The sequence below is a fragment of the Anabrus simplex genome, chromosome 6 (assembly GCF_040414725.1).
Source record: "Anabrus simplex isolate iqAnaSimp1 chromosome 6, ASM4041472v1, whole genome shotgun sequence".
NCBI classification, from domain to species: domain Eukaryota; kingdom Metazoa; phylum Arthropoda; class Insecta; order Orthoptera; family Tettigoniidae; genus Anabrus; species Anabrus simplex.
The window spans coordinates 224,258,967-224,331,055 of record NC_090270.1 but is presented as its reverse complement, the minus strand read 5'-3'; the positions used below and the strand labels follow the sequence as shown (position 1 = coordinate 224,331,055).

Genomic DNA, 72,089 nt, shown 5'->3' with positions numbered 1-72,089 from the left:
GTTTTTAATCAAGTAGTTACTGTAATTCTGTGTTAATGCATGTAAAATGATCGAAACCCATGCGATATCGTCCATGCTGTACATCACTTTCTTTATCAATAACTAAAAAGATGTAACGGTGTAATGACCAACATTTAGAACACATACGTTTAAAGTCATCGAATGTCATATCAGTCTTAACATGATCGTTATACACATGTCGCATGTTGCGCTCATCTTGCCGAAAAAGCACAATAACATTTGCGTTGTCACGTATCAACTGCTTAGGCACACGAGAATAGGTTTGGCACAAATAGATGCAATCAACATATTTATGCCGACCCATACTAAAGAATACACGAATAACGTTTTGCTGTTCTGTTGCGACATCATCAAAGATCATAAGAGAATTAGGAAGCACATCGTCTGGTGATGGTACTTGCTCATGTGAATTAAATTTAAAATATCTTATTCCATCTTTAACTAGATCATGCATTACAGTTTGTAGAATAGTATATAGCGGCTGATAGAGTGACTTTGCGAAAACGTAAATATTCTCGAAGCGTACACCATTTACAGAAGTAATAAGTGTGAGTAAAAGACTTGTTTTACCGCATCCCGACGGACCTGATATAATACATCGAACAGTGAAAGGAAACAACGTTCTATGACGTTTTCTTGTAGTTGTACTAGAACTAGGTAAGAGATGTGGTACAATGTCGGTGACAGGTAGTGTGTCTTGCTGCTTTATAATCTTCATGATAACTGAATCATAAAGTACGTAATAGTAATATATATATTAAACGAAACAAGAGACAACCGTTAGTTTATGATTTGCTCTTGACTAGTAAAGTCGTGTACAGCATGGTGAAACAACGATATCCAAACGACATGAAGAAGGAGAAGAAAGTAAAAACTGTTGGATGGAAAGATGTTATAAACGCTGCGCAAAAAGCTATTCGAGGGGAATACAATCCTCGTGTAGCTATTACTAAAGCGTTACGCGCAGCAAGAGCGAGAATTCCTCCAAAGTGCGGAGCAATATTTAGTAAACGTGCACGAATTATTCCTGTACCAAAACGAGGAGGATTTCTTCCTGCGCTGTTTGCTGGCTTAGAAGCTTTAGGGTCATTGCTAGGTGGTGCTAGTGCTGTAGCGAGCACTGTCAAAGCTGTAGAAGAAGCGAAACAACAGTTGAAAGAGGAGTGAACGTCATAACAAGACGATGGAGGCAATTGCGTTACGAGGCAAAGGTGTGAACATGAAGCTAGCGCCATACAAGAAAGGGCTTGGTATCTACATTTCTAAAAAAAAGTCTACTGAATGCACTGCCATATCGAGCTCTAACGCATGATGAAGTTTTTACGTTTGCTAAACAACTAGGAATTCATTATTTTCGAGGAGTGTATATGCGCGATCAACTACCAGCGCGCCCACGTGAACGTGAAAGTGCCGTAATTAACTTAGACGACAGTCGTGGACCTGGAACTCATTACATTGCTTATGTAAAACGTAAAGTATGGTATTTTGATAGCTATGGAGACTTACCTCCTCCTTTTGAGCTCATACGTTATTTCGGAAGCAGTGCAGACATTGTTTACAATAAAAACCGTGTGCAAAACTTTAATACACGCATGTGCGGACGATTATGTCTTATGTTCTTATATCAAACCCAGACAGTAGAGAAAGTGCATTAGTGTCTACGTGATGACGAACAGTGAAAGAACGTTTGCTGTACGTGGAGAAGGACCTGAAACATCCGTCTATTTTAATCCACCAATCGAACTTGGTTATCAGCCGCATAGTCTTGGACTAGTATCGTTTGAAAGCTACAATAAAATCTATAATGTGCGTGATGGTGTAAAGAAGTTCTATTACGATGAGTATGTGCTAACACTACCTTCAGGTAGTTATACAGTAGACGATATTCACGACTACATTGAAAGTACGTTAATTGATCAGTTTGGGGAAGATAGTTTTAGTAATCATAATTACAAGTTCTCTATCACTGTAAGCAACATTACACATAAATGTGTTATTGAATCATCATTTAAGATTGACTTCAAATCACAACCTGATCCGATTGGACCACTGCTTGGATTTTCATCGAGGGGGCTCCTACCGAACGTACGTTACGAGTCTGATCAACCTATAAAACTCTTCGATGATTATAATGTGAACATTACTTGTAATATTATTACAGACTTGAATAGTAATCTACAACCTTCGCACGTCCTGCACGACTTTATTGTTTTTTTTTTGCTAGTTGTTTTACGTCGCACCGACACAGATAGGTCTTATGGCGACGATGGGACAGGGAAGGGCTAGGAGTGGGAAGGAAGCGGCTGTGGCCTTAATTAAGGTACAGCCCCAGCATTTGCCTGGTCTGAAAATGGGAAACCACGGAAAACCATTTTCAGGGCTGCCGACAGTGGGGTTCGAACCTACTATCTCCCGAATACTGGACACTGGCCGCACTTAAGCGACTGCAGCTATCGAGCTCGGTACTTTATTGTTACAGAGGAACGTGGCTATACTATTTGTGAGAAACCAGCAGTAGTTCTTTATCATCCTGTGTCTGTAAAACACATTAGCAACATTACTCTTAGACTTGTAAATAAACATAATCAGCTTATTCATTTAGATCAGCACTTACGTAGCTTACAAACTACATCTTAAACCAGTATGAAAACTATCTATAAAACATGGTGTACATTCCGAAGACATACTACATGTGTGCAGAGACTCATCGAGTTAACAGATACCCATAAGCAGATACTCCAAGATTTAGGATATACACTACTACAACAGAATGGAAGAAATGCTAGACATTACGAATACAGTAGAAAGTCGTGAAGGTGTAGTACGAAGTGAGCTTCATTCCTATCAACCTTTTACGTTTGGATTAAATAACAATGATGAAATTCATTTTATTATTAATCAGCAAGATGTTTACACCTTACCACACGAAAGCTACCTCTATATTGAAGGACGACTAGAAAAGTCTGATGGAAGTGGACCAAGCACTTCACAACTAAACAACCATGCTCTAGCTTTTCTCTTTTCTGAAGCGCGATATGAAGTAAATAATGTTGAAATATATCGAACGAAGAATGTTGGTATTACAAGTGCAATGAAACTCTACCCTTCTTTCTGTGATGAAGAAAGTAATCTTTTGCGGATGGCTGGATGGTGTCCAAGAGCTACTAACAACTGGATGATTAATGAGGATGGAACTTTTACGGGTATGTTATCAATGAAACATATTTTTGGATTTGCAGAAGACTTTACACGTATTATAATCAACGCAAACAAGAGCTTATTCTAATCCGTGATCGAAGTGATTACAATTCTCTTAAAGCAGTAGAAACACCAGTAGAATCGAAAATAACACTGCATAGTATACTGTGGCGGAGTCCACATGTAACCTTATCTGATCGTGAAAAACATCGATTGCTCAAGATTGTAGAAAATGATACACCATTACCTATACGTTTTAGAAGTTGGGAGCTGCATGAATATCCTGTGTTACCATCTACAAACAAGCATAGCTGGGCTGTTAAAACATCACGTTTTACTGAGAAGCCCTTGTACATTATTTTTGGATTTCAAACTAATCGTAAATGCAATCACGAAAAAGATAGCTCACTGTTTGATCACTGTAAATTAAGACACGTTAGACTATATCTCAACGGAATTACGTATCCCTACGAAAACATAGACATTAACTTTGAGAAAAATAAGTTTGGGATGCTCTATGACATGTTTTGTAAATTTCAATCATCGTATTATCAGAAAGAAGATCGTCCGCTATTTACACCTCAAGAATTTAAAAATAAAGCACCGATTGTAGTTATAGACTGCTCTTATCATGAAGAATCTATAAAATAATCTCCAGTTGATATTCGTTTAGAATTTGAAACATCTGAAAACATTCCTGCTAGCACAGCAGCCTATTGTCTTATTATTCATATGAGTGATGTTACTTACCATCCGCTAACGAATATTGTTACGAGACTATAAATAAGAATAGATCTTTATCATTTTCATTAGTGTGTGCTTCGACATCGAATGTTATGGAACAAAACTGTAAATGTGCATGCTGTTTGCATGCTCATACGCAACATGTTATTTATCTTACACGAGTGAGTGAGGCTATTAAGATGTTCTATAAACATAGATCGTCGATGCCGAAACATCTTATTCAATACTTACCACCAGGATTTTTATATACGTACGCTGCCTCTTACGTACATAATTTTTGGGACATCCTTCCTCTACACAGTAAGATGTCGATCGAAGTAGCTTTATGCAGAACTTGTGAACGACATTACAAGCATCGAGGAGAAAATGGTGATGATGATTGGGATGGACCAAATCCAAGGATTGAACACTGTACACAGTGTATGAATGAACTTTCTCTAGTACCTCATGATGATGATGATTCCGAAAAGGAATAACAACAAGGTAAGACGTATATGATCTTCTCTGTAAAGCATAACATACTTAGTATAATATATTTCTAAATGTTTTGTTTAATTTGAATGTTGCAGGAGGCATTTCAGAAGCATACGTTGTTAAGAAGCACACCAACCTTGTCAGCAGCAAAAACGAACACTGTTGTAGTACATTTATAAATAAATATTTGATCGCATTCAAAAATGTTGTACTTATTGCATTGCTTTACACCGACTTACTCTTAAGAAAAACGATCAGGTCTAAACATGCACAATGACGTTATCACTGCAGCACATGCTTACTCTAGCTTTCCCGATGCATGTTTAAACTTGTTCGAATTTACCGCCACGACATTCCTTTACACCGACTTACTCTTAAGAAAACGGACAAGTCTAAACATGCATGATGACGTCATCACGCAGCACGTGCTTACTCTAGCTCCCCCGATGCATGTTTAAACTTGTTCGAATTTACCGCCACGACATTCCTTTACACCGACTTACTATTAAGAAAACGGACAAGTCTAAACATGCATGATGACGTCATCACTGCAGCACGTGCTTACTCTAGCTCCCCCGATGTATGATTAAACTTGTTCGAATTTACCGCCACTACATTTCAACTAAAGAGTGCAGCATCGAGGTAAGCGATGTAAGATGGCAGCACTGTTCCCTCTGGATTAAAGATGGCTGCTTGTCAAAAATGAATTTTTCAAATTATCCGCCACCACAAAGAGGGCAGCAAGGTGCTCTCTTGATTAAAGATGGTGGATGACAGCTGAAGAGCACGTAGAATTTGTTTCCAAACAAGAGCACGTGGAATTTGCCGCCACCACATAGAGTGCAGCACTGTTCTCTCTGGATTAAAGATGGCGGATGACAGCTGTCAGAAAAGCACATGAGTTTGTAGAGCGCGTAGAATTTGCCACCACCACATTTCAACTAATGAGTGCAGCAGTGTTCTCTCTGGATTAAAGATGGCGGATGGTAGCTGTCAAAAAAGCACGTGGATTTGTTTCCAAACAAGAGCATGTGAAATTTGCCGCCACCACATAGAGTGCAGCCCTGTGCTCTCTTGATTAAAGATGGCTGCTGTCACGTGGAATTGTCTGTCACCAGGGTGCAGCACGGTGCTCTGTCGATTAAAGATGGCTGCTATCAAAAAACATTTTCAAATTATCTACCACCACATTTCAAAGGTCAGTAGCTAAAGAGGGCAGCACTGTGCTCTATAGATTAAAGATGGCGGATGACAGCTGTCAAAAAGCACGTGGATTTGTTTATCTCACGCTAGTGAGGTTAAGTTTGTAGCACTAAGGTTTAGGCCCGCCAAGATGGCAGCACTGCCGATGACAGGTGACGGATTTGCAGCTACTGCGATAAAGAGGGCAGCACGGTGCTCTGTAGTTTAAAGATGGCGGATGACAGCTGTCAAAAAAGCACGTGGATTTGTTTATCTCACGCTAGTTAGGTTAAGTTGGTACAACTGAGGTTTAGGCTGTCAAGATGGCAGTACTGAGGTTAGCGATGCGTTGTTGTCTGTCAAAAAGCACGTGGCTGTCAAAAACACGTGGATTTGTTTACCAATTCAAATCTCGCGCTAGTTAGGTTAAGTTGGTACCACTGAGGTTTAGGCCCGTCAAGATGGCAGTACTGAGGTTAGCGATGCGTCGTTGTCGATGATAGCTGTCAAAAAGCACGTGGCTTTGTTTACAAATTCAAATTTCCCGCGGGTGGTGGAGGAGACCTCTGGGTGGCCTCTGGCTGTGGTGGTGGTGGAGGAGGCCTCTGGCTGTGGTGGTGGTGGAGGAGGCCTCTGGGAGCCTGCGGTGGTGGTGGCCGCCGAATCCCTGTATTATACTACTGGCGTAGTTAACTGGTAAGTGAAAAACAGGTATAGACATTGAGCTAGAGCAGATAACGTGCACGTGATCCAAGTACACAACTTAAACTACATTTTGTCACAGATACTTCCGTGACAGCTTATCTCTAGTCATGATCAACTGCTGCTTCCTGGCACATGACTTTGAGAGTTCTGATTTTTAGAGCTTTACTTTTAATGTAATTAACCATTTCTACAACCGAGTTCATTTCGTTCTTTTGACCTTCAGAAATATATTTTCCCATCAAAGTTTTTGATGTAAAAAAATGTGTGGATGCGATGTCATACAATTAATACACGTCTGATCCTGTTGGTGTCAGGTAATTCTTCGCAAGCTAGAAACTGTTCAACAAGCTGTTTAAAAATTTTACATAGCTCATTACTTGACATTGTTTAGTTATGTCTGTTAATTTGTCAAGCTGAAGTAAAAATTTTGTACCATCATTTAATTTTTCCACCATCCACTTGTTTTTTAATATCAGCTGACATGTCATCTATGTAGCAAGCAGTATCATTTGATATACACTGAAGAAAATGGAAATTGCAACCCCCAGAAGGAGTGGTGCTACATTGCTGTAATTGAACTTGCAGGACGAGTGTTTGGTTGTGATTCGATGATTACACTTTCAGGTCCCTCTGACAGCAAGTTTGGACAACAATCAATACAGGATGTGTCCACCACGAGCTGCAATACATTGATGAATTCGTCGAGGCATGGAGTCGATAAGGCCCTGGATCGCTTCCTGAGGAATTGTGGCCCATGCTTGCTGCGCTGCACGGGTCAGTTATTCCAAAGTTGTGGGTTAATTAGGACGGTTGGCCAGTTGTCGACCCATCATGTACCACACATGCTCAATAGGACTGAGGTCCGGGGATCTGGTGGGCCATTCTAAGGTTGTGATGTCGTGGAGAGCTTCTCTGGAGATGCGTGCATTGTGAACCCGGGCATTGTCCTGCTGAAATATCCCATTAGCAATGTTCGCCATCATAGGTACAACCACTGGATTGAGTACCCTTACTGTCGAGCAGTCAACAAGCACTAATCGTGATTTTACATTAAAGCCAATAGCTCCCCAGACCATAATGCTTGGTGTTGGCTCTGTGTGCCTCTCGACAATAAGATCTGGGCGGCCCCTCTCCCCGGTACATCGACGCACACGATTCCAGCGATCACTGCGGGCAAGACAGAAGCGCGATTCATCACTAAAGACGACCCTATGCCATTCGTCGACCCACGTCGATCTTTCTCGGCACCAGGCCAGCCTTACACGTCGCTGCTGTGGGGTCAATGGAACACCTTCTGCAGGGACACGGGCTCGTAACCCAGCTGCACGCAGGCGATTACTAACTGTTTATTGTGTAACGTGGGGTGTCACAGCTGCTCGAATTTGCGCTGCTGTTGCATGGGGTTCCATCCGGGCCATCCGAATAATGCGGCGATCTTCTCACAGCTGTCTGTCGCACTGGACCTGTGCCAGGTCTACGAGTGTGGGTACCTTCATTTGACAACTGCTGCCATACACGTTGTACCGTAGATGCTGTCGGCCAACACGTGCAGTGACAGCGATAATCCAGCCTCACACAGCCCAATTGTCCTAGCCCTCTCAAACGGTGACAGTTGTTGATAGCGTGCTCTTCTCTGTCGTCGAGGCATGTCTGACGGGGAACACTACACTGCACAGACTGCAAGTCAACTACGCTAAACCAGAGACCGTATACAGGAGTTGATTCCTCCGCGACCAATCACGTGGGGAGACCTGTAGCAACAATCCAATTGGTCTGAAACTTTGATCGTTTACATACCTACATGGCATCGTTCCATATCTTGAAAATCAACAAAACGATCAATGCGTTCGTGGTGTTGCAATTTCCATTTTGTTAAGTGTAGATACTTCTCCTTCTCGGCAGCCTCCCCTAACATGTTTTTACTATTTCTTTACAAGCAGATAAAATGAAAATTCCTGCCACTGTATGTGACTGAATTTTTCTTGTAATAACTTCTGCTACTTTACAGATAGTTATCAATGCATCTTCTGAATTTTACATTATTTCATCCATTAAAATTGCTTCTTTAACTTGAGAAGAGAGTGAACAACTGAAATAGACTTCGTGTTTATTTTAATACCAATGCCAGTAACAATAATGTTATTGGTTTTACGACCCACCAACTACTTTCACGGTTTTCGGAGACACCAAAGTTCCGGAACTTTGTCCCCCAGGAGTTCTTTTACGTGCCACTAAATCTACCGACACGAGGCTGATGTATTTGAGCACTATCAAATACCACCGGACTGAGCCAGGATCGATCCTGTCAAAATGGGGTCAGAAGGCCAGCGCCTCAACTGTCTGAGCCACTCAGCCTGACTCTCATTATTTTCCAAGTGACAGTTTTTTGTTGTCAAATGTATATTTAGTTTGCTTTGAACCATACATTAATTGCTTATTCATCGCATATAACACACTGAAGAAGTTGTCCGGCTCCATCGCTATATGGTTAGCGTGCTGGCCTTTGGTCAGAGGGGTCCCGGGTTCGATTCCCGGTAGGGTCGGGAATTTTAACCATCATTGGTTAATTTCGCCGGCTCGAGGGCTGGGTGTATGTGTCGTCCTCATCATCATTTCATCCTCATCACGACGCGCAGGTCACCTACGGGTGTCAAATCAAAAGACCTGCACTTGGCGAGCCGAACATGTCCTCGGACACTCCCGGCACTAAAAGCCATACGCCATTTCATACTGAAGAAGTTCACGATTTTCAGATTTGGTACATGTAAACCCGAACTTAAATAAGATTCATGATATCTGTGTGCTGCACCTGACGAAGATTTCAGCAGAAGTAGCAAGGCAGTAGTTGACCCTTGTGAATCACTATTTTTGTTTTCACTATGTACTTCATTGATGCTCAGTCTTTTGCGTTTAACAACTACTTCACAACTTAATAAGTCCTCCATATTCCACAAAAATTACAAGTTAGTTATTTTAGCTTTACAATAATACAAAATATCGTGATTATTAGTAATAAACTTCACAAAGTTATATACTAAACTACACGTACAACTCTCTATATCTGATTACTGAACGGCAGGTGACTGCATTGGTATATACAGGCTGGCCCACATAAAACTTTCCCCGCAAATATATCTGGAACAACAAGAGATATTGAAAAATGGCTTTCACGGAAATGAAGGCAGGGAAGGAGCTAATTAAATAAATACTATGAAGCAGTCAAAAACGTAAGAAAATATTATTTTCAATATAAACTTACGTTTTTAATGAACACCCTATATTATTTCTTGCATAATCGTTAACATGAAAAATCTCATAAGGAATGGCATTTGTTTCATCGCAATTGGTCAATTACATTCAGAGGTATTGCAACGTGAAGTTGACGCTTGGGATAAACGAAACGCGCAGCAGCTGCATATCCCAAGATACAAGCGCAAACCTCACGTTCCTGTAATCGCGATGTGATTGACGTACTAAGATGCGACAAGCGCTGTACTTAATGTTATTTGCACTGTTACCAAGAGGGATGAAAATAAGAATAGGGTTTCCTACCACAGCAAAGGGATACGGTATGTAAATAACTGTTCCTCTCTTGCTTTTTAATTTACCTGCATAGTACACAATTCGTACAGCAAAGTTACTGTAACGAAATTTGATGTCACCGATCAGTGTGTGCCGACCCATTACACTACCCAGTTTAAGCCTCGCCTCTGAAGATCTATACTGGAACGGAACTATATGACATCGCCGCTGTGTGTAAACGGTTTTCCACGAAGAACTTGTGAAGGTACGTTCGGGTAAATGACACTGGTGTACTGTAAACGGTAATTGGTATGCATGTTTTAAACCTGGCATTAATTTACCTGTCCATTCTTTCTTGGCATTTGACATGGTTTTCACAAATGAAGAAATTGTTGACATGTTTTTACTTTACGGAGAATGTCGCCAAAATGGCACGCGAGCAGCACAACTGTATGCAGAGCATCACCCTAATATATATCACCCAACCCGTCCTACTTTCATTAATATTGTTAGAAAACTTCGCGCGACGGGGAGATTGTCTCCACGAACGCGGGTCAGAAGCAAGAGAGTAACACATAAAGCAGCAGAAGTAGCTGTTTGTTCGTTGGCTAACAGCTTGGTAAATGCCAACTGAATGTAAACAAAAAGTGGTTCCTATGTTTAATGCATTTATATAACTATAAATTACTTATTCAGGTCTTCAGGGAACATGTAACAGGACTGGGAGTGGAGAGGAACCCTGATTCTATGATTTCCATAAGGATTCCAGGTAAGTATGTACATTGTGATTTTAAACTGGTGGTATGTTGTAAATATCAAGGCACCTGGCAAAGACGTCGGACTGTTTAATACTCTAATTTCGGCTTAAAAGTATAGTGAAGGGGATTTATACGTAAAAGGCAGAAAAAATTATGCTGAGTTTCCCTAATTTCTCAACTGTGTTCTAGCAACAATTTAAAATGTAACCCCTACATATTCATATAGAGGATTTGACTTCATCTATAACATTACTTTAAGCTGAGAAAGTAGTTATTATCAATTAATTTAGTATTAATTAATTAGTATTAATTTTCTTGCTAGTGTTTTTTCTTTCTCTTTAGTACAATGAGCAGTAGTCACATATTGGGCATATATCAGAGGAGAGTTTTTATTATGTTTATGATATGCTGGTATTTAAAGAAGGCCATTATTTCCTGAAGTTTTATATTTTTCATATAGTGAATTTGTCAACTTTGATAGCCAAATTCTAAGTATTTTTTACTGGGTGGTTATTCCCATCTAACACCAGAACTGTTTTAGTTAGCAAAATAAAACTGGTCTACATTTCTTTGAGTCTAACACTGAATTTTTGTAGAAAATTTCATCTCTCTAATGTTAGCCATTTCTGAAATAAGTGGACTTTTATATACAAAATTCTGAAGTTATAGAAATTCCCTATTTGTATTACGATTCTGTCTTAACCTCTGGTAAATTAATGAATTCCTGGTCCATATTCTTCTTGACTTTTGAGCTGGCCATCCTCCTTCCATTTCTCAGCCCTTGATTCTTCCATCCTTTATTTTGACTCCAGAACTGCCTTTTCTGCTCCAGGTACCCTTCTGCAATCGATCGCAACCAACGCTTTCAACATGTTTGTCTCATAAATCATAACAATTGACTGCTATTCCTTAATTCTTGAAGCATTTCCTTTGCTAAAACCAACTACAGTATCCAATATGCAACTTTTAATGTCTGAAAACCTGCCAGTACAGTTTCTGATGTAATGCTGAAGCTTTCATTTGGGGTTTTGTTCTGCCATGCAAACACTTTTCTAACAACATCTAATCAATAGAATCCAGATAACTAGGCAGTTACAGATTAGAATGCAAACTAATATGGCTAGTAGGAAGTGTTGTCTAGCCCTTTCTTACGTACTGTAGTAAGAGTAACATAGCTTCTTGGGGTTTTAATAGGCCAGGCCTGTAATGTTAATGAAAATCTCGTAGCAGAATTGCTGTCCAAGTCAGAATATACTCGCTATTCGCCTCAGTAAGTTTGCATTCTAGCCTACAAATGCCTAAACATCTTGGCTCTACTTATCACCAAAAATAGCCCTGTATATTGGCTTCATAGCTTCTAGTACATTTATAGCAAGGGATGTTTATGTGAGTATTCTTCCGCTGTTGACTCTACCTTTTGGTATCACACGATGAATCTGCTCCAGGAGGACGAAGTTGGTGAACCGGTTTGTCATTAGTAGATCTATGAAAGCAGCTTGCCCCTACAGCTTTCCTCTTTGCCTCAAGAATTCCTTGGATTCTTCTGATGGCTAGGAAAGCTGTCACCTATTTCATCATCAGTGAGCCCTCCGCATCCTCCAGTGACTTTTCTATCCGAAAGTGTCTCTCCCTTCATACCCTGCTGTAGTTTACACACGTGTCTTCTGTATATGTCCTACACATAATTTCTCGTCTATCTGCACACGACCTCAGGGCTTACATCCAGATACAGCTTGACGTTGTACGTAACATAAGAAATCAATACTGACCAGTGAAACTTTTATACACATTAAAAGACCAATGAACTAAGTTGTCATGTTGTTGTTGTTGTTGTTTCTACTGCATAACAAAGAGAGGGCATGAAACTTGCAGGCCACCATTTTAAAAGGCTGGGAATTAGGTCCCAGGTGCTATGAATGTGCATGACCTGAATAAATTCTTAACCAGAAACCAAACTAAACCCTATGGCACAATAGTCCCAAAGGGCCATGGTCTACCAAGTGATCACTGCTCAGCCCGAAGGCTGCAGATTACGACGTATTGCGTGATTAGCACGACGAATCCTCTTAGCAGTTATTCTTGACTTTCTGGACCAGGGCCACTATCTCACAGTCAGATAGCTCCTAACTGTGATCATGTAGAAAACTGGACCTCAAGCAGCCTTCGGATTTAGGTAAAAATCCCAGACCTGAGCGGAATCGAACCCGGGACCTCCGGGTAAGGGACAGACATACTACCCATACAACATGGGACCAGTTCTTACTCAAAAAAGGACATGTTTCGGAGATTTCACATATTGTATAAGCCCCTTTAGAGTTACATTTCTTGCTTATTTTATACTTGCCTTCTTTTTAATAAAGACACTAGTTGCACTGGTCCTTCATAAATTCCTTGTTCATAAGTAAACAGCTTAATATTGTGTCAAATGTTATATATTGTACCGGGAAATTGTGGAATGATAAGCCACGACTAGTTCTTTGGGAAATTTTAAGATTTCTTAACTGGGTGTAGACCTGGAGCTGGGTACAGAGAGAGGTCCTAACTACACCACGCTACTTATAGGTGGGCCGGCATAAAGTTGGCCATGACAGCTGCGCAACATGTTGGTCACACTGCAATGGCGCACGAAACGATTTTGCCGCCACAACAGCTGATAGCACGACACGTGAGTGTTTAGAAACATGGGAGAAATGTTTTTAACGTCATCGGGATGATACACAATACAAATGAAATCGGCCGACGACAATCGCACTTTCAACACACTGATTAAGTTTACAATAAAATATATATCATCACACAAAATGATACGAGATAAATCTACTATGAAGTTCTTAGGCCTATTATCGAGATGATAGAAAATACAGAAGAGATCGACCGACATGATTATCACTTTAAATACACCATTAAATGTTGCAATAATGTACATGGGTGCTACCACAAAAGATTTCGGACAAAATCTAATGTACGATAATTTAGAAACCTTGTTCACATTGGTAGAGACTTAATACCCTCCAGATCACTGCTATCACTACTATCGCTTTCGTTGTCGTTGCCGTCTAGGCAGATCAACTCCTGACGGTCACTGATGATGCCATCTATTGCCATTGCCGAGATTTATGTTGCGACATGGCTTTCTTCTTTTAAGAAGCCGCATCCAATCGAGCAGTTCTCTCCCGGAACAGTCTTCCTACTTACTTGTGCGTACGTAATGTTTCACTTCACTCCATGCCAACTCAATAGGGTTGAAGTAACAGTGGTACGGCGGCAACCTAACAACCTCGTGTCCTCGCTCCTTCCTTACCTCATAGACTATATACGCCAGTGAAACTGGTTTATGTTTTGCCAGGAAATATGAGGCTAATTTGGTCATATCCATATGCGCTGGGATATGTCTTGCTGCAGTCATTCCAGTAACAGTGCAGTTCATAACGGGCGCTCGAAGTAGGGGTACTGTCCATTTTTACGGTATGCTAAGGTGCATTATCTATAGCAATGACAGAAGGGCCTTTGGACTGTTGCAGCAGCTTCTTAAACCAATCTAAAAAGCTAACAGGGGTCCATATTTTCGTAATAATCACAGTTTTTTTTTCGATCGGAACATTAGAAGACCACTTTTCATAAAACCACTGGATGAACTTGCGTACGCTAATATTAATCTGGCGCCCCTCCCAGTCGGTTCATTACCGGAGCTTGTAGGACTGTCATTAGTCCTAGATTTAGCAAGCAGCTCACCAGCATTCACCCACGTCTCATCCAACAATAGTACCTCATGGAGGTCCTTACCAACAAGTTTATTCAGAAAAATACTCCTAGCCGTCATGATGTGCGACTTTCCTAGCAGCATTTTTCTTCCGTTCAATTTTTTATAGGCCTATCTGAAACCTATAACTCGCAGTACCAATTTTAAGGAAATTTTACCCCCGGAGAAAATATTTTCCGTCCTGAAGCAGACTAATAATTTCCCCACGATATGATATTCCTTCCTGCTGTAATAATCGAACGCGTGTTTCCTTATGACATTAAGCTAAAAAGAATCTATTCCTGCTACAGGAGATTGCTTAATTCGTTTCTGTCCCGCAGTGCTAAGGAACACGTCCCCACTATCAGCCCCGTTTCCGCTACCGCTAGGTTCCGCAGTCCCTTTTCCTTTCATTTCCTGGAGGCGAATACCTTTCTGTATAATAGTACGCTTTGAAAGCCCTAATGTTTTACTTGTACGTTCCACAACTTGACCTGCAGGGATAGAAGAATGACCATGCAAGCGTACGAATTGCCTCTCCCTCTCGTAAAACTCGCGACTTCTCCGCACCACTTCACACGCCTGACTATTAACGGGGACTCATCGGTGCAAAGGATTATTACTTCGTAATTCATTACGGTGTTGTCGTTTCAGTGACATGGCACTGTACTAGTTTTTAAAAAAACTTCACAATTATCTCACGCAGAAAAACACCACTTGCATTAAAGCGCGAATGACACCTGACCACGTACTAGGGACGACAGACAAACGGCAACACTTCAATACGGAAGTCGAGGTAGTTGTAGATGGCACCACTACACTAGCCAACTTGCCAACAACCAAATGGAAATAGTTCATCTTTATTTTGCAACTCGCTTAAACATTACCAGCAATTTTTTTTAAAAAGATACTCAAGTTTTTGTAAGTAAATGGAAGATTATACGCATTATACGAAATTAAATACGATCTAATGTGTATAAAATGCGTAACTGTATCCGACATAAAAAAGTAGTGGATTGGTCGTTCTGATTGACGGGTGACGTTCTTAAATTATTTGTTGTAGTTGTGCCAACATGAACTGCAACTGTCAAGTGCAACCTTGTGCCGGCCCGCCTATAAGTAGCGCAAGTTTTCTCGCATGCAACTCTCCTAGTCAGCTGTTCTAGCGGATGTGAGTGTTGATAGTAGCAAGCATATATTCTGGCGAGGTGTTACGGCGGCTTGCCCATCGCTGATTTTATTATGGCGACGGAAATAAAGACGAGGAAGAACGAAACGGAAATGTTGGGTTGAGGGAATGAACAATGTGGAGTTGCTAATAACTTGCTACAGGAATTGTACATGGGAGACCAAGTCTTCTACAAAATTTTCCTGCGAATTGTCAGCGATTGATTTGGACATCTGCCGAAAAGATAGCGCCGTTGATACAAAAAAAAAAAGACACGCTAATGAGAAAATCAATATCACCAACGGAACGCTTGGTGTTAACATTGAGATATTTAGCAACAGGTAAGCCGTTTAAAAAAATAACCTATGGATTTTATACGGCACACATGAGGAATCATTTCTTTTAGCTTATTGTAATTCCCTACATTTTGTTTCGTTACAACTGTCAATCATTGATGTATCTATTCCGGATACCGACATACACGATTTCACATGTAATACCTGAAGTTTGTGATGCTATTTACAGAGTGATGAAAGAAGAGTACTTAAAGGTATATAAATGTTTGTTTATTGTCATGGTTATATTTCATTTACAATAAAGAATATACAGGTACGCATCCCGAATGTGAACCTCTCAAAACACCAGTATAATGCCACGGACGACCACGTGAGAAAGTTGCGCCACAAAAATGATCTTAACTTTTCACGACACTTTCAGATGGTGCAAGTTCCTCAAATCAAATCAAATCAAATCAAATCAAATCAAATCAAATCAAATCAAATCAAATCAAATCAAATCAAATCAAATCAAAATCTCTTTATTTGCAAATGAGGTGTCTACCTCGGTGGCAAATAGTACACTAAAATACATTATTGTCAAGCACTACGTTTTAAATTAACAAGAGAAGAAAATTTTCCTATAATACAATATTATACAATTTACGCTAACAATTTTTTCTATTAAACAACACAGCTCATCCTTAATAAACTTATATTGTTTACAAAATTCTACTTATATCTCATGTACTTACAAATATAGTCAACTGATATACAGTAGGATGTGGAATTACTTCAAATGATACTATACAACTGGTATAAGATTAAAATTTACATTGCATTTATTTATTTTTTTACCTATTCTGGAACCTATTTTTACCTATTCTGGATCCATTACCACAAAGAACTTTGCCACTACGGCCCCGAGCTGACTTTAAATTCTGAAGCATTCAATATATTATACTATCTAAGGAATGCATATTAAAAGTTTTAACAAATCTTTCATCAAGAGATACAAATCAAGTGTGCTATTTACAACAATTGATCATTTAAGATTTTATAAAGCAAAATTGCCATTCTCCAAGAATATCAACAAAAGTAAAATGGACAATTTAACTGTTTTATCTATCATATGACTTACAATTTTAACAAAATTTCGAAGATCTTATTTTAAATGTCGTAACCGTACATCAATATTTTAATGTGTCTTTCCAATTTTAAGAATACATCTTTTGTATTTCTGATATATTAATGTTAATTTATTATTAGCTGATGATGTCCCTTAGGGAACGAAACATGTAGGCTACTAAATATAATACATTATATATTGTACTGAATAGGCGGACCACTTAGTTATAATATGTAAGTTTATCTTGAATATTCACTAAATGAACTAGTACAATTTCACATTGCACCGTCATATATGGAAGTACCTAATTATGACGAGAATACTCTAAAACATTGTAAGGAATCATTTCCTTCGTCATCAAAGTATCGGTAAACACAAGCAGTGGTCATGTTATTGAATGTGGGGTCTAATAATGATGTACATCTACCTCTCGAAAGAACTGGAGCAAACTGAAGCATTTTAGATTATACATTCCACCCATGCGTGATGGCGGTTGCATATGCACCAAGGCGCATCTTGCCTCATCTCGAGTTCGAATAATGCACGCCTCTAGTACTTCAACCACTCATTCGTGTACCTACCAGTGCAAATAATGCCAGAATGCGTATCCTTTATAACTGTGTTATACTGCGTCAAAAAAGACCTCGGTAGAAATGAACGCCCTAGTCGCCTGTTGACATGTATTTACGAAATGGAAAAGGCCCGTGGTTGGCTATTCGCATACTCGGCACAAACAACATTCAGCTCCGACTACTAGTGGTGTGACTAGCAGTGATTTTACACTCACAGGTCAAACTGTGATTGCTATTTTGAAGTAGCAGTGATGTTTAACTGTGATTAACTGTGATTCAGCCAACGCCACCTAGGATACAAGGCCACTCGAAATATGACCGTCATCACTCTGCGGCATACAGGAGTACCGAGGAGTACGATGTCGTGCAGCATTCAGTACACGGGCGAACTCGCGCTAACGCTGAAAACAAATACTCATTTTCAGAATCATATTTTAAACAGTTATATACATTACCTTTTTTTCAAAAAGTACGTCACCGTACGAATCAACAAGGACTATTTTATTTATAATTGCTAGTTGATGTGCCCGTGATTCCCTACGGGATTTTCAGAAAGACTGAATTTGTGGTTTTCCTAACAGAAGTCAACATAGGTCATTACAAAATAGTCAGTAGGAATGTAGCGATTAAAAGCAACATTATCATATAAAATACTCGATCAAATTAAAAACTGCAGATTTTCTCACTTTTAACGAACAGTACTAAGGTGCCGATCTAACAGTCCAAAGTTCCAGAGCTGGAATGACCAGGCCGGAGACATCCGTGAAGATTCTCTACCAACTTTCCGTTAAATATGCACACTGCTCATTCGAGTCAGTGCCTCAAAGAAGGGATTGAACAGCTCGAATGCTATGATGAACCAGTGTGTTATGTACCAGTAGCATCAGAAAATTTATGAACCAGAGGAATAGCATGCTAAAGAAGAAAGTTAAATAACTCCCCAGCTACTTCCCGCCAATATTCAGGTAGGCTGTTACACTCGGTATGACCGGGCGAGTTGGCCGTGTGGTTAGGAGTGCGCAGTTGTGAGTTTGCATCCGGGAGATAGTGGATTCGAACTCTACTATCGGCAGCCCTGAAGATGGTATTCCGTGGTTTCCCATTTTCACACCAGACGAATGCTGGGGCTGTACCTTAATTAAGGCCAAGAACGCTTCCTTCACACTCCTAGCTCTTTCATATCTCATCGTCGCCGTAAGACCTATCTGTTTCGTTGCGACGTAAAACAAATTTTTTAAAAAATACTCGGTACGCAGTAGCAATCCTAACTATCGGAGATGGGTGGCAACAGAAGACACAAAGCACGTCACAACAAACAATGTTCTATGTAATGTTATTGTTGATCAATTTTATGAGCTTTCTATATTGTAGCCCTTCACATTTAGTTGGTTTTTTTCCACTCTGCTATAGCCTATTAGGGCGGCTTATAAAATTATTTATAGCGTAGACTGTAGTTCCTTATTCTCCGACTTTACATACCGATTTTCATTAAATTCTGTTTACCTATTTTTCTCGTGACTCGGCGCTGATATGGACTTAGTAACAAAAATCCAAATTCATGAATATATCTGTGATCATAACCGGTACTGTAACAATATACAAGACATACATGATCGGAAATTTAACACTATGTAACTTTAGTTATGGAGTATGTATCGATACGATCACTATTAACATAAATATTTGAGAATTAAATTGTAGGCCTTCCCCTAAACTACCATTTCACTCAGCGTGAATAAAATGATTTATGGCCTAGATTGTAGCTACTTATTCCCCGACTTTGCATACCGATTTTCATTAAATTCTCTTCAGCGGTTTTCTCGTGATGCGTGTATATACATGCAACTGCGACTTTGGTGTGGATCACAGTTAGACCTTTGAGTGTGATGCTGTAATACAGACAGACATTACGGAAAATTAAAAAGTGCATTTCCTTGTTACTGTGGACATGACTGATACAGAAATACCATCCTTTTTGAATTCTGAGCAATGTACAGAAAAAACTCTCATAGATTTGAACGTTAACCAATTGTCTTTTATCAAAATCATTGGTATAATTATATTGGAATTATAGAGCTACTCATTAAGGAAGAAAATCAGGGAGTGAGGAGGAGAAAATGACTTCTTCTTCTTCTGACACTTCTGGGTGCGAACTACGTCGCACATGGGGATTTTGCCCTGTTTTACGGCCGGATGCCCTTCCTGACGCAACTCTATATGGAAAGATGTAATTTGCGTGTTTCTGTGGTGGTTGGTAGTGTAGCGTGTTTTGTGAAAATGAAGAGGAAAGTGTTGGGACAAACACAAACACCCAGTCCCCGAGCTAGAATAATTTTTGTTGCTATTTGCTTTACGTCGCACCGACACATAGGTCTTATGGCGACGATGGGACAGGAAAGGCCTAGGAGTGGGAAGGAAACGGCCGTGGCCTTAATTGAGGTACAGTCCCAGCATTTTCCTGGTGTGAAAATGGGAAACCACGCAAAACCATCTTCAGGGCTACCGACAGTGGGGTTCGAACCCACTATCTCACAGATACAAGAAGAATTAATATGACGCGATTAAAATCCTCGACCGGCTGGGAATCGAACCCGGGTCCCCTCTGAACCGAAGGCCTCAACGCTGACCACTCAGCCAAGGAGTCAGACAGGAGGAGGAAAAGATTATTCTGATAAAATGCCCAAAACTCACTCAGTGTTCACCTGCTGCCACTTCTCTTGTTAGCAATACCACTAATTTTAGTACCGAATACTTATACTACTGTACAATAGTGTAAAAACAAAAAAACAGTAGGCAAAATATTATGCCTACAACGTCATAAATCACTGATCAAAATACTTAGTCAACTCAACTGCTACCATCACAATTTTTCACTTTTAAACCTACAACCACAAGCCACAACCCAATAAAATGAATTATATAATGAGAAGACTAAAATAAATCACAGGTTGGGAGGTTATAAATCCCACAACACGACAATAGCTCCTTTCAAAAATGGGCAAGATGGCTTTCACGGCCGCAGATTCTAATTACTTTCCCTTCCTGTGATTGTATGACAATGTCGACAATAAATGTTTACAATCACAGCGCAGCCGCAACTGCGACTGTGGTGTGGGTCACAGTTAGACTTGGACTTGTGAGTGTGATGCTGTGGTTACTGATTAGATTAGTTGCTACTGCTTTCTTAACGGCTAGTCTGCTAAAATGCTACTGGCTGCTACTATTGGCCTTGCTGCGCGTTTCACGCTGGTTGATCAGTTGTGGGTCACAGTTAGACTTGGACTTGTGAGTGTGATGCTGTGATTACTGGTTTAGATTAGTTGCTACTGCTTTCTTAACTGCTAGTCTGTTAACTGCTACTGGCTGCTACTATTGGCCTTGCTGCGCATTTCACGCTGGTTGATCAGGTGTGGGTCACAGTTAGACTTGGACTTGTGAGTGTGATGCTGTGATTACTGGTTTAGATTAGTTGCTACTGCTTTCTTAACTGCTAGTCTGTTAACTGCTACTGGCTGCTACTATTGGCCTTGCTGCGCGTTTCACGCTGGTTGATCAGGTGTGGGTCACAGTTAGACTTGGACTTGTGAGTGTGATGCTGTGATTATTGATTTAGATTAGTTGCTACTGCTTTCTTAACTGCTAGTCTGTTAACTGCTATTGGCTGCTACTATTGGCCTTAGTTAGTTTATCGAGTTCTCGCAGCGCAGCGCTGCCGGTACTTGATTAGGTTATCTGCTACTGCTTTCTTAACTGCTACTGACTGCTATTATTGGCCTTGCTGTGCGTTTTACGTCGGTTGATCACGTTAGTTTAAGGATTTCTCGCAGCGCAGCGCTGCCGCCTGCGAAACATCACAATCGCAGTTAAGACCTGCTAGTGTGGCCAACCCGCTAGCAGGTTGAACTGTGATTTCACACTAGCAGTGATTTAGTAGCAGGTTTGCAAATCACTTCCCATCACTACCGACTACATATAGGCCTACAACACGCTGCTCGCCGCACAATGCAGGAACAACGCTCTCGAGAATTCTCGAAATTTCTAGCGAAAATTAGTGCCTGCGCTAGTCTCAGACTGCCCATCACTAGCTCAAACCTTGTATCTAGGTGGTGTTGGTTGACTAGTTCACAGGCGGTGAGAATTATTTCTCAAACTCCCACTCACATTAACACTAGGGACAACACAAGCAACTCCAAACCACAATACTGTTACAGTGAGATGGTACAAAATACACAACATTCATTACTCACAGTTAAGCAACATCAGGCATTGTCACCACTTGGATGGTGACCGCTTGCTTACATACACAAGGGAGCACGGTGAGCGTCACCCTTATACCTAAAAATCACATACCCACATTATAAGTTTGATACTTAAAACTTTAACAATAATAATTCTGCAAATAGAATGTGTACTGTGTCACCACTATTTGAACAGAAGCCAATTTCTCTCCTAACCCATAACATGATGTTGCTCTTACTTTCAACTCACGATCTTGCAGTGCAGGCTCAACAATGGTCAGCTGCAGGAAACATTTTTCAATCAAACCATCAAATGAGAACCAATTAGATGCACCAATACCAATGATTAACCTCCTCATCCTGTCCACCCCATAGGGGAATGCCAGCTGAGGGGTAACATACATCACAGCTGAGGAGCAGTAGCATCAACAAGGCCACAGATGAGTGTGGCATATTTTCACTTACTTGGACTAAGCTCCTCTCTTTTACATAGCCTAATGAATTCTCCTCAGTCAACTCTAGTTCCTTCCCAATCCTGATGGCATTAGGTTAAAAAGGTGCCTTTCAATTTATTGTCTTTCATGGTTCTTTTCTTTATCAATTATCAGAAGGAATTCTTTTCTGCTATGATTAATGTAATAGGTCTGGTAATCCTGTTGTTTTGCCCCTAAGAAAATAACAATCACCACTATTTCTTTTTATGACTTCTAACACCAAAGTCTCTGTACACTGTAATAATATTTCAAATAATGGAAAGGAATGAACAAATGTTAAATCAAGACATATAACATGAGTAGCATCACGACTACTTTGCATGATTCTAAAAAGATTGTGTATTAACACAGAAAAAACAGAAATCCAGGCCCTGTAAAGGATTATTCAACTTATCCTCATGAAGTGCTGATTTGACAAATTTCACACTTTAATTCCCAAATTCATGTCACAACATCATATGAGAATGAATAAAACCAACGATTGCTAAACTGTTATTGTTATTATGAAAGTCACAGAACTAGTGAAGAGCATTAGTATCAATAGATGCTGAATTAATTGAAAAGCTTGTCACTGAACAGATGTGATTAGCTCCACTTATCACATCATTACAAAAACCAAATCACATCTATTATTCAAAACACAAATTTTTTACAAATCAGAAATTAAATTTCACCTTCGTTAAAGCAGCCACTTTCGTTTACTAATATCACTAATTTATCATTGCTGCATGGCTCATTCTTGCTCCTCAACTTCTTCAACTGAAAGCATCCACTAACATAATGCCTACTTTGCATGATTCTAAATAAAGACTGTGTATTAATACAGAAATCCAGGCTCTGTAAAGGATTATTCAACTTATTCTCATGAAGTGCTGGTTTGACAAATTTCACACTAATTCACAAATTCAGGTCACAACATCTTATGAGAATGAATAAAACCAACGATTGCTAAACTGTTATTGTTATTATGAAAGTCACAGAACTAGCGAAGAGCATTAGTATCAATAGATGCTGAATTAATTGAAAAGCTTGTCACTGAACAGATGTGATTAGCTCCACTTATCACATCATTACAAAAACCAAATCACATGCATTATTCCAAAGACCAATTTTTAACAAATCAGAAATTCAATTTCACCCTCTTTAAAGCAGTCATCTTCATTTACTAGCATCACTAATTTATCATCGCTGCATGGCTCGTACTTGTTCCTTCACTTCTTCCACTAAAAGGGCACTTTTCAATAAAGATTCTTGTTGATATCCCAAATGTGCTGCTATTAGTTGCAACTTGTTGAGATTCTTCACATAAAAAGAAAAAAAATTCAGATACACACGTCACAGGTCAATCTAATACAAGATATGAATGCACAAAATATTGTGGGGAAACAGATCATCATTTAACATGCCAAAAACAAAAAAAACAACAATCAAATCACTCAGCAGTGTGCTGCCAAGTGGAGCTTCCGAGCAAGACTATGTAAACAATGAAGTGTATATAATTTCCCATGTAATGAAAAGATACTTAATTTGTTAAATAATTCAAAATCTAAATGAATTTTAATTAATAAATTATGGTTTAATCCAACTAAATTACAGTTGAACCTCACTTTTATGTTATTCACATGCATTTTTTTTTTTTTTTTTTTTTTTTTGCAGTTATACACTAAATTTTTTTTAGGCACCCAACTTTGTCCTTTAATATTTAGCCTAATTATACTTTTTTCGGTTATACGTTTTCTCATTAATACATCATATTTGTCTGGCCCCGTGAACAAAACATATTAATTTACTTACACATTTATGAGTTATACAGTACCGAAGATATGACAGTCACAGAAAGAAAACTGACATCTAATCCCACTGAATTCAATAAGTGGACTCTCTTGAGATAACCTTTTAGACATGACCTACGGATAAAGGGATTGCTGCTGACAATGCATTAAGAGAGGTGACGATAGATACCAATGCTCCGTGCATTTATGGAAAACATTACCTCTGTGCATGTGTCTACAATACAGTCGAACAAGGTCTTGTTCTGTTTTTGCAGTCCAATGAACGTTGGAATCACAAAGGAAAAAAATGTGTACCTATCAGCAGATAAAGAAGAAAGCCAGAAAAGCTGTAAGTCTTCGGGAAAAGTTAAAAATAATAGAAGAGGTTAAAATAACCTTAATGAAACAGAAAGAACATCGCTGAGTACTTAGACTATTCAATACTGACAACAGTAATAAAAAGTACAGCAGAAAACAAAAAAAATGCATCAAGGCCTGGTTCTAGCCATGAAACTGTAAGAAAAGGGCACAGGCAGGAAGTTTTTGGCAATTTAGGAAATTGTGTTACAATCTGGTTCAATCAACACTGCAAAAAAAGTCCCCATCGGCAGAAATAAGCCACAAGAGAAGGCATTGGATTTTGCTAAATAGCTTAAAATAACAGTTGAGTTTAAAGATTTCTCTGGCTAGTTGCAGAAGTTTAAGAACAGATATGATGTAACTGGCTACAGAATTTGCAGAGGGGCCAACAGCGTAGATGAGGACATAGTCAGTCATTGGAAAGAATATTAAATTCCCAGAATTACAGAATGTTACGATTCTTCAATTGTGACGAAACATGGATAATCTTTAACTTCCCACCAGACAAAACTCTTGCAGTGAAGGGTGATCCTTGCAATGGGGGCAAAAGGAGCAAAGAATGCCTAACAGTACATCTTGTAACAAATACAGAAATAACTGATAAGCTCCCTCCAATGGTCATCAGAAAATCAACCAAAACGTGTAAAATCACTTCCTGTTCAATATGAGGCCAATGACAATGCCTGTGTGAGCAGTGTAATTTTCACCGCTTAAATGAAAAGAAAAAATAGGACTACAAAATGATTCTGCCAAAAAAAAAAAAAAAATATCTTGCTTCTGTTAGACAACTGCCCTGCACATCGCAGCTCACTGAATTTTGGTAACATCGAACTTCCTTCCAGCACATAACACTAGTCATTTGCAGTCATTAGATTTGGAGATAATAGCTACCATGAAGGTTCATTATTGGAAGCTGCTGGTACAGCATGTGATTGCTGCAGGAAACAAAACGCCAAAAATCACACTGTTACTGGTAAGTGTCTTAGTTTATGTACAGTATATTTAAAGTTAAAAACTTCATTATTGTTCCGTATTGAATAGAGAAATAAGATGTACAATATTATAGGTTAGGATCCACCTTTCAATACTCCGTAATAAGATGGTAAAAAGTAGTTACAACCTGTTTAATGGGACCGGTTTCAACACATTTTAAGTGTCATCATCAGCCAATTTGCGAAGATCTTAAAACAATTAGCACATTGAATACAGGCAAAAAATTAACATTGTATCATAACGTAGCAATTCAGTAAATGTTCAAAACACAATAATCACTAGAGGTGAGTCGGTACTGCTGTACCGGTACGCGTCACCTATTCTCCGAATGGAGCAGTGACAACCTGCTCCAGGAGCCTCTTCTCTACCGGTCCACTGCTACTGTGACAGTCTTGCGCTGCGACTCACAGTTGGCTGCTACCGGTCCACTGCTACTGTGACAGTCTTGCGCTGCGACTCACAGTTGGCTGCTACCGGTCCACTGCTACTGTGACAGTCTTGCGCTGCGACTCGCAGTTGGCTGCTACCGGTCCACTGCTACTGTGACAGTCTTGCGCTGCGACTCTCAGTTTGCTGCTACCGGTCCACTGCTGTCTGCTACTGTGACCAAACTGTGACGGTCTTGCGCTGCGACTCACAGCGTCCTGTACCGGTCCACTGCTGTGACAGTGTTGCTACTGCTATCCGCAAACGGTCCAGCGACACAGCCGTCGTCGTCCCGTACCGTTAGGGAGGATGTGACAAGAACAGGACGGAGACATACCGGTACGGTGTTCATTATTTAATGTGAACGAAAGAAATCCACAGTAATCTACTTCATCACTAAAACATTTCTACAAATAATAATAATAATAATAATAATAATAATAATAATAATAATAATAATAAACCAAACCAAACTCCATGGCACTACAGCCCTCGAAGGGCCTTGGCCTACCAAGTGACCGCTGCTCAGCCCGAAGGCATGCAGATTACGAGGTGTCGTGTGGTCAGCACGACGATTCCCCTCGGCCGTTATTCTTGGCTTTCTAGACCGGGGCCGCTATCTCACCGTCATATAGCTCCTCAATTCTAATCACGTAGGCTGAGTGGACCTCGAATCAGCCCTCAGGTTCAGGTAAAAATCCTGATCTGGCCGGGAATCGAACCCGGGGCCTCCGGGTAAGAGGCAGGCACGCTAACCCTACATCACGGGGCCAGCAATAATAATAATAATAATAATAATAATAATATCATTCTGGTGGATTTTAAATTATCATTTGGTAAATTATGTGAGTCAAGTAAATACTAGCACAGCGCTTCGCGTAATCGTGTGGGTGCGTGATGCCATGTATACTTTAATTTATCATTTGGTAAATTAGGTGAGTCAAGTAAATACTAGCACAGCGCTTCGCGTAATCGTGTGGGTGCGTGATGCCATGTATACATTTCCTAAGTAATAGCATTTGAGTGCATGACTCATTCACACGTGCGGAGCATGAATTCATATTTTTGGAAGGGTTATCGGAGACGCACACGCGTCCTGTAAACCTGTCAGGGAATAGAGATTGGTAATTTTAATTTAATTTCCCTGTGATGTTATCGATGGACAACATTTGGATGTTCCCACCAGGATGGCATCAACTTAAAGAACCTTTAAATATTTTGTTCGAAATCTTACAGTAATGAATAATTCATTTGCTTACATAAATTGACAATGTATTGCATTACATCTTCCTGTTGTGATTTCATTTGCAAGTTGCTTTACGTCGCACCGACACAGATAAGTCTTACGGCGACGATGGGACAGGAAAGGGCTAGGAGTGGGAAGGAAGCGGCCGTGGTCTTAATTAATTAAACTTGCCTGGTGTGAAAATGGGAAACCACGGAAGACCATCTTCAGGGCTGCCGACAGTGGGGTTCGAACCCACTATCTCCCGAATACTGGATACTGACCGCACTTAAGCAACTGCAGCTATCAAGCTCGGTGATTTAATTTGCAATAGTTATTCATAGGTTTGCTTTCGCTTGGTAGGTCATGACCCTTCGGCGCTGTTGCGCAATGGAGTTTGGTTTTATTCATACATTTTACATTTTATTTGACAGGGTCCGAGTTGTAATTTTTTCAGGCGGGCCCGTATAACACAATGAGAGCAGCTCTGGCCCACAACCTTAGCCAGAATTGGTTGCAATCGTTACTGTGCTCTTGATGAGAGGAGACGGGTAGTGTCGTGTTTGATATCGTGTTTCTTTTGACGTCAGGTTATGTTTGGTATGTCAATATGTCAAAAGAAAAGGTTAAATGTACAGTCAGATATTTCGTAAAAAGTGGTTAAAGAATTAAACTTTAAAAGACTAGTTGGTTAAGCATCCTAGTAATCCCAAACACGGACGGTGCACCTATTGGTAGTGCAATATAAATGCGAAAGTGTTAGACATTATTTTTTTCCGTACTTATCAAAACCAATGAAAACAGTAATGAAAGTGAAAGTAACTTTCGAAACAGATTTGAGAATTTCCGGATGTGCTTTGCACTTTGAACTGCCAGCATATATTTTGAAAGAGAGTAGTACCATGTGGCTTCATATGCAACCACAGGACGTCAGATCTGCAGATCTGTTTCAGAGCATATAGTGCGGTGAGTGTTGAGTTAATCCCCTCTATTAACACAGTTGATATATGCTCTTTTACTTCAGTTCGAAATTTAGCAGATTTTGAACTAAAAATTGGTGGAGAAAATATTTATGGGCTGGCAACAGTGTTCCTCAGCTCCATTTGTGCTTGTACCGGTTGTCACTGGACCGGTAGCGTGTCACCGCGGAGCCATGATCCTCAGTTCCACCTGTTGCTGGACCGGTTTGTCACTGGACCGGCAGCGTGTCACCGCGCTCTGCATGCTATCCCATGCTCCTCAGCTCCATCTTTGGTTGGACCGGTTTGTCACTGGACCGGCAGCGTGTCACCGCGCTCTGCATGCTATCCCATGCTCCTCAGCTCCATCTTTGGTTGGACCGGTTTGTCACTGGACCGGCAGCGTGTCACCGCGCTCTGCATGCTATCCCATGCTCCTCAGCTCCATCTGTGGTTGGACCGGTTTGTCACTGGACCGGCAACGTGTCACTGCTCCAGTCGTGTCACTGGAGCAGTTGGAGCAGTGACACATTTTCTCTGGACCGTCACACCTCTAATAATCACAGTCAAGAGAGTAAACAGAACATCACTATCTTGCGCCGAAAACAAATATAGCTGAAGTTCATAAGCAGGTCAAATATTCGCTTATGTAAAGTCGTTGCTAGGCAGGTCTTGTAGGCATTTGTTTCTCCGGCCGAAGAGCAAAAGGTGACGTGAATGAAGTCCTAGGAAAACAGTGTAGGATTTAATTTCGTCAAATTTCAAAGTGGATATATAGGTTTTTTAAAATAATTTAAAACGTTAAAAAAGAATAAAGCCAAATAAAAAATATATTTAAAAAAATAGGAAGAAATAATGAAAGAAATACGAGGTTCAACTCGAAACAACTTGCCGTAGTAATTGATAAAGAAATGATAAATAGAGAAAGGGGGACGTTAATTAGAGGGTGGTGATGGTGGTGGTGGTGGTGGTGGTGGTGGTGGTGGTGGTTATTGTTATTAGAGGAAATACAATTGGGCAACAATCCTTAATATAATACTAATTCGAAGAAAAAAGAAAAAGAACCGACACTTCGAAAAATGAAGATATCGGTTAAAGGAAGACAAGGGCGTGAAAATGAAAGACTCCCTAGCCCTCGCAAACCTAATAGCATCGGGGTCGGAAAAGAACAAGAATTGACCAAGGGAGGTCGGACAGGATAGATGAAAGTGAGGAGCCTGGCACAAGTAAGTGGAAGCAATGCCAGGACTCAGCTAAGGGCCCCGTGGTCGCCAACCCACGCTCTGAAGTTCAGAGCCCCTGCTTCCACTTACTTGTGCCAGGCTCCTCACTTTCATCTATCCTGTCCGACCTCCCTTGGTCAATTCTTGTTCTTTTCCGACCCCGATGCTATTAGGTTTGCGAGGGCTAGGGAGTCTTTCATTTTCACGCCCTTCGTGGCCCTTGTCTTCCTTTAACCGATATCTTCATTTTTCGAAGTGTCGGTTCTTTTTCTTTTTTCTTCGAATTAGTATTATATTAAGGATTGTTGCCCAATTGTATTTCCTCTAATAACAATAACCACCACCACCACCACCACCACCACCATCACCACCCTCTAATTAACGTCCCCCTTTCTCTATTTATCATTTCTTTATCAATTACTACGGCAAGTTGTTTCGAGTTGAACCTCGTATTTCTTTCATTATTTCTTCCTATTTTTTTAAATATATTTTTTATTTGGCTTTATTCTTTTTTAACGTTTTAAATTATTTTAAAAAACCTATATATCCACTTTGAAATTTGACGAAATTAAATCCTACACTGTTTTCCTAGGACTTCATTCACGTCACCTTTTGCTCTTCGGCCGGAGAAACAAATGCCTACAAGACCTGCCTAGCAACGACTTTACATAAGCGAATATTTGACCTGCTTATGAACTTCAGCTATATTTGTTTTCGGCGCAAGATAGTGATGTTCTGTTTACTCTCTTGACTGTGATTATTGTGTTTTGAACATTTACTGAATTGCTACGTTATGATACAATGTTAATTTTTTGCCTGTATTCAATGTGCTAATTGTTTTAAGATCTTCGCAAATTGGCTGATGATGACACTTAAAATGTGTTGAAACCGGTCCCATTAAACAGGTTGTAACTACTTTTTACCATCTTATTACGGAGTATTGAAAGGTGGATCCTAACCTATAATATTGTACATCTTATGTACAGTATATACTTTTATGGGATGACATGATTCCAAAACCGGCCAAACTGATGATGTTTTTTGCTATTTGCTTTACGTCGCACCGACACAGATATGTCTTATGGCGACGATGGGATGGGAAAGGCCTAGGAAGTGGAAGGAAGCGGCCGTGGCCTTAATTAAGGTAGAGCCCCAGCATTTGCCTGTGTGAAAATGGGAAACCACGGAAAACCATCTTCAGGGCTGCCGACAGTGGGGCTCGAACCCACGATCTCCCGATTACTGGATACTGGCCGCACTTAAGCGACTGCAGCTATCGAGCTCGGTCTGATGATGTTTAACAGCTATTTCATACCAATATTGACCTATGGTATTGAAGTGTGCACCCTCACAAAAAGAGTTCATCAAGACTGCAAGCATCAGAGATTAAATTTCTTAGATCCACCATCCAGAAGATGGATAAGTTAAGAAATGAGGCGAGGAAAGAAGCCGAAATAAAGACATCCCTATTAGACCGAATCGGCACATCCAGACTACGGTGGTATGGGCATCTGATGAGTATGGAGCCTATAAGAACAGCCAGAATAAATTTGGAAAGACAGGTGGAGAGGAAAAGACCTGCAGGAAGACCTAAAACCCGATGGATGGACATGATCAAGGTTGATCTAGTTACCAGAAGATGGACAGTTCTCCATGTCAAGTTGTATATGGACAGGAAGAAGTGGAAGAGGCTCATTAACAGTACCCGGGAATCTGGAACTTTACAATGATGATGATGATGATTATGTATAAAATTGCATTACTAAATACTGCACTGTACTATAGCAGCAAATGTTTTTGTCAGATTTATACTGTAATCTTATTCCTTATTTGCAAGCTATGCACTTCATTCAGTCATCCTGGGACAGAGTGAAGTCTGAATCAATCTGCAAGTGCTTTGTTAAAGTTGAAATCACGAAGACAACTGCAGAGGAAAAGGAAGGTAACGTTGCAGGAGTTCAGGACGAAGATGAAGATCGAAGTACCACTTCCGTTTTACTGTGCCTTGGAGAATGAAGTTGTCTGGATCATAATGTTGGATTTGAAGAATGTGTGTTTTGTGATGAAAGTCTCTCCATATGTGCTACACAAAGTGATAATGAGATAGTATCAAAAATAGTTCCACAGGTTGAGTCTGACAATACTGATGGTGATAAAGAAGTAGGCTTAAATAATGAAATTTTTCCGAGTGTGCATGAGGCTATTCAAGCTCTAGAAATTACACTGTGATTTCCATCATCACAAAACCTAAGTGATGACAGCATTTCTGTGATTAGTATACATAACTGGACTAGTGTACAATTGTGTGGAAAAATCAAAGCACCAGTACTCTGCCTGTATGCAAGTACTGTAAGTACAATACTGCACTCTACTCTAAATACATAGTGTATGTGTTTGTTTCATTTATTGCTTTCTTATACAGCAGTTTAAGAAATAATGTAGGCCTAATAAAACAGTTTCAGCTCTATAAGAAAATTCACTTTACATTTTCTCATTTATATATTACTTTAGCTGCCTCCCATTGAAAACGTATAACTGAGGTTCATCTGTGTATCAAGCTGCAAAGATTTTGAGCTTATGGTAAAAAATACATATTGAATGTTTTGTTCTTGCTGATTCTAAGTAAGAAGTCAGTCTTGCCTGGAAATGTACAGTTTAAGAAGGTACCTACGGAGACTGTTGAAAGGTCCATCTTAAGGCAACACTCTGGAGATAAAAAAAGATATTTTTACCTAAGGCATGGATTTTCATGAAACTTTGTGGGAATGTCACCTACATAAAAGTAGAGTTATCACAAACATTTCTTTCATATAAAATGAATAGTTTTTCCAAAATAACTTTTTTGTTGAAATGTTTAATTCCATTTTTTTTATGAAATTTAATTAACATATTAATGTAAATTCATAATTAGGTAGATAATACTTATTTTAAAAGCACTACATACATATTTTTCTGTAAGTAATTCATATAAGGAGATATATCGTACTAAAATTTGTATAATTTTTATGTTCTAAAATTTTGGACTTAAAAATCCCTGCTACTTGAAAAAATTCTGCAATCAAAAATTCCATATGCAGGTTTCTTAATATAGCCTAGCTGTGATACATATACCATACAAATTTTGTTACATTTGGCAGAATATTATGGGAGAAAATGGGATTTAACTGTAAAATTACAACTGGCAAACAAAACATTATTACAGTGATAAATTGTTTGAATTCAGTGGAATAACTTCGAGACAAGGAAAATAACTCAATCCTTTCAATTTCAGTCATTAAAAAAATTTCACCAAAATGACCAAAATATTGATTTTTATCTCTGGAGTGTCACCTTAAAACAATAATCACCTCTAGAAGAAACTTTACATCTACTACATAACAGAATAGAGTGAAAATAGGACATAAGTCCTCAGCATAAATTTCATAATTGCAGAAGGTAAATTATAGAAATCTTATCTTACATTACACATGCGAGAGACGGGTTTACTTCCAATGCCTAAGATCCACCAACCCGTCCCTAAATTTATATATTTACTTTTTATCAATCATGTGACATTCATTCCTCCGACATCAAGAGCCACAATCACTGGCTGAAATTAAATGTACCATCACTCCCAGAATTCAACACAGGCAGATGTAATTACCTACTAACAAAGATTAAAAATTCAGTAACAGTGTCTTTGCTGTTAGGACACTGGTCTAACATTAAACAGTGCCCCTGTTCCACGAGTTGGGTACTCCCTTCAAGAGGCCCAATACTACACACACCCTGATGTGTTAAACCAACGAGTTCTGTTACTAGCCACGATGTGTGCAGACCAATAAAGATGGACTAACTCATGAAAAGCTGGTAGAATAGCGTGAGCAAGTAAGGAACTAACAAAAACAAAACATTGGTCTCCATGCTGTGAGCATGCTGCTGCAGCATGCCCTCACAGTCCAGGTTGAGGACCTATTCCTAGTTCTAGCCAAATACTGATTATCAAGAACAACAATGGTTTACACGAGGGAATTTAAAAATAACAGAAATATGAGTGGAGATACAATACAGCTCACTAACAAGGAACACACGATTCATTCAAAACTGGGATTTCACTCAGGTTGAGCAGGTAGCTGGTTGAGATAGAGTGCTTCAAAGAAATTTAAATGGTTTTGGCCCAGAGATATTTAGGTCCATTTTCATGCATTAAAGCAGTGAAAATCTTTGCAACTTGAAAATAGCTATTTCTGATTCATTTCATGATGGAAAAAATGAAAATGATCTTTAAAACTTACAATTCACTTTCACCTGGTTCTCAGATATAGCCCATTTAAGTTATAAGGATAATTTTTATGGAATTTGATGCCTGGAGATTGTATTGACACATCTGAGCATAGCAGTGATGGATTAGGGGCAATTTTTGTAACTAGTAGGAAAAATCGGAATCTAGAGATAATGTTAGCACAATTGAATACAGGAATCATCAGTCATGCTTGCAAATGTTTTGTGAAATGTGTCATTCTTGCTAATGTTTTGTGACATTCGCTCTGTATAGCTTGTTTCAGGTATTGAACTATATTGATTTTCTTTTAGTTTGTGTGTAAATATAAGATACTATTTATTCTTGATGCCTGTTATAACGTGAGTGGTTTGATGACAGTTTAACATTTGGAGTACAACCCAAAGACTGGAGATTATTCACAGACTCTTCAAAGCTAAGTTTAAAAGCTGTACTTTCACACAATGGCAATTCCCTCCCTTCAGTTCCTATAGTCCATGCTATCCACATGAAAGAAACCTACGAAAATATGAAATCACTTCTGACTACAATTAAGTACACCGAGCAGAGTGGAAGATCTGTGGAGACTTGAAGGTCATTGCAGTATTACTGGGCATACAGTTGGGATACACTAAGTACTACTGTTTCCTGTGTCAGTGCGACAGTCGGGCTAGGTCATCTCACTACAAGGTAAAGGTCTGGCCCCCAAGGGAAAATTTCTGCCCTGGAGAGAAAAATGTCCAGCATGATCCTCTGGTAGAAACAAAATGCTTTTACCCCCTCTACATATAAAACTTGGATTAATGAAGAACTTTGTAAAGGCGATGGAACAGGGTGGAGAAGCTTTTCAGTACCTCAAAGGACTATTTCCACCGATCAGTGATGCTAAAGTTAAAGAAGGTATCTTCATTGGCCCGCAGATTTGTCATCTTCTTAAATAAGATAAAAACTTTGATAAAGTTTTCCAGGGCCACGAGAAAGCAGCATGGGAAGCATTTAAAGATGTTGTGAATGGCTTCTTGGGAAATCGAAGAGTGATTGTGAATAATCTAGATAAGTAGCATCAATTAGGCTGCAATATGTCACAAACTCCATTTCCTACATTCACACTTGGACTTCTTCCCTGACAACCGCGGTTTGTAAGTGACAAACGTGGAGAACGATTCCGTCAGGACATTTCACAAATGGAATGAAGGTATCAGGGAAAATGGAACACTTCTATGCTTGCGGACTACAGTTGGACAGAGACAAGAGACGATCCAGAAAAGGAGTACAAGCGACTAGCAAAGAGAAGGCGTTTGTGTGAATAAGTCCTTTTATTTGAGGTTGCTGATGCTATAAAACAAGAGTTAGACTTACTAAACAATATCTAATGTCACATTCATTTCTCTCAACCCAAAATTAGGGTAATTTAGCTATTTTAAGAAAGGAAAGAATTTTGAAGTGTATTTTTAGTATTTCTACTTGAAATTAGTATATCTTAAAAACTAGAGCAAACAAACAAAATCTGATGTCATATTACATTTTAGCAACCCAAAATTAGGGTAGTTTAGGTATTTTGATCAAGAAAAGAATTCCAAAGTGCATTTTTGTTGAACAGTATTGATTAATCATTTTGAGGGTCACATGAAAATTATGGTGGTTGTAATTTTGAACAGTTTGATACAGTAAACATACAACGGTTTCTTTTTTGTACAAAAGGATTAAAAAATCATTGTGCCACATAACATACAAAAACAGACTAAATATAATGGATATTTGTTATGTTTCTACATTGGCATATACTTTGCACAACAATAAAACTAGCACATGTTTGCTAATATACAAAAATTGTTTTACTTTTAATTAGTCTTATTTTGGTGAGTAAACAACTGTCTTAAAATCAGATGCAAATGAACGAGTCACAGAAAAGTATAAACAACTTCTCAAATTTTTATCTTAAAGCTTGTTTCACAACCTTAGTTTAGTTTTCATTTCACATACAATGGTAGAACCGAACATAAGTCATAAGTTTGGTGGCCTCTTGGTAAGGGTGAGGAAATTCATGACGAGGAAAGTTTCTTACTGCAAAAACTTGTCCCTCAAAAGCGTGCATTGTAAATTGATTAGTTCCAGTTGTAAGCGAGTTGGTTTGCTATTTGTTGAAACAGAAAAAGACCTCAAAAAATACAGAAACAAAGGAGACAAATCTGAAAGTTCTTGAAGCCTGTTTACAAATTGTTCTTTGACTTCTTCCACAGCACATACTTAATTTCCAAAATCAGCAACTTCACAAGTAGTTCCTAACGTAGGAAAATGTGCAGCATTTGATGACTCCAGTTGACCTTCCCACAAAGTAAGTTTTGTCTTGAAAGCTGGTATCTTCTCAACTAGGTCGGTGATTAAATAATTATCCTCATGCATAGTTAGGTTCAGAGCATTCAAATCTACCAACTCCACAAAAAAATCTTTTTTGCTAGGGGCTTTACGTCGCACCGACACAGATAGGTCTTATGGCGACGATGGGATAGGAAAGGCCTAGGAATTGGAAGGAAGCGTCCGTGGCCTTAAGGTACAGCCCCAGCATTTGCCTGGTGTGAAAATGGGAAACCACGGAAAACCATTTTCAGGGCTGCCGATAGTGGGATTCGAACCTACTATCTCCCAGATGCACGCTCACAGCCGCGCGCCTCTACGCGCACGGCCAACTCGCCCGGTACTAAAAAATCTAGGCCTGCCACCCCAGCTACATTACCTAATTTAGATTCCCCGTTTCCCTTCTATTTTAGAAACTTAACTATAACTACTAGGAGATCAAAAAATTGTTTTAGAATATTACTCTGAATAAAACCAGCATACTTCACTGTAAGAAGGTATGTAATTTATTAAAAGGTATGTAACCTTATTGCTCTCCAATTTCCTCCAGGAATTTTTTGAACTGGCAATGAGTAAAACCATGCATTCTTAAATAATGTACTACTCGATTCATCATCACATGGCCCAGTTTCACAGATTTTGCACAGAGTGCTTCCAGATAGATAAAGCAGTGGCTTATGTACAAAGTGTCTTCTATCCACCCGATTTTTTTCTAAGAAGGGCGGCAAAACCTTCAGCTCTCCCCACAACACTTGTACTCATCCATTCTAACAGAAATAAGATGCTGCAAACCCACACAAATGGCGTCAATTGCTCCTCAAATAGCTTTTAAAGTGTCTTCTCCAATTGTGGTGTCCTTTATTGGCACAAGATCCAAGAAACATTTGAGATATTTGTATACTGCCCACATGTATATTACTAAGCGGTATCAGAAACTTCCGTTGACACATTCAATGTGATTTAAATTGCTACAAACTTTTCAGTGTGTTTTATTAATTGACTATATATGTCACTGGCTAACATATTAATTTGACAAGCCATGGTTTGACACGGAAGACTGATTTCTTTGAATTTTCTGATAAGTGAGGGACACAGAAATCCAGCAATTTCGATGAGTATTAGTCTTCCATTTCTGGCTATTTTTAAAGCCATGTTATAGCTAGGAATGCTGATCTGTTTTGCACTTCCTCCTGTAATAGAATTAAAATAAAAAATTAGCAATCCCACTTTATGTCAAACTAGCTATTGCTATTTGCTTTACATCGTAACGATGGGATAGAAAAGGCCCAGGAGTGGGAAGAAATCGCCGTGGTCTTAATTAAGGTACAGCCCCAGCATTTGCCTGGTGTGAAAATGGGAAACCTCAGACAACCATCTTTGGAGCTGCCAACAGTGGGGTTCGAACCCACTATCTCCCGGATACAAGCTCACAGCTACGAGCCCCTAACCGCATGGCCAACTTGCCCAGTATGTCAAACTAGCTGTAGTACCTGTCGTTGACAGGACAATTATATAGCATGTGCAAAGTTATCTAACTCCCCCGCTATTTTCCGCCAATATTCAGGCATGCTGTTTTACTCGGGACATATCAGTAATCTATCAGAAATGAGTGACAGCAGAAGAGAGAAATCACATCATAACAATGGTCAATGTAATGTTACTGTTGATCAGTTTTATGAGCTTTCCATATTGTAGGCATTCTTCTGATTTGGATATATCAATGCTTCAAGTGATCGTTCCTTTACAGCTTTTTTCTAATTTTTTATTATCATCTTGTTGATGCGGACCGATGACCATGTGGTTTTACAACTTAAGACAATCCTGACAAAAACCTCGCCAGTCAACACGATTGAACAAAATTTCCATGTTTAACAATGTTCAGCATTAATATGGACTGAGCAACAAAAGTCTAAATTCATCAATTCTATTATCAGTCAATAGGTACAATTTATAAGACATAAATGGCCGGAAATTGTATTCTCTGTAACTTTTGGCATGTAGTATTTTTCAATAACCCATAACACAGGTATTTAAAATTAAATTTTAGGCACCTTCCCCTAAACTACCATTTCATCCAGTATGAATAAAATCATTTATAGCCTAGACTGTAGTGCTTTATTCCCTGATTTTGCATACTAATTTTCATTTAATCTGTTCACCTATTTTCCAGTGGTTTGGCGCTGATATGTACTTAGCAACAAAAATCTAAATTCATGAATATCTCAGTTATCATCGCCCGTACGGTAAAAATGTATAAGAGGTAAAGGATGGGAAATTTCATTCTATTTAACTGAAGTTATGTAGTATTTAATGATAGGACCACTAATAACATAATATACTTCAGAATTAAATTTTAGGCCTTCCCCTAAACTATCATTTCACACAGCATGAATAAAATTATTTATAGCCTAGACTGTAGTGCCTGATTCCCCGACTACATGCTGATTTTCATTAAATTCTCTTCAATGCTTTTCCCATTATGCATGTGGGTACATACACACAGACAGAGATGATGGAAAAGTAAAATGTGCATTTTCTTGTTTCTCTGTGGACACAACCAATATAGAAATACCATTCTTTTTAGATTCTGAGCAATGTAGAGACGAAATTCTTATTTTATATACAGTAGGCTATATAGATAAAAATTAATAAAAAGTAAAATTTCAATACGTACTAAATATGTAAAACAAACCAATGGGATGTTTTTAAATTTCTCCTTTCTTTTGTCCCATACAGGTACAGTACTTGAAAAATAAAGCAAGAGGAATTTGTCCATAATCGGCAAAGAATATTGTTTTCTTGAAAATTTTTGCAGACATACAGTACATGTAGCCGCTTTTCTTGTTAAAATTACATAGCATTCAAACTAATAATGTATATTATTAAAGCATATTAAAAAGAGTGTAGATATGTTGTAAATTATTAATATGCAGATTACACTGTCACTTCTTTTAAGTGTTTTTCATTAGCTTTGAGCTCTCTCAACTTCGCTTCTCTTTCTTCGTTAAGCATGGCGTCAAAGTCGTTCTTGTGGGCAGTGTTAAAACGACATTCTATCGATGACCCACCCAAGAGCAAATTGAAAATTTTTCAAGTTTTCTTTGCTTGAAGCAAGTAAGAACTGTAATTCCCATTCTTTCTTAAACTGCTGCAGTTAATCTGTGCTCCTTTCACTTTTTAGGAATAGCCACAATTTACTGAATAATCCCTTAATCATTTCCTGATCAAGGGTGGGTGAGATAATGGCAGATTGAAAAGATCAAGCACTGCAGCCTATGTGCATCAGTAGTGCGCGCACACCTTTCCCCTTTTATTATTTATAAGCTTCATATCCGTATTGATTGGTATCACTATATAGAAATAATATGAGTCTCCACCTTATCAATACACTATTTTATTTACTACCAAACTGGTAAATAGGGTCAATACCGGTTTCGACCCCTAAGGGGTCATCCTCAGTTGACACATACAAACTATCTACAAAAACATCACATATAATGGTTAATGTTTAAAATTCATGTCATTAAAATGCTGGTAAGTACATCTTAGTTTGGATATGCATATATTATGGAATTTATAAGTTTGCTCTATTTGAGCTATTATATAGGTCTTCTGTTCCCTTGTATACAGTGTCAAAAGTATTGTATTGAATGTAATTCATCCATTTGACAAAATGTTGGTGGATTGACTATTAAGTATGTACATTTACTGAGAGGTACATGCTATTCTACTTTACAATTTATATTACACAATATGAAGTAAAATTATTGCATTTGCACACATGTGTATTGACCCTATTGACACGGTATTGACCCTATTTACCAGTTTGGTAGTAAAAAAAACACCTTTCCCCTTATCGCCAGCGCAGTCTATCTTGCTCATCCCCTCCACAGCCGACTCTATTTCACCGTGCAGGCACACGTGTGCACTATGCTGATTTAAGCACTGTGAAGTGTTTTGGCCAAGTCCGACTTCTTGGCTGAATGATCAGCATTGAGGCCTTCCATTCAGAGTGTCGCAGGTTCGAATCCCGGCCAAGTTGGGGGAATTTCAATGGCATGTGATTAATTCTTCTGTCTCGGGGACTGGTTCTTTGTTTATGTTTGTCCCAACACTCTCCTCTTTGTATTCAGATAACACTCCACACTGCTAACCACCACAGAAATATGCAAAAGTGATTACATCTCTTTAAATAGGGTTGGTGTGATGAAGGGCGTCTAGCCATAAAACAGGACCAAATCCAAATATACAACAGTTTGCACCCATTACCCCACAGGGTGTGGGAAAAATGGTAGTAGAAGAAGAAGAAGTAGTAGTGTTCAGGATGCTGCTGCTTTAAAGTTCAGAGTGGTTAGCTCAGAGCGTGGAGATCTGGTGGCTGTCACTATGGCTACAATGCTCAGTGAGTGATAAGCCAACGTACTGTCAAGTGAGGTTTCCTAGCAAGATTATGTAAACAATAAAACCCAAAAGAAAAGGATAGTAGCTGTTTTGCCTATCTACAAGATACTGGTATACATTAATACCTACCTAAATGCGTAGTGAACAAAGGAATAAATATTAGTAAACATGACAATGTAGCAAAAGTAAGAGATGTATTTCTTAAGGTGTTAGTACTTTGTTCTTTTTCTAACACCTACTAGTGATGTTTGTTTCAGATATGAACATCATTAACACTGAGCACTTCTTTAAGCTTTAGTATTCAGTATGTTGTTGTTTGAGTCATCAGTCTATAGACTGGTTGGATGCAGCTCTCCATGCCACTCTATCCTGTGCTAACCTTTTCATTTCTACGTAACTATTGCATCCTACATCTGCTCTAATCTGCTTGTCATATTCATACCTTGGTCTACCCCTACCGTTCTTACCACCTACACTCCCTTCAAAAACCAACTGAACAAGTCCTGGGTGTCTTAAGATGTGTCCTATCATTCTATCTCTTCTTTTCGTCAAATTTAGCCAAATCGATCTCCTCTCACCAATTCGATTCAGTATCTCTTCATTCATTATTCGATCTATCCATCTCACCTTCAGCATTCTTCTGTAACACCACATTTCAAAAGCTTCTATTCTCTTTCTTTCTGAGCTTGTTATCGTCCATGTTTCACTTCCATACAATGCCACGCTCCACACGAAAGTCTTCAAAAACATCTTTCTAATTCCGATATCAATGTTTGAAGTGAGCAAATTTCTTTTCTTAAGAAAGCTCTTCCTTGCTTGTGCTAGTCTGCATTTTATGTCCTCCTTACTTCTGCCATCGTTAGTTATTTTACTACCCAAGTAACAATATGCATCTACTTCCTTTAAGACTTCATTTCCTAATCTAATATTTCCTACATCACCTGCCTTTGTTCGACTGCACCGCATTACTTTTGTTTTGGACTTATTTATTTTCATCTTGTACTCCTTACCCAAGACTCCATCCATACCTTTCAGCAACTTCTTGAGATCTTCTGCAGTCTCAGATAAAATAACAATATCATCGGCAAATCTCAAGGTTTTGATTTCCTCTCCTTGGACTGCGATTCCCTTTCCAAATTTCTCTTTGATTTCCTTTACTGCCTGTTCTACGTAAACATTGAAAAGGAGAGGGGATAAACTGCAGCCTTGCCTCACTCCTTTCTGGATTGCTGCTTCTTTTTCAAAGCCCTCGATTCTTATCACTGCAGACTGATTTTTATACAGATTGTAGATAATTCTTCGTTCTTGGTATCTGATCCCTATCATCTTCAGAATCATAAATAGCTTGGTCCAATCAACATTATCGAATGCCTTTTCTAGATCTACGAATGCCATGTACGTCGGCTTGTCCTTCTTGATTCAATCCTCTAAGATCAGACGTAAAGTCAGTATTGCTTCACGTGTTCCTACATTTCTTCTGAAGCCAAATTGATCTTCTCCCAACTCAGCTTCAACTTGTTTTTCCATTCTTCTGTAAATAATACGTGTTAAAATTTTGCAGGCATGAGATACTAAACTAATGGTGCGGTAGTTTTCACACCTGTCAGCACCGGCTTTCTTGGGAATAGGTATAACAACATTCTTCCGAAAATTGGATGGGACTTCTCCTGTCTCATACATCTTGCAGACTAAATGAAATAACCTTGCCATGCTGGTTTCTCCTAAGGCAGTCAGTAATTCAGAGGGAATGTCATCAATTCCAGGTGCCTTGTTCCTGTTGAGGTCACTCACAGCTCTGTCAAACTCTGACCTCAAAATTGGGTCTCCCATTTCATCAGCATCAACAGTCTCTTCATGTTCCAGAACCAAATTATTTACATCTTTACCTTGATACAACTGTTGGATATGCTCCTGCCATCTTTCTGCTTTGTCTTCTTTCCCTAGAAGTGGCTTTCCATCTGAGCTCTTAATATTCATACACCTAGATTTCCTTTCTCCAAAGGTTTCCTTGATTTTCCTGTATGCAGCATCTACCTTACCCAGGACCATACAGCCTTCGACATCCTTGCACTTCTCCTTCAGCCATTCTTCCTTAGCTACCTTGCACTTTCTATCCACTTGACTTTTTAATCGTCTGTATTCTTTTCTGCCCTCTTCATTTCTAGCATTCTTGTATTTTCGTCGTTCATCAATCAGGTCTAGTATCTCCTGAGTTATCCACTGATTCTTAGTTGATCTTTTCTTCCTTCCTAACATTTCTTCAGCAGCCCTACTGACTTCATTTTTCATGACTCTCCACTCTTCCTCTCTAATGTTTCCTTCAGCCTTTTCATTCAGTCCTTGTGCAACATGTTCCTTGAAACAATCCCTTACACTCTTTTCTTTCAACTTGTCTAGATCCCATCTTTTTGCATTCTTTCCTTTCTTCAATTTCTTCAACTTCAGATGGCATTTCATGACCAACAAGTTATGGTCAGAGTCCACGTCTGCTCCTGGGAAAGTTTTGCAATCCAACACCTGGTTTCTGAATCTCTGCCTAATCATAATGAAGTCTTTTTGATACCTTCCATTGTCTCCAGGTCTCATCCACGTATACAGCCGCCGTTTGTGGTGTTTGAACCAAGTATTGGCAAGGACTAAATTATGATCAGTGCAGAATTCAACCAGCCGACTTCCTCTTTCGTTCCTTTGTCCCAATCCAAATTCTCCTACTGTATTACCTTCTCTTCCTTGACCTACCACTGCATTCCAGTCTCCCATCACAATTAGATTCTCGTCACCTTTTACATATTGTATTAAATCTTCTATCTCCTCATATATTCTTTCGATTTCTTCATCATCTGCTGAACTAGTAGGCATATAGACCTGCACTATTGTGGTGGGCATTGGTTTGGTGTCTATCTTGACGACAATAATCCTTTCACTATGCTGGTCGTAGTAGCTTACCCGCTGCCCTATTTTCTTATTCATTATTAAACCAACTCCTGCATTTCCCCTGTTTGATTTTGTGTTGATAATTCGGTGGTTGCCTGACCAAAAATCTTGTTCTTCCTGCCAACGTACTTCACTTATACCAACTACATCTAACTTTAGCCTATCCATCTCCCTTTTCAGGTTCTCTAACCTACCACAACGACTCAAACTTCTAACATTCCACGCTCCGACTCGCAGAATGTCAGTATCCACCTTCCTGATGATCGCCCCCTCTCGTGTAGTCCCCACCTGGAGATCCGAATGGGGGACTAGTTTACCTCCGGAATATTTTACCCGGGAGGAAGCCATCATCTCATACAGAGAGAGCTGCATGTCCTCGGGAGTTAGTTACGGCTGTAGTTTCCCGTTGCTTTCAGCCAAGTAGCAGTATCAACACAGCTAAGCCATGTTGAGTATTATTACAAGGCCGTATCAGTCAATCATCTAGACTGCCGCCCGAGCAACTATCGAAAGGCTGCTACCCCCCTTTCGATGAACCATTCGTTAGTCTGGTCTCTCAACAGATACCCATCCGATATGGTTGCACCTGCGGCTCGGCTATCTGCATCATTGGGACACGCAAGCCTCCCCACCGCGGCAAGGTCACATGGTTCGCAGAGGAGGGTATTCAGTATAGAGACGAATATTATTTAAACGTGATCAATGCATAAGACTTTTTTAATACCATGCACATTCTGCCAGCAATTTCTACATTTTCTAATATTAATTCCTTTATTCACTACATGTTTATGTTTACTGGTACATTAATATATAGGAGTACCCTATATATGTGCAAAACAGCTACCAACTTTCTCTTCTGAGTTCCATCGTTTACATACTCTTTCTAGCAAGCCCCACTCAACAGTGCACCAGCTTGCAGCCACAGTGGCAGTAGAATGACCTACATGGATCGACCACAAGGCCAAGAGCTCTAACTTTAACATCCTAAAATGCCTCTAAATAACAATCTGGACCAAAATAGTTTCAATTTCTGAGAAGTTCACCATATCAGCCATGCTATCCAAACAAAATCCTAGTTTCCAATGAATTGAGTGTTCCTTTAAGTTGATATGTGAATAGTTCAGCTGGACCCATGAATAATATCAGATTAGATGAGAATAGGCCATCAGAGCAACAATAAATCCCAGAGAGAAAAAATGTACATAAGAGGGAATTGTTCAACACTGGATATGAAAATCAGTAGAAAGGTAAAATTTGGGGAGAATTTTCTATTACAGAGTAGAGAATCTACAATGAAACACAAATAAACCAATGAAGGCACAAGAAATAATGTACAAGGCATTTTAAGTGCCTGTTTGGGTGCATGGTATAGCCAGTCCTGGTCAGCAACAGACAAGGATGAAAATTGAATAAAGGAAGCACCAATTATATTCCTGAGAAGTATTTTAGTAAAACCAAGGAGAGAGAGTGAATACTGAATAAATACAAACATAAAGCAGAGGCTGACCCAGAATAAAATGAATGGTCTTGGTTAAGAACAGAACTTTTCTTTTTTGCTACCAATATAACAGCAGACTAACACAGCAAACGTTTTCAGCAATACAAGGATGGGAAAGTGCTAGGATTGTGAAGGGACTGCACATGGCCTTAAGTTAGGTACAGCCCCAGTATCTGCCTGATGAAAAATGGGAAACCACGAAAAACCATCTTCATGGCTGATGGTGGTGAGGTTCAAACCCACCATCTCCCGAACGCAAATTTATAGCTACGTGATCCAAACCACGTGGTTAACTTGCTCATTAAGAACAGTGTAAAGCAAAGAAATGGGACTGGATCATCATTGCACTGGTGAGTGGTGGAGAGACACAGTAAACCAGAGAGGAAATATATTTCTCTTGATACAGCTTCATTTGGATAAAGGGAAATGGTGCTGTTGGTGATGAAGGGCACATAAAACAAATCTTTGACCTTCAGAAATCGTGTACACAGATTAATACTGTGAAGGGAATTGTGACAGTTAGGTTTTTTGAAAACTTATATTTTGGAAGAATCAACATTTGAGACTTATTAACATTGTTGCTGTTACTGCTGTTATTTATTTTCTAGGGGTGGTATATGGGGAAAGGACAAATCCCACATACATGGCAGTGCCTCCATCCCCACATGTATGTGTACTATCTGCGCACTTTTTATCAATAGATTTGTGTACGGGTTTGAGGAGTAAGAAGGTAGCAATTCTGGTTCCAGTCGTACTGCCAACTGAATGGAAATTAAATCTGAATTGAATCGATAACATGATCGATCGATATGAATTTTGCTAAACCTTTGTTATATTAAGCCAACAACTGTGTCACATACACATTATATAACATTATATAACATTTCTCGATGCGAATCTTATTCCTAGAGTGAATTCTATAGTTTGGCTTTGCTGTGTAAATAACAGTACTAGTACGTAAAGTGTACGCCAGATGTCGCACAGCGATGCATAAGCGATTCAATCAATCAATACTGATCTGCATTTAGGGCAGCCGCCCAGGTGGCAGATTCTAAATGATTTCAAAGAAATTGGAAACTTATTGAACATCTCCCTCGGTAAGTTATCCCAATCCCTAACTTCCCTTCCTATAAATGAATATTTGCCCCAGTTTGTCCTCTTGAATTCCAACTTCATCTTCATATTGTGATCTTCCCTACTTTTATAAACGCCATTCAAACTTATTCGTCAACTAATGTCATTCCACGCCATCTCTCCGCTGACAGCTCGGAACATACCACTTAGTCGAGCAGCTCTTCTTCTTTCTCTCAATTCTTCCCAACCCAAACATTGCAACATTTTTGTAACGCTACTCTTTTGTCGGAAATCACCCAGAACAAATCGAGCTGCTTTTCTTTGGATTTTTTTCCAGTTCTTGAATCAGGTAATCCTGGTGAGGGTCCCATACACTGGAACCATACTCTAGTTGGGGTCTTACCAGAGACTTATATGCCCTCTCCTTTACATCTTTACTACAACCCCTAAACACCCTCATAACCACGTGCAGAGATCTGTACCCTTTATTTACAATCTCATTTATGTGATTACCCCAATGAAGATCTTTCCTTATATTAACACCTAGATACTTACAATGATCCCCAAAAGGAACTTACACCCCATCAACGCAATAATTAAAACTGAGAGGACTATTCCTATCTGTGAAACTCACAACCTGACTTTTAACCCCGTTTATCAACATACCATTGCCTGCTGTCCATCTCACAACATTTTCGAGGTCACGTTGCAGTTGCTCACAATCTTGTAACTTATTTATCACTCTATAGAGAATAACATCATCCGCAAAAAACCTTACCTCCGATTTCACTCCTTTACTCATATAATTTATATATATAAGAAAACATAAAGGTCCAATAATACTGCCTTGAGGAATTTCCCTCTTAATTATTACAGGGTCAGATAAAGCTTTGCCTACTCTAATAGCAACCCATTTAGTCACTCTTTTGTCTAGTCCAATTGCACTCATTTTTGCCAGTAGTCTCCCATGATCCACCCTAAATGCTTTAGACAGGTCAATCGCGATACAGACCATTTGACCTCCAGAATCCAAGATATCTGCTATATCTTGCTGGAATCCTACAAGTTTTTTTTTTTTTTTTTTTTTTGCTAGGGGCTTTACGTCGCACCGACACAGATAGGTCTTATGGCGACGATGGGACAGGAAAGGCCTAGGAGTTGGAAGGAAGCGGCCGTGGCCTTAATTAAGGCACAGCTCCAGCATTTGCCTGGTGTGAAAATGGGAAACCACGGAAAACCATTTTCAGGGCTGCCGATAGTGGGATTCGAACCTACTATCTCCCGGATGCAAGCTCACAGCCGCGCGCCTCTACGCGCACGGCCAACTCGCCCGGTCCTACAAGTTGAGCTTCAGTGGAATAACCCTTCCTAAAACCAAATTGCCTTCTATCGAACCAGTTATTAATTTCACAAACATGTCTAATATAATCAGAAAGAATGCCTTCCCAACGCTTACATACAATGCATGTCAAACTTACTGGCCTGTAATTTTCAGCTTTATGTCTATCACCCTTTCCTTTATACACCGGGGCTACTATAGCAACTCTCCATTCATCTGGTATAGCTCCTCCGACCAAACAATAATCAAATAAGTACTTCAGATATGGTACTATATCCCAACCCATTGTCTTTAGTATATCCGCAGAAATCTGATCAATTCCAGCCGCTTTTCTAGTTTTCAACTTTTGTATCTTATTGTAAATGTCATTGTTATCATACGTAAATTTTTTTTTTTTTTTTTTTTTTGCTAGTTGTTTTACGTCGCACCGACACAGATAGGTCTTACGGCGACGATGGGACAGGAAACGGCTAGGAGTGGGAAGGAAGCGGCCGTGGCCTTAATTAAGGTACAGCCCCAGCATTTGCCTGGCATGAAAATGGGAAACCACGGAAAACCATCTTCAGGGCTGCCGACAGTGGGGTTCGAACCTACTATCTCCCGAATACTGAATACTGGCCGCGCTTAAGCGACTGCAGCTATCGAGCTCGGTATAAAATTTTATTACTTCTTTGGCCTTAGTCTCCTCCTCTATCTCGACATCATCCTTGTAACCAACAATCATTACATACTGCTGACTGAATACTTCTGCCTTTTGAAGATCATCACATACACACTCCCCTTGTTCATTAATTATTCCTGGAATGTTCTTCTTGGAACCTGTTTCTGCCTTAAAATACCTATACATACCCTTCCATTTTTCACTAAAATTCGTATGACTGCCAATTATGCTTGCCATCATGTTATCCTTAGCTGCCTTCTTTGCTAGATTCAATTTTCTAGTAAGTTCCTTCAATTTCTCCTTACTTCCACAGCCATTTCTAACTATTTCTTTCCAGTCTGCACCTCCTTCTTAGTCTCTTTATTTCTCTATTATAATAAGGTGGGTCTTTACTATTCCTTACCACCCTTAATGGTACAAACCTGTTTTCGCATTCCTCAACAATTTCTTTAAACCCATCCCAGAGTCTGTTTACATTTTTATTTACCGTTTTCCACCGATCATAGCTACTTTTTAGAAACTGCCTCATGCTTGCTTTATCAGCCATATGGTACTGCCTAACAGTCCTACTTTTAAGACCTTCCTTTCTATCACATTTATTTTTAACTACCGCAAAAACAGCTTCATGATCACTAATACCATCTATTACTTCAGTTTTCCTATAGAGCTCATCTAGTTTTATCAGCAGCACATCCAGGATATTTTTCCCTCTGGTTGGTACCATCACTTTCTGAATCAGCTGTCCTTCCCATATTAACTTATTTGCCATTTGTTGGTCATGCTTCCCGTCGTTCGCATTTCCTTCCCAATTGACATCTGGCAAATTCAGATCTCCCGCTACAATCACATTTCTTTCCATGTCGTTTCCCACATAGCTGACTATCCTATCAAATAATTCCGAATCCGAGTCAGTGCTACCCTTTCCCGATCTGTACACTCCAAATATATCAAGTTGCCTATTATCTTTAGAAATGAGCCTTACACCTCGAATTTCATGTGTCTCATCTTTAACTTTTTCATAGCTTACAAATTCTTCTTTCACCAGAATGAACACTCCCCCTCCCACCCTTCCTATCCTATCTCTACGATACACACTCCAGTGCCGTGAGAAAATTTCTGCATCCATTATATCATTTCTCAGCCATGATTCAACTCCTATTACAATATCTGGTAAATATCTATTAAATTACTTAATTCTATTCCTTTCCTTACAATACTTCTACAGTTCAACACTAACAATTTTATGTCATCCCTACTTGATTTCCAGTTCCCTGTTCCCTTATCACCGCTCCCTAGGCCATCCCGTTTCCCTGAATGTACCTCCCTATTACCCTTCCAAACAAATTTCCTAACTTATACGTACCACTGTGGTTTAAATGAAGGCCATCTGAGCGCAGATCCCTATCTCCTACCCACCCATTAGGATCTAGAAATTTCACTCCCAGTTTCCCACATACCCACTCCATAGTCTCATTTAAATCCCCAATCACCCTCCAGTCAGTATCCCTTCTACACAGTATTCCACTAATAACAATCTCTGCTTTCTTAAACTTCACCCGTGCTGCATTTACCAGATCCCACACATCTCCAACTATGTTGGTACTTATATCAGCTTGCCTTACATTGTTGGTACCAACATGAAACACTACCACCTTCTCCTTCCCCTCCTCCCTCTGTTCTACTTTCCTCAACATCTGCCTCAACCTAATTCCTGGATAACACTCTACCCTGGTACCCTTTCCTCCACACACTTTCCCCACGTGTCTAACGATGGAATCCCCCATGACCAGAGCCTCAACCCTACCCACCTCATTTGATCCCCTCCCCTCCTGGTCAGCCCTATCTTTCCTGATAGCTGCAGAAGCTACTTCCTCCTCCCTTTTCTCCTTCCCATGACCCTGTTCCACCTGTCTTTTCCTATCCTCTACTCTACATTTTCCTTTCCTACCTTTTCCCTTCCTCCTACTTCCACACATCTCAGCAACAGTTCCCTGTCCCTCATCTTCCTTCTGTTGTTCTACCTGGAGTGACTCGTACCGAGTTCGCATAGTTTGTGTTTCAAAGGTTGCCAGTACGAATCTCGAAGATTGCCGAGGTCGACCAATTTAACACTAGGGTTTAAATCTATCCAGAAAAGGTGCGCAGATAGTACATAACCTCTACTGAATATTTACAGATGTATGCATAGTTATAAAGCATATGGTTGCATTGTTGTTGTTTCCTAGTTAAATTGTTCAAGGAGGAATTTACACCTTTCATTTACAGTAAGTATCATCCTTGACTGATACCCGGTTTAGGTCACATTTCCTAAGTACTCAGGGTATCCTTACATCGTTCACAGTCACCGAACTCAATTTTACCTCTTATAAACTTTTAGATATTCCTAGTATATATATATATTAATTGTGACAGATTCTGACAGTTATGACAAACTGTTATTTTGCAACACAGATCCACAGCAATATCTAGATTACATACTTACTGATTCAGAATTATCAATAGCATGTTCTTGCAATGCAAAATTTCTTGCTGAATGCATTAAAACCTGTAACAAAAAATATATGTTAATGAATATTTTAACCATTTTCAATCATCCATATTATATAAATTTGCTGGGTTAGTTCAGATCACCATCATCTTCTATGAAAACTGTGTGATAAAATTGTAATAAGAATTAACATATGGCCAGATAAGGCCTGGACTCAGGGTGCCAAAATTATGGAGTTGCTATAGATGCTAATAATATGCTGCCTAGCTGAGGTGGTAAAGACATTCTCAGCTCACCCTGACGGGCGTGGGTTTGATTCACAGTCAGGACATCAAAACATTTCAAAAAATGAGATCTCCAATTGTGCAGAGGCATGTGACCCTGAGGTTCACTCAGCCTACACGAAAAATGTGTACCAGGTTAATACCTGGAGGCAAAGGCAGCTTGTCATACAGCAAACCACTTGTATCTTACTTAGTGCTGAGGATACAAATATTGGAAGCCTTTACCCCCCACTCCTCCAAGGGCCTTTACGGAGATGGCTTAGCTTTTCTATAGATACCAGGATGTAGCCTAATAAGTTATTACCTACTATCACAAAAATAAACATTATTAATTTGCTTTCTTATATTTAAAATATTTATTACCTTTCAGAAACAAAGCATAAAAAATCAATTAAAGAATAATATAAATACCTCTACTGAATATTTACAGATTAATGAATAGTTATAAAGCATATGGCTGCATTGTTGGACTTAAGGTACAGCCCCAGAATTTACCTGGTGTGAAAATGGGAAACCATGGAAAACCATCTTCACAGCTGCCAACATTGGGGTTTGAACCCACTATCTCCAGAATGCAAGCTCATAGCTGCATACCCCTAACCGCACGGCGAAATCGCTCGGTGAAATTACCATGCGCTGTGGCTTGAAGCTTTGTAGTTCCAATCATATGGAGTTACCTTTGCTATGTAAAATTTAATACACCTATCAATATATTGTACAATCCTAGGACAGGGGCTCTAGAGATGATCAACGCAGGGTGATGCTCTTTTGATGTTACGTCACGAGCGTGCTGAGGCAGGCAGATGCTTTTTTGTTATTAGTTCACAAGAGTGCATCGTTAGGTGCTATCAACTGTTGAAGGAAATGCATGTTTGTTGTGAGTGGGACCCCGACATCTATTGGTTTGTGTATGTCAGGGGTGCTTAGCAGCAAGCCTCTTGACGGGAGTGAATCCCACATAATGGGGGCTCTGTTTCGTGCCAGCCACTGGTCCATAGGAAATGTATGTTGCTGGAGGGGGCTGATACCTATTGATTTGTGCACATCCTGGCTAGTGACAAAAAACCTTGGTCACCATAAACTGCTGAATATTGGGTCATTTCTGACAAACTTGCCTTATAACGTTCACCAACTGTCATTGGCGTGTTTTAATACGTTTGTGATTCAGAGGAGCAAGAAAAAAATAAACTGGCCATTATCATGGAGTTCATTTTAAACACCCCACCGTTACAGTGGAAAATGTACACAGAATAATGTGTAAATTGTAACCTAGGCTCCAATGCCCATGCCTACAGAGGTGGATATTGTGATGTTCAACTGGAATGTATGGGACACACGGTATCGAGTATGATACACAGCGGGTCAGCTTTTGGACAGCAACATATCGTTACAAAACTCATATTGCGCTTCAAGCACTTTCCCGTTTATATAGACACAGTGAAGAATGTGGATGTACACAGTGCTTCCTCCTATCATAAAATTAACTATAACTGATTTCCACGTTGTGATCAGTCGGAATTCTAGATTTGGCTGCGAATTCGGTGGCATTTTAGGTTATGAACCTACAAAGATAAACACAAGCGCGGGAATTAATAATTACCTCGTTAGATTTAGCTCCACGTTGAATTTGTCTAGCAACAGATGCTATGTTATTGACATTCACTTGAACTCTATCCGCTAATCGTAACTTCGAATCCACAAATAAACTCCTCGCGCTCGTACTTGAAGCGGATGCCATGTTAAAATCCAAAAGTGACAGCCAGGGTGACAAAACACCGTAACCAAATTTTACTCTCTACAACAATAAAACAAAAATACCCAAAATTAATGAAACGTAAACCAAAATATAGTCCTCTCCGTGGCTCTCGTCCACTGGAAGCGGAAACATGCGAAAACCTGCGATGACGAAATCGTGCGAACACGGACGTAAACGGCCGAACGATCCAAACCGCTGATGTCAAGCATGAGCGCGTCCATTGGCACCGGCGTTGTTCGTCAGTGAACGCACGAATACCAACGAACTGCGAACTCTCCAGATTGGTTTGGATTTTTCGGCCGAAGAGCTGCGTTGTGCCATGAACGTTGAAAAGCTGATACTGCTGGTGCAAGATAGGAGGTATTTGTGGGACCAACGAGAGTCCAATTATCATATGCGGGATGTACAGAAGAAATTATGGAGTGAGGTGGCGAAAGAAATGGATGAGCCAGGTAAATTTATAATATATATTTGATTTATTTTATACCGCTTCACTTGATTCTTATATTTTAGATTATTTACAATACAAGTTCGAGTGTAATTTTCATCAAAAACTCTATCAGTACTTGTTTTCCCATCTCGTTATTTTGTGTTTAGGCCTACATTTAAAGGTTATGTACAAATTAAGCTTCAAAATTGTCTCTTATATAATTGACTATGACAGCATCATGAGTTAGGCTACTTTTACTTTCCTGTCCGATCACTTCATGCCTACATCTCACTATTATTTACAAAATAGGTTTTAAAAGTGTTTCTTATATCATAGGCTCTAGCAGTACTTCTGTTTTCACCTCTGGTAGCAAATCTATTTAAGTGAGGGTTTCTTGGTTCAACTGTTGTGATTCCTAGTTCTCCCATGCCTTCTCTGTCTATAATTATGTTGTGTAATAAGCATGTGCATTTTACAATCTGTTCCGCTCGCTCGGGGGTTACTTCCAACGCCTTCTGAAGAATTCGCCATTTATTACTCAGTATGCCGAAAGCACACTCTACCACTTGTCTTGCATGTGACAAACGCTTGTTAAAAATTTCTTCTTCAGGTCCTAGGCTCCTTTGAGGGTAAGGACGCATCAAATACGTCCTCAGTGGATAACCTTCATCCCCAACTAAAACATGCGATGCACGTAATTCAGAGCCAGGTAATTCTTTCTCACAATTCACTTTAAGTGCACCACGTTCCAGCTGTTTGGCTAAGTTGGAGTAGCCAAAGATGCCACTGTCACTCTGCTTTCCGTAGGCTCCAACATCGATACAAATGAATCTATAGTCTGCTCCTACCACTCCTTGCAATACGATAGAGAAGTACTTCTTATAATTGAAGTACATACTACCAGACTGTTTTGGGCATTTGATTCGAATATGTTTTCCGTCTATGCTGCCGATGCAATTTGGAAATCTCCATTTCCTCCAAAATTCGGCAGCTATGTTATCGACTTGTTCTTCAGAAGGGAATGGCATATGGTCATTGTGTAATGATTCCCATATCGCACTGCACGTTTCGTGAATAATTCTTCCAACGGTTACATCTGACAGTCGGAAAGAATAACCCAAAGTCTTGAAAGACGAACCAGTTGCTAGGTACCTGAAAAGAAAGTTCTTATTGTAATTTTAATAACTTCTTATACAGTACTATGCATTTAGTGGGATTTTCGAATATATATTAATTTAAACATTTTTTTCTGTTTCAGTTGAGGACATTAAAAAGAGGTGGAGGGGACTCAGGGACACGTTCAGAAAGGAGCTAAAGGAATATAATGACAAGAGATCTGGAAGTGGAGGAGATACTATAAATGAACCGAAGTGGCCTTTCTTCAACCAACTATGTTTTTTGTCAGACACTATTAGACCCCGAAATATGTCCAGTAGTGTACCTGATGTTTCTGAAGATACAGGTAGTAATGAGGTGGACGCTGAAGGTACCGAGTTTGAGACTGATTCTACTGCGGCATTATTCACTCCACACTCCGTGGAAAATATTGCAGGTCCTTCTCTAGAAAATAATAATGATGATGATGATGTTCAGCAGGTACATAAACAACAGAATAAACCCTTCAAAAGCCCTCTAAAAAGGGGAAAGAAAAGAATAAATTATGACGACAAGCTGCTGGAAATAGAAACAAAGAAGTTAAGTTACTTCGAACAGAGCTCAAAACTGAAACAAGACAGCGACTATCAGTTTCTAGTGAGCCTATTACCATCTTTACAGGATGTACCTCCAGAAAGAAAGTTGCATGTTCGCATGAAACTGATGAATGTGCTAGTTGAAGAACAGGAAGAGCGAAACCGTAGTGTGATGGCTACGCGTAATATTTCACCTGTATCATCTGAATCATCTGTTGGTTCTAACAGTGCTGCTATGTATTTTAGTCATTATTGTCCTTAATGATTGTAAAGTAAACTCGATGTATGTCAATATTTAATGCCTCATAAATCACTGCCTCCAATCTTCAAATTAAATTAAATCTAGATGAAGTTTCTCGTTTCAGATAAATGCTATCATTCTGTGACTTGACAACAAAACTTCACACATACTCGATTGCCCTGGCCACTCGAGCCAAGCTTTATCGCACTGATGACAAAGTGTCATTTCCGCTATTTATGTTGCGTCTCGCTGTTGCAAAAACATACTCAATCCCTTTACTTGGTTGCGAATTATGAAAGGAATGTTAAAATGGGAAAAAATAGAAGTGGAGATAATCCCCAAATCTCCCCTTTAATATGAGCATTTGCTTACCTCAACGTTACAGCTAGACGTTGTTCAGGTGAAATGGTTTCTCGAAAGTTACTGTACTTCTTCAACTGATCTTGTACTTTGTTTAATATATATCGAAATGTATCACATGTCATTCGAACATAACCAAAGTACTGTCTTTCGTCCTTTTCAAGATCAGCCCATATATGTGAAAATTCACCAAACATTTGCCTTTTCGATAACATATCATTTACCCACTCCCGTTTCCTTTTCTGAGCTCTTCTTCTCGCTAGCAGAGGTGTATCTAATGCATAAAGATCACACAAATCTTCAGTAGACGCCATCTTCTCACACATACACCTACTAAGTAACTCTCCCGTATACGCAGCCAAAGGACGATAGCGTACGCACGATTTCGGACGAACAGACTTCGCAAAGATTCGTCCGAACTCGCAGTTCGCAGGTTTCCGCTTCCAGTGGACGAGAAGCCTAAGGACGTACACTAAGGGTGCAACCTTACCCTTTCTCCCCTGTAATATTAAGGTATTGATTTATAGTGACTTTTCTTGCTGTTGGGTCTTTTTCAGTGTCGGTAACCATACAGTTTAGGGACCCTACTTGCCGATACGACGTCTTACTGTTACCGTTAATCTGGCACGTTGGCAACGTTCAGTCACTGTTCTAGCGTGAATTGTGTGTTGCCACCGCATTGCCTCTAAAGTCACTAGCGATACATTTGCGAGAATATTTAAAGCATATTTTCTTTTTCTGTGGGATTGTAAATCTATTTGGCTAATACCAGGTAAGTAGAATTGTGGCATGTTCGGATAATGCATTTAATAACATAGTTTGTGTGAAATGATGAGCACATCATTTTATTAATTACGTTCCTATTTCGTCCCATACTTATACGAACAGAATTCGATTGGGATGTCTAAGAAGGAAGAAAAATCTGCAAAAACTCCTCCGAAAAGGAAACCAAGGTTACGTCCTTTACAAGCTTCAGGTCAAGAAATGCTTGTACATTGCTACGAGCAATTGAAACAGGAAGACGACGAAGAAGGTATCAGTCGTAGTGATACGAAGCTAATGGCAAGAGTTTCATTATTAACTGGGGTAAGTGTTCGTTTTTATCTGGTTTCTATGATAAGTTTCTGGCATAATGACAATCAGTTGAAAAGGAGCAGTATTTCATTCTGAACCTAACCTAACCTAACCTGATCATGTAGGCCTAGGCCTATACCGGTACCATGTCTTGTGTCGACTTCGATACGGTTCGTAGACTTAACCTTTGTGTATTCATGTTGACTTATGGTATATGTGTATGTAATATATTTCTGTGTGTGTATTCTTACAGTGTAGTTTCGGTTTAGTCCGAAAAGTAATAGGAAATTTCAAGAAGGGAGTTGAATTTTCTACACCAGGTAAACGCCGAAAGCGTGAACATCCAGTGACCGGCATAGACAGTTTTTCTAAGGAAGCGATAGCAAGGTTTATTTATGATAAATTACATAAAGGTAAGGTGACTTCATAAGGAATCTATTGCAACATTATTTATAGAAATTGGCACGCAGGTGAGATAAGCTCCCAGAAATGTTTTGTGCATGTATTGTCATACAGCTCTTTTGAGTCCCTTGTAACTCTCTTTTTTCTTCCCACAGGAGAAGTCGTAACTGTAAGAAAGGTTTTCGACCACATGAAAGCAAATTATGACACTTATTTGTACAAGGGCTCCGAAACATCATTAAGAAGAATTTTGAAGGCCATGGGGTTTGTGTGGAGTAAAGGTGATCCCTATGCGTATGTTAGAGAAAATGAAGACATTTGTTTTAAGAGATCCTGTTTTCTGAGGGAATACATGCGTAATAAGGACAGTGAGAAACCAAAACCTGTTGTCACTCCAGTGCCGTGAGAAAATTTCTGCATCCATTATATCATTTCTCAGCCATGATTCAACTCCTATTATAATATCTGGTAAATATATATCTATTAAATTACTTAATTCTATTCCTTTCTTTACAATACTCTTACAGTACCAGTGGCGGCTGGTGGTTTCAAAGTTCAGTGGTGCACAATTTTATCAATGATATAATATGATTACAGGCTAATTTTCAAATCCAGATACATCAACAATACTTCTTTTTATTAGAAATAAAACACTCATTTTACATTTCTATTTTCAGGAATATTACTACAACCTATTAACATTTTTTATTTAAAAACTCTTTTACCATATTGGAATGAAACACTTTGAAGCACTGCCTGCTCGATCTGCATCCGATGGCTGCTTATACTGCCTGCTCATTACTATATTTTAACATGGCACTAAATGAAACACTCCGTTTACAAATACCCACAGCAGATGGCAGCACCAACCGGCTCCTGAACTGTCGGAATGAAATAGCGGGAAATACGGTACTAGTAGTACTGTATTTGTTTACAGTGAAAATGGTGTACTGCTGCGTGCCTTTCTGCCAATCAAAGAAGGGAAACCAGAATGCCGTGGTATTTCATTCCATGACACGGGCTTTTTCAGGAGATCCAGTTGAAGCCATGTTTAGTTCTATAAGAATGGGAGAAGAGTGCAATGACATGACTGACTCCCGGGCTACTCAGAATTCCATAGAAAGAATTCTGAAAGTCCGCCTCTCTGGTGCAGTGGTTAGGTCCGGGTTCGATTCCCGGCTCTGCCACGAAATTTGAAAAGTGGTACGAGGGCTGGAACGGGGTCCACTCAGCCTCGGGAGGTCAACTGAGTAGAGGTGGGTTCGATTCCCACCTCGGCCATCCTCGAAGTGGTTTTCCGTGGTTTCCCACTTCACCTCCAGGCGAATGCCGGGATGGTACTTAACTTAAGGCCACGGCCGCTTCCTTCCCTCATCCTTGCCTATCCCTTCCAATCTTCCCATCCCCCTACAAGGCCCCTGTTCACCATAACAGGTGAGGCCGTCTGGGCGACGTACTGGTCATACTCCCCAGTTGTATCCCCCGACCAAGAGTCTGAAGCTCCAGGACACTGCCCTTGAGGCGGTAGAGGTGGGATCCCTCGCTGAGTCCGAGGGAAAAGCCGAACCTGGAGGGTAAACAAATGATGATGATGAGCATTCTGAAATCCGGTATTTTAATGTCCACCGATGGTGCTAACGTTGTCCACAAAAAAATTCAAAATTTTCTGCCTCAGTATCCTCTCCCGGACTTGACGAAACAGAACCAGTGATGTCCGCTGAGTATGTACTTGATTTACTGGAAGATGTTCGTGAGCCCCCTGAGTCAGTGTATGTCACTTTGGAACTGCTTCCCATGCATTAGTGTGTGGTTATTTAGTGCATGTAATCGAAGAAAAAACAATGCAGCACGTGCTTGAGTAACGTTTCCACCTCAGTTAATGCATCCCCATTGATGAAGTTAATCAGACAGTCTGATAAAGGAGGCCTGCGCTACCCCCAGCAAGGATTTATTGGCATAATTATGGGGCTACAGAAATTTGTTGAGGCAGCTCTACCGTACTGCAAGAAATCTGCAAGTCTGCTCCAGACTACAAAAAACTATGTTCTACCCTCTTTAAATAATAATAATGTTATTTGTTTTACGTCCCACTACCTACTTTTACGGTCTTCGGAGACGCCGAGGTGCCGGAATTTAGTCCCGCAGGAGTTCTTTTACGTGCCAGTAAATCTACCGACACGAGGCTGTCGTATTTGAGCACCTTCAAATACCACCGGACTGAGCCAGGATCAAATCTGCCAAGTTGGGGTTAGAAGGCCAGCGCCTTAACTGTCTGAGCCACTCAGCCAGGCTTTACCCTCTATGTGCCACTGTAAGATTTTAAAGTGTGTTAGTAACAATAAGCACCAGGAACTTGTGTCAGAAACTGTGGTGGCCAAATTCGTGAAACCTCTACTTATTAATGTAGGGAAGTACCATACAGACAAACTTTACAGGTTTTCTTATTCGTCGAAATCTCTTTCTCGAAAAGTCCTGAAGCTATCACTCTCTAGAGCACCAGAGCATACAATTCTTTAATTTTTCTGTTCCTTTCAGATTTAAAATTTTGCTTGTATGCTTATCTGGCTGTATTCACGCGATAACTGGGTACGTCTGGTGCTGCGATCTAGCGCCAGATTGTTTGTAAGTCGTGTTACACGTTTGAATATGGAATGAGCAGGCAGTATAAGCAGCCATCGGATGCGGATCGAGCAGGCAGTGCTTTGAAGTAGCCTAATTCCGGCATTGAAAAAAATCCTTTCTTAATGTATTTGGTTACGAAATTAAACGTCTCGTAGGCCTAACTATCCGTCTCACCTCGGATTTCTCTTCGGCAGTCCGTTGCGGAAACGGCCCAGACATTAAAGGCTGCACCGAATTCATGATCTGGCAAAATACCACTAACTGATAAAAATGCACAATAATAAAAACACACACGCTGACACAAATGTTCACTCAATGAAATCAATAAGCTACTTAGCTTGTACCGTTGCCTACGTTATAATACAAGGCCTGGAAATAGAGCCCGTAAAACGCTATGGAAGTGGTTACACTGAAGTTCAATGCTGGGCCGCTAGGATCGCTATCTTGCTCCCTGTCTACCAGGCTCGCGCCTTTAAACGTGTTCATTAACTGAGTTGGTTGTGAATGTATTACGTATTTGTCTGATGTTAAGCATTCGCAGTTCCAGTCATGGTTTATTCACGAGAAATTAAAGGTAGTGGAATTTCGTTTTACAATTTCCAGTGAATGTTCAATGTTCGAAACATTATACAGAGGAAGTATTACGCATGAGTTACGAATTCAAGCTGATCGAAGTAGGCCTCTGTTCCTAAGTTTTAATCCGAGTTACGTCATAAGAATCGGGCGATCCCAAAATTTGCCACTTGACCTTTTTTAAACTATGCTACCGTGACCGGCAATCATTTGAGAGGCATCTTCAAACTCAGAAATCTTAAATTAGGAAACCAACGAAGAGAATAATTTGCCCAACAAATTTCACGAAAATGAATGTAGCAAGAGCTAAAAATATTGTATTCTCCCCTGAAACAATCTCTGGTTTGAAAAGTATGGAGGTGATTTTGTCCCGAGAGCATAAAATACAGTTTAAAATAAGCCATTTGTTTTATGGAGCATTTTATTAAATTGTTCAATGCGCATAACTTCAACAACACCTCACATGGGACATATTCAGGAACAAGAACAAACGAGCATCTTTTAACCGGGCGAGTTGGTCGTACGGTTAGGAGCGTGCGGCTGTGAGCTTGCATCCGGGAGATAGTGGGTTCGAATCCCACTGTCGGCAGCCCTGAAGATGGTTTTCCGTGCTTTCCCATTTTGACACCAGGCAAATGCTGGGGCTGTACCTTAATTAAGGCCACGGCCGCTTCCTTCCAACTCCTAGGCCTTTCCTATCCCATCGTCGCCATAATACCTATCTGTGTCGGTGCGATGCAAAGCCACTAGCAAAAAAAACATATTTTAGTACTGAAGATGAACTCCTCAGTTGGTTAATGAATGATTTCCTGTCATATATTAAGAAACTTAAAATGCATTCAGAGAAAGTAAAAAAGAATCATGAGAGAAATGTATCAGGCATAGATCTTGACTACCCAGACCACTGTGGCCTGCGTAAAATACCTCATAAGTATACATTTGCATTATGCATTGACGAGGAACCTAACGAGCTATGACATCGAGCTCTTCTTCAGCTACCTAAGACGCCAAGCGGAATACAATGACATTATGGTTCGTGTGGCAAAAGAAAAAAAACAGACTGTAAAGGCTGTTTAGAACATATCTGTTCTCCAGCTACTCAAAGTCCAACATTGTGTCTTATTCGTTTTCAAGATCGAGGAGCCCTCAGATACCGAAAATCATCGTCTGTGGCACTTCTGCAGTGAACGACGGAATTTGTCACTTCCGCTACGCAGTACTTGTCCCGAAGAGAGTTACTGAAAGGTGTACGTTTATTTTTTCGAAAGACATGTTCAACAGTGAAATTAAGTGTGGAAAGTGTAAAGGCGACAAACCTCCTTTTTTTCTACTATGAAAATTTCTGAGACCTCCGTTAGACAACATTGCTTTGAGCCACTCAAGTAGAAGAGAGAAAGTTTTGAAACTTGATAAGAAGCTCCTCAGAAGGAAAGTTTTGAAACTTCAATGACATATCCAAACTAATGCAGCACCGCTCTATAAATAAAGTACTGTCAATACTCGCAAAAACATTCAGTTTTTTATTTAGGATAGGCTATACTTTACTTATTGACATATACGGCCATGCGAATACAAGGGGGCAACACCGCGATCCTAGCGGCTGAATGGTGAACTAGGAAGCAACCCGTTTCCACGAGTGCATTTCAAGGCCTTGTATTATAGCGTAGGCAACGGCTTGTACGCACATAACAATGCTGACGACTGTACTGAAAGAAATGGCGGTTTTTATTTTCAAATTTAAAGCCATTAGTTATATCGAGTCACGGCCGACCGTATCTCTCGCTGCGCTCGGAGCCAGCTAGAGCGACGCTCAAGTCGGCCGTGATCCAGCGGATGAACTTCCATCTAATGTCGCCAGATGACATCCCTGTTCTATAATAGACTCTCACATTGAGCAGCAACGGTCTCTAGCGACTTTACTATATACACGCCGACTTGATGCGTCCCTCTTGCTGAGCGCAGCAAAGGATCAGTCGGCCGTGCTATATAGTAGTTGGTTACGTAGGAGCACGACCGACTTGATGCGTCGCTCCAGCGCAGCGAGGGATCCAGTCGGCCGTGGTAGGAGGGGCCAGGTTAATAAACCTCCATTTAAGCAACGTATATAAGGAGCCACGTCTATCTTATCCTCTCCCCGCGTACCCCTCTAGCAGCCATTGAGCACCCGTCTTGCAGCCCCGCGCACCCCTCTAGCAACCGTGGTTTCATCCTACCACAGGTTGACTCTCCACTCCAAACTTTTGGGCTCCTGCAGTGAACATCTAAGAGTATCGGCTTGTAGTCTCCTGTAGCCAATACTTACTCTTTCAAGCTCTTGAAAGGTTTGTCTTGTTGGATGAAAATACAGTAGTTGAGTAATCTAAATTATAAAACTTTACCTAAAATAAACACAAAATATTAATGGGGGTAGCGCAAACCTGCAACCTTATGGAGAAACCGCCCCTGACTTCTACAGTTCAACACTAACATGTTTATGTCATCTCTACTTGACTTTCAGATCTCTGTACCGTTATCACCTCTCTCTAGACAAACCCGTTTCCCTGAATGTACCTCTCTATTACCCTTCCAAACAAATTTCCTAACTTATACGTACCGCTGCGGTTTAAGTGAAGGCCATCTGACGCAGATCCCTATCTCCTACCCACCCATTAGGATCTAGAAATTTCACTCCCAGTTTCCCATGTACCCACTCCATAGCCTCATTTAAATCCCCAATCACCCTCCAGTCAATATACCTCCTACACAGTATTCCACTGATAACAATCTCCGCTTCCTTAAACTTCGCCTGTGATGCATTTACCAGATCCCACACATCCCCAACTATGTTGGTACTTACCGAACGTTTACTAATAGTTTCTGTTTCTACCGTATTCATCCTGGCTGAGGTCCGACCATAGGTCCAACTGAAGCTTGCGTCGAGATTCATCGAGAGTAGAGACGTCAGTCTCGAATATTTCAAACGAGAGTTATGCCCACCCCTACGTGCACCTTGAAGATGCATCGAGAGTAGTAATGTCAGTCTCGAGAATCTCGAATGAGAGTTTTTGCCCATCCATGACTAAATGTGTTTCTACTCAGAAAATCCTGGCTCTTAAATGATTCCGCCGGGTTCGACTTCCTCCCCTCTTGACAGAATTTAATTTCTTTATAGTGGAATTATTCACAAGTCCCTAGGCCCATTTTTGCGAGACTTGAATATGTTAGCCTTTGAATAACGGGCTACAAGATGATATGTTTTAATAATTGATATCTCATCGGGATCAACAGTTAGCAGAATATGTTTTAAGAGTTTCCATATCACCATGTGTTGTGCACGTGATCGGGGCATAACTTCGAGGTCAACTTACAGTGTGCAGCTTGTGACGTCATTTGCTCACTAAATGCATGCCCGCGTCGTGCCAATGCGGTTCCTTGCACACAAAATGTACGCCAGGGCCGTGCGGTTGCGATACTTGACATTGAATAAAATAATGTTCCAGACCATAAAGGTCCCTTGTACAATATATATCCCGAATTCTACACTTCAAGCCTCACTGGAATAACCTTTCGTAAACCAGAAATCGGTATTCCTATCTCTTTCCAACTTCGTTCATGAATTCGTGGGAAATCGGTTTCTCTTCGCCAGTTAAATAATTATGACGTCATATATAGATATAAGCACACACACAAAAAAGACCGAACTAATGATGGCTGACCGGCAAGTTGAATTCCAACTTACAGGATGCCTGAAGGACCTGGATATAGAATTGGAATTCGTATACCTGGGGTCAGTTATCAGTGACGCGGGAAACTGCGAAAAAGGGATAAAAAGACGCATTATCCTAGGTCGAACTGCAATTGTTAAACACATTAAGATTTGGCAGAACCGGGCAATATCAAAAGGTACGGCAGTGGTGTATACTGAGGGCTACCAAGGCTATCAGTGAAGCCCAAACCTCAATTGGTAATGATGGAAGTCTAAAGCACATTATAATGTAAGCATTCGAAACATTGTTCCATTTACAAAACCTGAAAGCAGTGAAAAAACGTCGCATATATTTTATTTCTGAGAGCAAGGCATCGGAGACTGATATTGCAGCCCAGACTCTCGCCCCTGCCCCCTCGACTCAAATACACGGCTTGCTGCTGTACTTCGGATAGGAGCAGATACCGGCGGAGGATAGGTGCGCTAGGCTTCGGTCCGTCAGATCGCCACTGCTATCAGCCGTGCTTAATATATACTTCCTCACCTCATATTTCTGACTTAATGATATAGATAAGAGAGTGCGGTTATTTCATTCCCGTTTACTTCTACATCCTTGTAGGAAGAAACTGCACTGCTGCTGTTGATCTTTTCTTGATTGGAATCGAACACGTGATTATGGGTCGGACACCACCACTGATCTGGTGGTGCAATTGACCATTGTCGACCTCTCTTCATTAAGCTTAAAATACTGACAATTATAAACTTGTATATTTATATAATCTTTGACATATGTTACAAACAACAAAAATGAATTCAGTACTAGGGAAAACATTCACCTTCATGATACTCGGGGCAAAGCAGACATTGACATCCCAATTCACAGGCTGTCAAAAACTGCTCACTCACCAGTTGTTTAAGATTATTTAATAAATTACCACATTCTGCACGGTCCACTCCTTTAAGTAATTTTAAAAGAAAAATGTATTAAAATCCATTTTATAATACCTCCGAATTCTTAGAAATGCATAATGTTAGTATTAAGTTTTAATAAAAGGTGTATGTTCATTCAGCCTTAGTAATATTAAGTACTAAATCATTATCAGTTGACGAAGCCTATTCCATTCTATATATGTTCAATGGAAATAAAGATTCTTGATTCTTGAGGAAGCTAATTAACCAGTGAACGATGGACACGAACGCTGTAAAATTCAACAATTTAATAATAATAATAATAATAATAATAATAATAATAATAATAATAATAATAATAATAGAAATAATAATAATAATAATAATAATAATAATAATAATAATAATAATAATAATAATAATAATAATAATGGGGCATGACATCTTTATAGGCTTGGTGTTGACCTAATGGGGGATAAAACGAATGGCGAATACGTCAACGCCCCAGTCCTCTAGCCAGGGGAATTAACAGTATGAAGGGATGATTCTGAAAACTAAACCGGGGCCATCGAACCAAAGGCAAACGTTCTATGCTTTTAGCCACAAACCTGGACTTTCATTTAATAAACCTTAGGCTACCATCTCCACTGATCGGGGGTTGAGCATTGGCAGTAGCAGAAGCCAGGGCAGTAGCTTGTGAAGTAGCATAGCAGCCTTGACAACACAGCAGGCTTCTGGCTTCTCCGTTGGCTACTGGCTGCAACTCAAAACGCTGAAGGCTTGACGTTCACTAAACCAACCATCGAAAAGAGGTAACCTAAGTCTAATGGTAGCCCATGTCTTAATCCCAGCATACGCCACTGAGGTACTAAGATGTGCTTGGTTGAATCACTTGTGTTCTCCGTCTTTTTATACAGCTAGGGGCTCTAGACGATGATCACTAATGGCAAAAAATCGAATTGATGTACTTGAGATACGGTAAGCTATTGGCGGAGAATGCTACGTATCCCCTGGACGGAAAGAACAACAAATGTTTCCAACGTGGGTGAACTAAGGGCAGTGGCGGCTCGTGAAAAAATCGTCCTACGTGCTACAAAAAACAAGCTAAATACGCTGTTTTAAATCTGCATATTGCCATGATGAACAACGCATACTTCAAACCTGGTAATAATACTACTACTACTAATAATCATAATAGAAATAGTAATAATAATAATAATAATAATAATAATAATAATAATAATAATACAACTTTTCTCGCAATTTATTACTCAGAACAAACAAAAACAACATTAATTTGGAAGCAGATGTTCTTCGACATATGTCTACCAGATAAATAATTCATTGAAGAAATATTGTTTTTACTAACCTAATGGCGCAACTTACATCAGTGCAAATAGAATCGTGGGAATATAGATCCCCACTAAGAACACTAATTTAATTTCACTTTATATACACTGCAGTGGATAAATAATTTGATAAATCTTCGTATAAACTTTAGCACTAACACAATGACAGGAAAAACACGCACCAGTAATATAACCGCGAGATTAAAAACTGCACAAAGCAACTGAAAGAGCTGCCAACTGATTCATTGAGACCTCCCCTATTAGTTACCAGAGTAAATGTCCGGCTCCATGGCTAAATGGTTAGCGCGCTGGCCTTTTTGGTCACAGGGATCCCGGGTTCGATTCCCGGCAGGGTCTGGAATTTTAACCATCATTGGGTGTACGTGTTGTCGTCATCATCATTTCATCCTCATCACGACTCGCAGGTCGCCTACGGGTGTCAAATCAAAAGATCTGCATCTGGCGAGTCGAACATTCTTTGACTCACCTACGAATTCCTTATTTTTGACACAAAAGGAAGATGGATGTTTTAATAAGCATGTGTGAGATAGATTGCCTCCACTTACGCTTTACTTTCGAACCCAGACGATGCTACTCTCTAGTGGCAGATTCGTTTACGACGTTCAACATAAGCACGGCCGACTGGATCCCTCGCTGCGCTCCGGGTAGCAGGAGACATCGAGTAATTCTACCCCCTTGCGGGAGAGGAAGTAACTATAAACGGGATCAGTGAAAGTTGATCCCGGTTTACGGTATACTCCGCCGGCTAGGGGGAGTGTTGCAAGCTTGGCTGCGCCTGCGTATTGCTTCCTTCAGGCTACAGGCAAGGGCTCACTTCACATGAGCACGAGCCTTGTTCCCCGGGAGAACGGCGCTAGGTGTTCGACAGATCTCGTCCTGATTTTCACAAAACACAAATTCATATCGTACTCAAAACAACGAAAAGGCACCAGGATAATTGTACTGTACATAAATAATATTCCTTACAGTTCCAAGCTACGTGCTGGAGCCCGGTAGCACGTACTGACCGGCCGCCACTGACTAAGGGTCAAGAAACGCCTATCTTCCGGTGTGAGTGTGTGTTACTCTCAGTTCCTTGGCCACATTTTTAGATAAGGACAGAATTTGGAGAAGACAGTTTGGCAAAGCAAATCTGAAAGCAGCAGATCAAGAGAAAGAACAGCCAGTAAATGGTCAGATTAAGAGACCACTGGCCAAACTCATTAGATCGTATTAGAAAAGCTGAAGACAGCTCACGATAGAGATATTTTATCAAGGCTGCAACGCAGAACTGATAAAGTAAATGAAGTCACGACTCCCATTAATGAGAAAAATGACTAAAGATGATGAAAAGACAATAACGATCTAATTATATGCAGTTAGAGCACACTGCATTGTTACTTACGACAGCGCTTTAAATACTCTGACGTAAGGTAAGGAGGTTGCAGCTCTTCTGCAATTTACGATATAATAATAATAATAATAATAATAATAATAATAATAATAATATACAATGAAATTAATGAGCCCTATCTACCGGCCGGGATAGGAATTGTGCCGGCTGACGAAACCTGTCGCACCCCTCTGGGGCAATGATTAATGACTGACAGATGAAAGGAAATGATATTGGAGTGTGTAGCTGGAATGAAAGATGACAGAGAAAACCGGAGTACTCGGAGAAAATCCTATCGCGTCTCCACTTTCTCCAGCACAAATCTACATGGAGTTACCGGGATTTGAACCACGGAACACCATGGAACAAACGGGGAATCGATTCAGCTCCTCCATAGGGGCTCGTGACCCGACCGAGTCGGATCCTCCAAGTGAGCCAGACTGATTAAGCTCCTCCAAAGTGAGCCTGTGAGGTTAGGATTACCCTCGTATGTAAACTTATGACGTTATTTCATGTCTTAACGCCATATAGATGTCATTTAATTCGCCACTACTAGGTGAATGACCCAAATAACCTGAAAACCCCATACTCCTACTACTAGAAAAAAAGTGCTGACTCGGCGTGGGAAAACTCTGATTCAGTACCCATTGCTTCAGAACATACATTGCCTATCTACTACGAACAGTTAAGATCTCGCGGCCCTTAGTTGCCCTAACGATGAAAAATGAAGTGGCGTATGGCTTTTAGTGTCGGGAGTGTCCGAGGACATGTTCGGCTCGCCAAATGTAAGTCATTTGACTTGACATCCGTAATGCAACCTGCGCGTCGTGATTAGGATGAAATTATGATGAAGACGACACATACAACCCAGCCCTCGAGCCGGCGAAATTAATCATTGATGGTAAAATTCTCGATCCTACCGGGAATCGAACCCGAGACCCCTCTGAGTAAAGGCCAGCACGCTAACCATATAGCCATGGAGCCGGACGCCCTTACGATGAATAACAACAATAATAATAATAATAATAATAATAATAATAATAATAATAATAATAATAATAATAATAATAATAATACACAGCATGTTTCCAGTCATTCGAAAGGGTCAGGAATGGAATGAATAAAGCCCCCATCTAGCGGCGAGGATAGGAATTGTGCGGGCTGCCGAAGCCTGTCGCACTCCTCTGGGGCAATGATTAATGAATGACAGATGAAATTAAATGGTATTGGAGAGTGTTGCTGGAATGAATCATGACAGGGAAAACCGGAGTACCCGAAGAAAAACCTGTCTCGCCTGCGCTTTGTCCAGCACAAATCTCACATGGAGTGACCGGGATTTGAACCACGGAACCCAGCGGTGAAAGGCCGGCGCGCTGCCTCCTGAGCCACGGAGGCTCTCAATAATAATAATAATAATAATAATAATAATAATAATAATAATAATAATAATAATAATAATAATAATAATAATAATAATAATAATAATAATAATAATTGTACCGGGAGGTACACCTCAACTCCACACATTCGAAATAAGCGCCTTTACGAACTCCTCTACCGACCAAAATGTGAAAGTGCTACTACATAAAGTTGAGACTTTAATCAGAAGATGTCACTACTGAAATATTATGTAATTGTGTTATTGTGAAGTTTCCTAAATTGATTGGATTTCTATTGGTTTTGTTTTTGCTGTACATCAAGAAGTTTGGACGTTTTTCCACAGATGTCACTAACAAAAAACTATAGTAATGCACTCTGGTGTAAAGTAAAGGAAGTTGTTATTGAAATTAATTTTTTGTTTATAGGTTTTCTCAACTTTCATTTGTTTTCTTTATGTAATTCTAGGTTTGCAACACTTCTGTCTCATTCCGCCAGGTTTGAATCTGGCCAATGAAAATTGTATGTAATTAATTTTCAGCTTATCACAGGCTTCTTGTTCGCTTTTGAGTGTAACTTTTGGGTTCAGCCAATAAAAATGAGCGGGTGTGTCCGGATTAGCCCAGAATCCTTTCGAACCTTCCCTGAGGGTATATAAGTTGCGGTTTTTCAAGTTTCCTTGTCTCACTGATCGTCGTCTTTCTCAGTGTGTGTATTAAGGCAGGAGGCGGGGAGCCTCATTCTTAGGCAGGCAGAACATCAGCCAGGCAATGGCCACATACATTAAATCTTTCTTGATGTTTCCGCATACTTATCCGAGGGGAAGGTCCGAATTTTTAACTATGTAACCGTTTTAAGGTAAATTTCTTCCTTTTTATGTAAAACTACATAAAGTCTTTAATTGTAAATCGGGGATAGAGAGTTAGTTACCCTCTCGAGCTCTCCTTCAACTTGGTTTGAGATGACTACGGTTTCGTAACTGTTTTCTTTCCACCTTAGTAGCGCGCAGTGTACGCCTCCATTCTGTTTGTGTTCGGGCCATTTATTTAACCTGTTCTTTTTCGCAAAGTTCCAGTAGGTTGTGTACTAGATACCCCTGTGTGAAACTATTTCCATTTGTAAATCGTGCCTTGTGAGGCCATAGAGTGTAAAATTTTGATGTAATGTTGCCTTGAGTGGGGTGTAAGAAATCGAGAGCATGTAAGCTCTTTTCAAAGTTTTGTTATAGTGTGACGTGCCTCTGGAAGGCTAAAAATTGTAAATTTTGGAGCAAGTGCTCTTGAATTGGGTGATTTCTGCCCTTGACTACAGTATTCCTCATTTTGAATTGTAAATTTTGTAAACTTGATCTTGTAGCTCTGATTTTGTAAATCGAGGACTTGAAGCCCAAAATTGTTAAATGCCCTATTCTGGGGTTCTCAATTTTTATCCACAAATTGTTATTGTTCACTCAGTGAAGAAATTTGTTAAATTGGAAATTCTAAAAGAAATATAACCTTTAGTTAAACTTTTAATTCAAATTTTGATATTGTAGTTAGACCCATTCACTCCAGCATCTTCTTTCACCTCTTTTTGCTCCACGGATATCCCCGTAACAACAACAACAACAACTACAACAACAACAACAACAACAATAATAATAATAATAATAATAATAATAATAATAATAATAATAATAATAATAATGCGGTCATGTTCCTATCATTCAATTCATGTGGGGAATGGGTCTGCTTACCAAACTATATTCCTGATAATAATGATTGTGCTAAAAACTATGTGAGTGAAAAGGGGGTCCAGAAATGGTAGTGTTGAAAGCAATATAGGAGAAGGACGTTCTGGAACCAGTAGAAGTATGGATATTATTCAAGCACAGAGGCCCATAATGGCACGTGCATGAATATTTTGAAAAAGAGCCAACAAGAGAATAAGTTATGAACCTTCAAGCGCAGTGGGAAATAATAGTAAAGTCTCTGTAAAGTAATGCCAAGGAGCCGGATAATAATAATAATAATAATAATAATAATAATAATAATAATAATAATAATAATAATAATAATAATAATAATAATAGGTTTTACGTCCCACCAACTACATTTTCGGTTTTCGGAGACGCCGAGGTGTTGGCATTTTTCCCCGCAGGAGTTATTTAACGTGCCAGTAAATCTACCGACTCGATGCTGACGTATTTGAACACCTTCCATAAAAGCATCGGACTGAGGCGGGATCGAAACCCTGCCAACTTTAGCTCAGAAGGCCAGCATTCTACCGGCTGAACTGAGCAGTGTTATTGGACCTCACTCGGCGTCCTTTCCTGCCTAAAATTGTACAGATGTATACCTCCATTAAAATATATAGGGTCGCTCATATAAACCAACATCGTCGAAGCGGCGTTTTTACTCTCCGAGGCGCGCGCAAAATTCCTGACCTTACAAGTAGCCTGCTCGTGTTCGACCTGGCAACCATCAGTCGCCAGTCTGAATCTCAGCTCTTAATATGGTGAGACAGTATTATCATTACAACACTGTATTTTCGTACGTAAAAGTTCTGGTTTCATCTTAATGGTCGTGTGAACAGTCATAACTCTCGCTATTGGTGTGCAGAAAATCCTAACGGTGTTAATGAAATTCCTCATTATGATAGGAAGTTTGGTGTTTGGTGTGCTGTTAGTGCAAGACGAATAATTGGGCCTATTTCTTTTGAAACGACAGTAAATGCAGAGAGGCACCTAGATGACATTTTGACGTCGTTCTTCCATCACTTAACGGAAAAAGAAAAATCGCGTGAGTGGTTAAACAAAATTAGCCCCTGCCCACACAGCAGAAGACCCCCATCTTACAATCTCGGAAGTGTTTGCAGACAGAGTAATCAGTGCTGCTCTGTTTCCCCCTCGTTCTTCAGATCTTAACAGTCTGTGATTTTTACTAGTGGGGTAAACAGAAAGAAAAAGTGTATCAAACAAAGCCTCACACACAGGAGGAACTGAAAGAAAACATTAAATAAAACATTACGAATGAAATCAGAAACATTAGAGTGGCAGAACTCACTCGTGTCAGTCAGAATGTGGTTACCAGATACAATCTCAGGAAGGACGACACTTCCAGCATCTTTTGTAAGGTAAGATTGCTGTAACGTAGCCAGGATCGACAGACTGGAGGGGCGGGGGGAGGGGTTGTATGGTTACAAAATGATGATAGAACATAAATGTTTTGTGCATGTTACCTGTTCCTAACTAACACAACCTCTGGTCTTTTTCCAGCCCACATCCTTGCATGTGCTATTAAAAGTTGTCAGGTTTTACATGCAGGCTCTTTCTTCTTTCTGCATATGTGGTTTTTCCTGACCCTTCAATACCATACTTCAACACCATATACCTAACACAATCTCGCCTGGTAGCGTGTCTGACATGGAAACAGGCAGATACTCCTTGTATCACTTCCCAGTCTACCCAGCTATTTCTTTTCTTCTTACAAATTAATAGCATGTCGGAGGACATGCAGATTGAGTCGATGGTCACGGCGGGGGAGCGGGCTACGCCCCCCCCCCGTAAAAAAAAAAAAAAAAAAAAAAAAAAAAGCGACTGAGGCAGTTGCCGTAGCGCAGAGTTCAAATACGGTGCGTTTGGTCTTAGTTTATATGGGAGATCTTGTATATATCCTATTTATACAATAGTCTTCTTTTTTTCGCCTCCGTAGTGTAACAGTTAGCACTATTGGCTGCCGTCCTCGGGGGTCAGGGTTCGATTTCCGGTACTAGCAGAA

The 72,089-nt window shown here is 39.8% G+C and overlaps 1 protein-coding gene across 1 annotated transcript; it reads right to left on the bottom strand.

Moving 5' to 3' along the window:
* Positions 1-22,623: 22,623 nt before the first annotated feature.
* BORCS7 (BLOC-1 related complex subunit 7) lies at positions 22,624-52,306 on the bottom strand. The gene is made up of 3 exons (XM_067149228.2): positions 52,070-52,306; positions 50,180-50,242; positions 22,624-23,518 (listed from the first exon to the last, which is right to left on the bottom strand). Exons 1-3 carry the CDS (start codon positions 52,205-52,207, stop codon positions 23,402-23,404), a joined length of 318 nt encoding a protein of 105 aa, XP_067005329.1. The 5' UTR covers positions 52,208-52,306; the 3' UTR covers positions 22,624-23,401.
* Between the last annotated feature and the right edge of the window lie 19,783 nt (positions 52,307-72,089).

What these genes read in the sequence shown, in the direction of transcription:
- BORCS7 (XM_067149228.2), bottom strand. Translation starts at nt 52,207, where the DNA reads ATGGCATCCGCTTCAAGTACGAGCGCGAGGAGTTTATTTGTGGATTCG. An exon ending in GTGGAGCTAAATCTAACGAG is followed by an intron (nt 50,243 to 52,069) that starts GTAATTATTAAT and finishes TTTTTGTTACAG; the next exon opens with GTTTTAATGCATTCAGCAAG. An exon ending in CTATTGATAATTCTGAATCA is followed by an intron (nt 23,519 to 50,179) that starts GTAAGTATGTAA and finishes TTTTATGTGAAG; the next exon opens with AATCTCAACAAGTTGCAACT.